Source organism: Papio anubis, chromosome 8, assembly GCF_008728515.1.
Source record: "Papio anubis isolate 15944 chromosome 8, Panubis1.0, whole genome shotgun sequence".
NCBI classification, from domain to species: Eukaryota; Metazoa; Chordata; class Mammalia; order Primates; family Cercopithecidae; genus Papio; species Papio anubis.
Window position 1 is genome coordinate 80,859,283 of NC_044983.1, and position 72,089 is coordinate 80,931,371.

At 39.4% G+C, this 72,089-nt stretch overlaps 1 protein-coding gene and 1 long non-coding RNA gene across 4 annotated transcripts; one reads left to right on the plus strand and one right to left on the minus strand.

Moving 5' to 3' along the window:
• The first annotated feature begins 713 nt into the window (after positions 1-713).
• On the plus strand, positions 714-53,989 carry CA13 (carbonic anhydrase 13). Of its 2 annotated transcripts, none has more exons than XM_017962153.3 (8): positions 714-2,840; positions 7,645-7,842; positions 16,011-16,129; positions 23,168-23,263; positions 24,457-24,519; positions 25,035-25,190; positions 36,849-36,905; positions 40,337-40,920. In XM_017962153.3, the coding sequence occupies exons 1-8, from the start codon at positions 2,804-2,806 to the stop codon at positions 40,472-40,474; spliced, it is 864 nt and encodes a 287-aa protein (XP_017817642.1). In that variant the 5' UTR covers positions 714-2,803; the 3' UTR covers positions 40,475-40,920. The 2 variants fall into 2 exon arrangements, with proteins under 2 accessions (XP_017817642.1, XP_031525510.1); XM_031669650.1 differs by lacking the exon at positions 40,337-40,920 and adding an exon at positions 53,318-53,989 and having other exon boundaries at positions 719-2,840.
• LOC103886935 lies at positions 15,947-31,184 on the minus strand. 2 transcript variants are annotated; one of them, XR_004185866.1, is made up of 3 exons: positions 30,476-31,180; positions 23,726-23,930; positions 15,947-16,167 (listed from the first exon to the last, which is right to left on the minus strand). It is a non-coding gene; the product is annotated as an uncharacterized LOC103886935 (long non-coding RNA). The 2 variants fall into 2 exon arrangements; XR_001905684.3 differs by lacking the exon at positions 15,947-16,167 and adding an exon at positions 21,543-21,646 and having other exon boundaries at positions 30,476-31,184.
• Positions 53,990-72,089: the final 18,100 nt, after the last annotated feature.

Genomic DNA, 72,089 nt, shown 5'->3' on the forward strand with positions numbered 1-72,089 from the left:
GGTGAAACCCCGTCTCTACTAAAAATACAAAAATTAGCCGGGTGTGGTGGTGTGCGCCACACCCACCACACCCAGCTACTCGGGAGGCTAAGGCAGAAAAATCGCTTGAACCTAGGAGTCAGAGGTTGGTTCCATTGCCTCTGACACTTCCACCCCATTCACGCTCATCCTCTATAAGGAACCATTTTTATTGATTTATGGCTTATTCTCTACTTTTTTGGTAAAAATCGGAAAATATGTGTGCAGTTTTTTATTGCTATTTTTTTCTTAAGCATGTAATCTATTATATACACTCTTTGCTCCTTTGCTTCCCCCGCCCCCGCATCCTCAATACATCCCAGGACTCACTTTACATCTGCTCTGCTCATGGAGATCTTCATTCTTTTTATAAATGGACAATAATCCGTTGAATGGCAGCTGGGCGTGTTGGCTCACATCCGTAATCCCAGCACTTTGGGAGGCCGAGGAAGGTGGATCACCTGAGGTCAGGAGTTGGAGACCAGCCTGACCAACATGGTGAAACCCCATCTCTACTAAAAATACAAACATTAGCCGGGTGTAGTAGGGCATGCTTGTAATCCCAGCTACTCTGGAGGCTGAGGCAGGAGAATCGCTTGAACCCGGAAGGCGGAGGTTGCAGTGAGCCGAAATCGCACTATTGCACTCCAGCCTGGGCAACAAGAGCGAAATTCTATCTCAAAAAAAAAAAAAAAAAGTCCATTGAGTGATGGATGCTCTACAGATGATCTAACTAGTTTCCTATGAAAGGTAATTAGATTGTTGCCAATACTTAGGTTGCTGTTTTAGAAAATTGTATAGACTGAGCTATGAATTTAAGCAAGAAGGAACTTGAAGCCACTACTGCAAAATTATAATTGAGACAGTGAAAGAGATCAGGCCTAACCAACTCCATCTTATTTCTAACTTCCAAGCTGTCCTTATTCATTCCTAGGCATAGACTGAACTAACTTTGAGGAGGAACATAGTTTATAGTTTAGAACAAAGACAGTAACAGCCCTTTCCCAAAACAAACCCTCTTCTTGCCTGGGGACTAGACCACCTTTATAGGACTAACAAATTAGCCAAAAGATTAGAAATTATGGTTTAGGAGTCATACAGCTGGAGGCTACAAGATTCTGACCCTCCACAAATTGCTCCTGGGAATAACATCACTATTGTAAAGCCTAAAACCAGTGCTTTAGAGATATGTTGCAGACCCTGCACTTGATGGATCAGCAGGCACCACCCAGATCCATAAACTGGCTCAGCTGATCCCACGGCCTCCACCCAGGAACTGACTGACTGCAAGACAGCTTTGACTCCCTATGATTTCACCTCTGACCCAAATAATCAGGTCTCCTGACTTGCTGGCTGTCCCCCACCCACCAAATTGTCCTTAAAAACTTTGATCCCCCAATGCTTGAGGAGACTGATTTGTGTAATAATAAAACTCCAGTCTCCTGCACAGCCGGCTCTACATGAATTACCCTTTATGTATTGCAATTCCCCTGTCTTGATAAATCAGCTCTGTCTTGACAGCGGGCAAGTTAAACCCACTGGGTGGTTACAAACTGTGTACCCAAGCAATAGAAGTAACAACTTGGGAAGTATTTGAAACCCACTGACGACCAAAATTTCTTTAACAATTTTGGTCTATTCAGTCATTCATCCATTCATGTAACCACTATTATTGAGTATCAGGAACTGATATTTACTTAGAACGTTAAGAACATTATTCATCTTGACATACGAAATCATCCAGTTACTGAAAATGGGTTTACTAGGTTCCTTACAAAGAGGTTGCTTGGATTTATAAAATATGAGGCAGCTAACCTGAGACAAGGAGGTAGAAAGTGGTTCATGTACCCAATTTTTATTTTTCACTTTGAACCCAGAACACTCACGATTCCAGGCCAGAAATTCAAGTCTCTGCAGCTAGTTCTGACTCCAGTCCTAGGATAACAAGCCCACCAAGCATCCAGGAAAGATGTTCTGAAAACCTTCTTTCTTGCGGGGTCAGGAGGGCAGCAGAATTTTGGGACCAAATCTCAATAACTGGTTTTGGTTTCCTCACTCAACAAGCCACAAGTCTGCAGAGTGAGAGGAAGGGGTAAGGAAAGGGTGAATGGGCAATGGAGCCAGTCCAGGACAGGGAGCTGGTCCTCTCTAACAACGACCCCACCCGCTTTAGCTGTGCGACCTGGGGCAGGTTACCTCGTGTCTCCTAAGCCTGATCTCCTAATTAGGGGGCACACGTCTTTCTCGAGGAAATGCTGAGAGTATCTAATGGGAAAACGTGGGTAAACATCTTAGCTAAGACCCTTGCCCACGGTAAGCCCTTAATAAGTAGTTATTTTTTCAATGGTGGTAATTACCATCGTCATTATTGTTTTGTATTTGTAATCACCACTGCCACGACCATCACCGACTTCTTTTACGCCTCCACCGGGATCCCCACCTCCCAGCCTAGCAGTTCCAGGCTCTGGTGACTCATTTATTTCCTGGAAGCCCTCTAGGCAAAACTTTCCTCTCCCGAGTGACTCCTTCTCAGAAGGGAGGAGATCCCCCAGGGACTCGCGCCCTCCAGGACTCAGCCAGCCGCGGGGGCGCCTTCCCCGCACGCCTCTGCCGCCTGTAGGGCGCGGGCGGGAGCGCCCCGGGCTGGGTTCACGGTTTCGCACTCCTGCCGCCGGCGCCCCGCGGTCCCGCCCTAGCAGGCTCCCTCCCGCGCCCCTCCCCGCCCGCTCCCTCCGCGCTCTCGCTGCCCAGCCACATCTTCCTCTGCCTTCCACCCCGAGGGACCATGTCGAGGCTCAGCTGGGGATACCGGGAGCACAATGGTGAGCGCCTTTTCCTGATCCGAGGGGAGCTTTGGGCAGGGGGGCGGGAGGACTGGCGCGACGCCCCGGCGCTCGCTGACCGCACACTCGGCTCACACTTTGGGAAACTTTTCGGTTCCTCTTTAAACCTAGCAGCACTCCTCAGAGCCCAGTGCAGGAAGCGGAGAGCTGGCTTGTCAGGGTGGACGGGTTGTTGGTAGTGGATGTGAGCATTGGTGTGTATCTCTATCAGGATTCCCCAAACTCCCAAGTGTTCATACGTGTGCGTTCACCTTCATCTGAAAAGCCAAGGACTTTGCCTAGTAACAGCCACTTATCAATTAAAGGCTTGGAAATTAGAAGTCTGATGACACACTTTGATGAAATAAGGACAAGTCCGCTTTCAGTCTTTTAAGCTCACTATTCACTTAGGAGAAACAAATCATAGAAAATCTTTGGAAATATATTTAGGAAATCTTAACTTGCATTGTGACATTGAAGACTAAGTTGGCTTTGTGGCAAACAAAAAACTGTATGTTTCCTAATAACTGTTACTGTAATATTCCCACAGCAATTTGCAGTTGGTTGACTACTACTGGGGACTTTGGTAAGGGTTCACGTTCTTGCTGGAAATGAAGTTACATCGTGGGTTACTTCTTCACTCTTCCTCTCTTTCCATGCTCATCCTTGCAGGGTGAGCAAAGGATTACTGAAATTATAGGATAAACAATAACGAGACATACACTTTTCATCTTGCATATCCCACATTATCAAAAGTAAAAACATTTTTTCTTGTTACTACGTTAAACTGAACTGATTGTTTCAAATAATAATTATTTGAAATAATCGCAGTGACACCAAAAAGCCTTATAGTAAATAACTGGCAAAATTAAAGCTTGATTTAGCCATTCCTCAATGTGCATATATTTCAAAACATTATGTTGTACACATAAATATATACAATTTTTGTCTTTTTAAGGAGTAAATACGTAATAATAATTAAAGAAAAAAATTAAGGCTGTGAATAATAATACTTTCCTTCTATTAGCATGTACATGATTGAATAGTATAGAATGGTCAAATTTTATAGAAAGTTTAATTTCACAAACTAACAGAAAAATTCCGTTTCTACTTGTAGCCTGTTTAATTTCTAATTGTAGCCTGTTTTTAAACATGCTAGTTTAAAAATGGCAGCAGGTAAAATTTATAACTTTAATAATAAAGTGTATACACAGACTTCTTGATTAAGGCAATAATTATAATCTTACATTTTGCTAATTTCCAGTGAATGTTTAGGGGGAAAACATGACAAATCTATTTTCATTTCCCTCTCTGCTGAAGTCGTTTTTATTAGAGTTATTTAAGAGTCATTGAATCCCAACTGCGCCCTTATGGTAGTTAGGAAGAAGGAGGGTATTTCAATCAATGGATATTGATTACTCTTTAGTAGGTTAGAAATTACTGGCCCAGATGAAGCTTATTTCAGGAATTTAAAAAATTCATCTTAGCAAAGCCATTAATAAGGAGTGGTTTTGTATTTCTGTTAGGAATTGTTCTGTTAGGAGTTAGCCATTCCCTTCTTTTAGATGCAGTCTCTCTCTGAAGACCACATCCTTACTTAACGGTGTGGTCTTCAGAGAAAGATTGGGAAAATCCTATTGGAAATGTATTATATACTAACTAGGCAAGGTTTTTGTTTGTTTGTTTTTTGTTTTTAAGATGAGTCTTGCTCTGTTGCCCAGGCTGGAGTACAGTGGCACTATCTTGGCTCACTGCCACCTCTATCTCCTGGGTTCAAGCGATTCTCCCGCCTCAGCTCCACCAAGCAGCTGGGATTACAGGCACGCACCACCATGCCTGGCTAATTTTTGTATTTTTAGTAGAGACAAGGTTTCGTTATGTTGGCCAGGCTGGTCTAGAACTCCAGACCTCAAGTGATCTGCCTGCCTTGGCCTCCCAAAGTACTGGAATTACAGGCGCGAGCCACCGCTCTGGGCTTAACTAGGCAAGTTTTATTGTTGTTGTTTTTTTTCTGTTTAAACATTGGTAAAACCAGTGACTGAGCAGATAAAAGGAAACTTAAGCTGGGGATAGCAACACTGATGAAATGAAACATCAAGTCTTGAAGCCCTGAAAGGGTACTGCCTTGACAAATAACTTAAGATGTCTTCCCCTAACTTTTGACTGCTTTATTAGTTTAGTTTAGGGAATGTGACATCACTGAAAAGTGTGTATCACTGTAGATATTTAAAAGTTCCTAAATCAATTGAGCAGCCACCACATATCTCTAATTAAGAATTCTGCTGGCCGGGCTCGGTGGCTCACACCTGTAATCCCAGCACTTTGGGAGGCCGTGGCGGGTGGATCACCTGAGATCGGGAGTTCAAGACCAGCCTGACCAACATGGAGAAATCTCGTTTCTACTAAAAATACAAAATTAGCTGGGCGTGGTGGCGCGTGCCTGTAATCCCAGCTATTCAGGAGGCTGAGGCAGGAGAATTGCTTGAACCTGGGAGGCGGAAGTTGCAGTGAGCCGAGATCATGCCATTGCACTCCAGTCTGGGCAACAAGAGGGAAACAACGTCTAAAAAAAAAAAAAGACTTATGTTTAGGCTGATTATGGTGGCTTGCACCTGTAATCCTAGCTACTCAAAAGACTGAGATGGGAGGATAGCCTGAGGCCAGGAGTTCTAGACTAGCCTGCTGGGTCATGGAGGGGACAAGGAAGAGAAGGAGGAGGAGGAGGAGGAAATTTTTTTTTGGAAAAATTGAAAAAGGGGATGTCTTTAAGAGGCAGGGTGCTGAATTGACTTTGATAGTTAGTAGATAATATTGGAAATGTGATACAAAGTATTATTACTTTTATTTTATTTTGGTTTGACTTTTTAGAAAAATAGTTCTGTTTATAAATGACTGGAAATAGGAGAGCAAAGCAATTAAGAGAAGAAAGCAACTCTTTAGTGACTGGAAGAATGTCACCTGCATGTTGTGAAACACACATTGCGTATTTGAAATTGAATTTTCATTAGGTTAACTCTTACTTGGTGGCAGTGAAATAGAAGGCTTTTTCTGAATTAAGGGGGAAAAAAGGTCTGGGTTATATATAGAAAAAGTACTCAGAAAGATGGTAAAATTATTGAATAAACAAGGCTTTTTCTGTAATACATTCTAAGCAAGGACTTTTGATGCTCAAGTGGCTTTGAAGTCTAGTTTGTCAGATGACACCTTTTAAGCTAAGTGTATAGTTATATATTTATGCTATGACTTTTTGTGCCTGAAGGATATGTGAAAGAAAAAATATGTGTATGTGTGCATTCTCTTTTGCAAAAATGATGCATAGTAAGCGGTATTAGATTTAGAATTTGGGCCAGGCGTGGTGGCTCATGCCTGTAATCCCAACACTTTGAGAAGCTGAGATGTGGATCACCTGAGCCCGTGAGTTTGAGACTAGCCTATAGTGAGACTTTCTCTCAACAAAAAAAACAGTTTTTATAAAAGTAGCTGGGTGTGGTGGTGCACACCTGTATTCTTAGCTACTTGGGAGGCTGAGGAAGAAGAATTGTTTGAGTTTGGGAAGTTGAGGCTGCAGTGAGCTGAGATCACACCTCTGCATTCCAGCCTGGGCAACGTGGCAATACCATGTCTCAAAAAAAAAAAAAAAAAAAAAAAAAAAAAAAAATTAGAGTTTTACTCTTTAGAGTTTTTTGATGATTGTGATATATTGTATTTCTTTAATTAGTACTTGATTTTTAGTGAAAGATTGTTTAGCAAAGTAGGTGGGTAAACCTTAGTCAGTAGCCCAGTGTAGGTGGTGATAGCTGTATAAATTTCAGGAATAGTAGAGAGAAGAGAATAAGAACCTATAACCTATAAAGTGACTCACATTTGTAGAATGATGTGGAGCTTACATGAAACTACAGCTTTGCTGCTGATTTTGAGAGGCAAGACTTTATAGAGTCTCCCAAAGAAGTAAAGAGGATTGAAAAGGGAACTGTCAGCTGATTGGCTCGTTTCAGTTTCCTCTAATGTGTCTGATTTGTGAACTGGATACGATTTTGACGTTTTGAATAGAGGACCGGGATGACACTTGTCTCTTGTGTTGAAATTCAAATGTAACATTGGCAAAATAACCACAGAAGAACCTTCTGAAATGAAGAAGGAGAGAAATAAATTACAACCTGACTCCACTGCAGATAATCAACAATATTACATTTCCTGATATGGTGCAGCCATTTTATTTGGATTATCCTAGGTGAAAAACTTGTATGTTTTCTTGGTATGCCTGTTGCACATCACAGGTAATTGAGTGGAGGCCTGAGTGACACTAGAAGATAGCACTGAGTGATAGAAGGAAGAATAAAGAAGTAAGCACAGCATCTTTAAGAATGACACCCTTTCTTTGCTTCATGGCTTTTTCAGCTTTTTTGACTCTCCCAATCTGCAAACTTGACCTCTGGAGCAACAGCTCATTCTTGGAGCTGAGACTGAATGTCATTGTTTTCAATGATGAATTGTATTATTGTTTTTAGTTTGGTAGAAGGTTACCTTTGGAGAGTACTTCATAAAATTTACAGACTCCTTTGTCTACAAGGGTTAGTTTAATTCTGAAAATGACTTAAGGCACACCAAGAGTTTCCCACATCTATAATAAAAACAACCCATCTTGTAAAAAAAACAGTTAGATGCCAAGGACCTGAGGATGAGAATCTCATTGTATTAATCTTTGCGTTTTCTTCCATTTCAAGCACAGTGCATTATACTCAATGTATGTTTGTTGAAAGAAAGAACTTATTTAATCCTTTTCTTTTGGTCCTATATATTTAAGGTCCTATTCACTGGAAGGAATTTTTCCCTATTGCTGATGGTGATCAGCAATCTCCGATTGAGATTAAAACCCAAGAAGTGAAATATGACTCTTCCCTCCGACCACTTAGTATCAAGTATGACCCAAGCTCAGCTAAAATCATCAGCAACAGCGGCCATTCCTTCAATGTTGACTTTGATGACACAGAGGACAAATCAGGTTGGCTTTTCTTTTTGTGTGTGTGTGGTGGTGGGTGAAGCGTTTGAATAATTAGACTACACTCTTTTTTTTTTTTTTGAGACGGAGTCTTGCTCTGATGGCAGGCTGAAGTGTAATGGCATGATCTCAGCTCATCGCAACCTCCTCCTCCTCCTCCTGAATTCAAACGATTCTCCTGCCTCAGCCTCCCAAGTAGCTGGGATTACAGGCGCGTACCACTATACCCAGCTATTTTTTTTTGTATTTTTAGTAGAGTCAGGGTTTCACCATGTTGGCCAGGATGGTCTTGATCTCCTGACCTTGTGATCCACCTGCCTTGACCTCCCAAAGTGCTGGAATTACCTTCGTGAGCCACCGCGCCCGGCCTAGAATACACTCTCTAATCTTTCATGTTTTGTTTTTGCTAGACCTGGAATTTGTCAAATTGAAGCATATTTTTTCTTCGTGTGAATTGAGGTATCTTGTTATATATTTGAACCTTCAGATAATTTTACCTTAAAATAATAAAGAGTATTTAGAAAAGGATATGTTGCATGATAATTTAAAATTGACCTTAACTTATTATAACTTAGAATTTACCATTATAAAAATATTGAAGTTTAATAGCTTTTATAAATATTTCATGATTTGTTTCTGCCAAGTATTAGCCGTAATTATTTTAGCATTATCTGCAAACCTATAATGCCATTTAGTACATGCTTTAATAGAAAAAGTTTAGTTCTTAAAAAAAACTTATTCCCTTATTTTAATTGCCAAAGTAATATCCACTCATAGTAAATAAAACAATATGGAAATATATGACAGATATTAACATCTCTTTCTTCCCACAGTCTCTCCTGAAGTAACTATTTCTTCCATAATATTTCAGTGCTTAGTCATGTATACATACATGTGTATCGTCCTTGCTTTGCATTTTCTTATTAAAAATACATTTGGAATAATGCTATATAACTCTGAAATTTTTTTCCCATTTACAAATATTTTATAGACATCTTTCCAGATTAAAATATATCTTGTTTAAAAAGCTAAACTGCAGCCAGGTGTGGTGGCTCACACGTATAATCCCAGCACTTTGGGAGACTGAGGTGGGAGGATTGCTTATGTCCAGGAGTTTAAGACCAGCTTGGGCAACATAGTGAGACCTCATCTCTACAAAAAATAAAAAATTAATCAGGCACGATGGGGTGTGCCTGTAGTCCCAGCTACTCTGGAGGCTGAGGCAGGAGGATTGCATGAGTTCAGGAGGTCAAGGCTGCAGTGAGCCATGATAGCGCCACTGTACTCAGTGGGGGTGACAGAGCAAGCTCCATTCTCAAAAAATAAAAATAAAATAAAAATAAAATAATTTTAAAAGTTGAATCGTATTATCTATGCTCGTATCGTAATTTATGTACCATTCTCCTAATAATGAACATTGAAGGGAGGGAAAGTAGAAGTTTAATTTTAAAAATATATAAATATTGGAAACGTTCTGTATATTCCCTGTTAATACTTTTTTCTAGGACATGTAATCATTTCATTTAATGATTAGTTCTTGGGATAGTGTCTTTCACACCATGAATAAATAATGGACTCACAGATTATTTGTTAATTTATTAAGTGATGAAAAAAACATTTTCTTGAAATGAATGTTTAATCCCTCTTCAGACTATCTACTGCCCAAGCAGAGTTTCTGCCCAAAGTGTCAAGTTTAAGTGTAAGATGAGATAAAATATTAGAGGGAATCATACCTGAAAACACTTTTTAGGGTCTCTGACAGATTGTTTTTATTTTTAGTCTAAGATCAGGATGGAGCTGTATTAGCTATATTAATGAAAAAATATAGTTAATTTTTAAAAATCTTTAATTGAAAGAAAGTTTTTACTTATTAATTGAGCCCTGATTTAGATTAGTAGTAATATCTTATATTTATGTAAAGCTTTATTGTTAGCAAAAATTATAAGCCCACACACATTTTTTCCTCATTTTTGTCCAATTCATAAAAGTGGTAAGTTTTTTTTTTTTTAAATCTATTTTTTTGAGACAAGGTCTTGCTCTGTTGCCTAGGCTGGAGTGCAGTGGTGCGATCATGGCTCACTGCAGCCTTGACCTCCCGGGCTCAAGCAATCCTCCTGCCTCAGCCTCCTCGGTAGCTGGTACCACAGGCATGTGCTCTCATGCCCAGCTAAGTTTTGTATTTTTTGTGGAGACAAGGTTTTGCCATATTGCCCAGGCTGATCTTGAACTTCTGGGCTCAAGGGATCCACCCACCTCGGTCTCCTAAAGTGCTGGGAGCCACCATGCTGGCCTAAGTAGTACATTTTCATCAGAGCATTGTAAAAAATGCATAAAGACAAATAAATACATGGTATTTTCAACTTTTTGGAAGAAATGCAAGTAAGGAGGGACCTGGCCTTTTGTATACATATTCAACTATGTTTCTTTCAACCCCTCAGTTTTGTGAATCTATGTTAATTAAAATGGTTAAGCCAGGCATGCTGGCACACACTGGTACACCATGCTGCTGGGGAAGGAGGATGATTAGTTAGGCCCAAGAGTTCGAGGGCAGCTGGGTAACATAGGAAGACCCCATCTCTTGTGGTTAATGTAATAGATTTATTGTAAAAGTGTCCAAATCTTCTAAATACAAAGTTTATACCACCCATAATTGTAGTTTGTTACTATTTACAATATCTCAAACATTTAAAAAGTGAAACTGTCTCAGAAAATAAAAAGACAAATAAATAAAAAAATAAGGCCAGGTGTGGTGGCTCATATCTGTAATCCCAGCACTTTGGGAAGCTGAGGTGGGCAGATCACCTGAGGTCAAGAGTTCAAGATCAGCGTGGCCAATATGGTGAAACTTCGTCTCTACTAAAATACAAAAATTAGCCAGACATGGTGACACACATCTGTAATTCCAGCTACTCAGGAGGCTGAGGCAGGAAAATGGCTTGAACCTGGGAAGCACAGGTTGCAATGAGCCAAGATCGTGCCACTGCACTCTAGCCTGGGCAACAGAGCAGACTCCATCTTAAAAAAAAAAAACAAAAAAAAAAAACAAAAGTAAAGCTACTCAAGCTACTCATTCCTCATTTTAGAATGAGAAAAGATTACATTTTACTTCATCTAAAACTTTAAGTATTTTCTTTATAAATGTAGACATTCGTAAGGTAAAAAATTTCTACTCTAATTTGCTGTATGAGAACCCAGGTTTCTCTCTCTTCTGTTTTTCTCTTTCGTTTTCTGTCTACTTCGGGTTAATCAGTGAAATCAATTTATGTTTCCAGATTTGACACTTTGTCATCAGTAGTGTGTGTTCTTTCTTTTAAATGAAGATCCTTTTCCTATCTAGTTCACAATAAAATTACCAGGATTAATTGAAAATATCCATAAAGTACTTTGTAGTCCTCTGAGACAGTAACTATGTAAATATGGGTCATGATTCTTATTCTTTTTTTCTCAAGATAAACCTACCACGCACCAAAGAGATTGTTTCATGGTGATTTGGGAGATTAAGTCAATTAAAAAGAAGAAACCACAGTAGTTAAACGAAATAAATTTTTGCTGTTTTATTTTTATTTTTGCTAAACTATAAAAAACACAAAGATACTTTCTGTAGCAAACTACATTAATTTGAATAAAACAGTTTCCATTTTGTAAAGAAGCCATTTTTGACCAGGATTAACCCTGAATCCCACCTCAGGCATGTCAGTAAACCACAGGCATGAAATCTTCCTCATAGTCCTTGTAGGGCTTGTTTGGCTGGACACATCCATGCTCCATAGTTAAACCTTTAGAGAACTACTCAGAAATCCTTTCAAAAGGGAGCAAAAGGGAGCAGGTGGATGTGAAATTTTTCCCTCCCTCCCTCCCTCCCTCCCTCCCTTCCTTCCTTCTTTCCTTTCTTCCTTCCTTCCTTCCTTCTTCCTCTCTCTCTCCCTCCCTCCCTCTCTCTCTCTTTCTCTCTTTCTTTTCTTTCTTTTCTTGACTTGCTTTGTTCCCAGCCTGGAATGCAGCGGCCCAGCCATAACTCAGTGAAGTCCCGAACTCCTTGGGCTCAATTGCTTCTCCCCACTCAGTCGGACACTACCATGTCTGGCTCATGAATTTTTTTTTTTTTTTTTAAGACAAGGTCTCACTGTGTCACCCAGGCTGGAGTGCAGTGCTGCAATCTCAGCTCACTACAACCTCTGCCTCCTGGGTTCAAGTGATTCTCCCACCTCAGCCTCCTGAGTGGCTGGGATTACAGGTGCAAGTCACCATGCCCAGCTAATTTTTTGTATTTTTAGTAGAGACAGGGTTTCGCCATGTTGGTCAATCTGGTCTCGAACTCCTGGCATTTATAGTAGAGACAGGATTTCGCCATGTTGGTCAAGCTGGTCTTGAACTCCTGGCCTCAAGTAATCCACCCGCCTTAGCTTCCCAAAGTGCTGGGATTATAGGCATGAGTCACTGTGCCATGCCTGGCTCATGAAATTCTTTAGGAAGACTTCCGGTTGGCTGTAATATACAGGGAAAATAGTAGTCTGATGAAGAAAGACAAGGCTGTTCTCACCTGAGCTCCTGGTCTTTCTGGACTCAAACAGTATCTCGCTTCTTTGGGAAGCTCACCTGAGGCCCTATCACCCTTGTTGTGGCTCCCAGGGCATCCTGGAATTTTCCTGACACAGAACTCTCCACATTATGTTGTAACTGCTAGTTGGCTTCTCTGTCTTTCCATTTAGCTAAAGCTCTCTATGAACAACAACTATGTCTTATTTACCTACCTAGGATGGTGCCTGGCACATGGTAGGCACTCAATACATGTGTGTTTAAGTTACAAAAAAAAAACACCTTTTTGTATGACGGAAACACATGGAAAATACCATGACACAGCATTAGGGTGCATTAGCATACATAGATTAACTCTCAATAAAATTACAAACCACCAGAAATCAATTAATATTTACCATTTAACACTCAAATACTTAAACATTATTCATTGCTGGAACCTTTATTTTTAAAAAATATGTGGTATTAATTTTTGTATTTTATAAATGAAATAGTTCTTGGATTATAGTAAGCATTCAATAACAATTAGTAACTACTACTACTAACAGTAATGGTGTGTGTTCTTTTTGTGGATAAAATATGTGTGCTGAAATTTTAAAAAGATATCAAAAATAAAGTTGTCTTCTGATTAAGAAAGTCCTGCTAGGAAGAGCAGTAAGTTGATGAATTCAGTGATTGTTCTTTAATTTTCATCTCTGGAAAATGCCAATTTTTCAGTTATGCTTCCATTATCTGGTTCTAGGTAACTGCCTGAAGTCAAACAAATTATTCACAAGATCTTACACTATATGTTCTTAAAAACAAAAACAAACAACAAACAGAAAAAGATTTAGTAGGTGGACATACCATAGGTGTATAATCCTCCCAGGAGCCAAGATAGCTAGGAAATGAATTGGTAATCTATGACAATGTGATAATTATATAAAGCTCTATTATGATTATTTGTTTCCTTCAATAGACTAAGTTTCTTAAGGATAAGAACAAACTTGTTTGTCATTGCATAATTAGTATTGAATAGTTGCTAGCCCATTGTAAGCTCTTAATAATTGTTGAATGAGAGAGTAGCTTGGTGTGTATATGCTCTGAGTAAAATAAATCAGATTTAACGAAGGTTCTTCTGGCTCCCTAAATAATACAAGGTCCTACTGAGTGGGAATATCTATGTTCTTTGGTTTCTCTCTCTCTCTCTCTCTCTCTCTCTCTCTCTGTCTTTCTCTCCTGGCAGATTTGTGCTCTTGCTTCTTGTTTCTCTAGATTCCAAGCAAATTGCAGATGTGCTGTTCATGTAGCTTTACTTCAGAGAACAAGTTTACCATAAAGTGATTATTCTCAGGTTTACTAGTCCTAAGAACTTAGATTTTAGTGATTCCTAGGTAACTTCAGTAGCATCCCTACAAACTAAAGTTTGTGGAGGAGTGCCTTAACAGGTGAGGTCTCTTATTTTATCTTGGTAATGTTAATTGATTCAAGTACTTTCTAGGCACTGGAGATACAGGGGACCAAAACAGTTTCTGCCTCAAAGGAATTTGCATCCTAATTGGCAGAGAGTAAATGCGTGAGCAAACAGATCCTGTTGCCAGCTTGTTTGTTATTCAAGACAGCTGACTATAGTGTAGTTTAGGAAAATGGCTAGGGTTAGCAAATTACCAACAATTTTTAAAAAGTCAAATTTAAGGCTGGTATGGTGGCTCACACCTGTAATCCCAGCAATTTGCGAGGCTGAGGCAGGAGGATCACTTGAGCCCAGGAGTTAGAGACCAGCCTGGGCAATATGGTGAAACCCCATCACTACAAAAAAATACAACTAGCTGGGCATAGCTGTGTGCACCTATAGTCCCAGCCACTAGGGAGGCTGATGTGGGAGAATTGATTGAGGCTGCGAGTTTGAGCCTCACTGTACTCCAGCCTGGGCAACAAGAGAGACCTTGTCTCAAAAAACAAAACAAAACAAAACAACAACAACCCAAAACACTGCAACCTCTGCTTCCTGGGTTTAAGCAAGCACTTTTGGCTAATTTTTGTATTTTTTTTTTTCTTTTTGTAGATATAGGGTTTCACCATGTTGGCCAGGCTGGTCTCAAACTCCTGACCTCAAGTGATCCACCTGCCTCAGCCTTCCAACGTGCTGGGGTTACAGGTGTGAACCACCACACCCAGCCAAAAAAAAAAAAAAGTATATATATAAAATAGCTCTATATATAGATGTTAAATATCAACTATATAACATATATTTATATTAAATATATACATATTAAATTTATATAAATATATATTTAAATAATAAGATGGGGTCTTGCTATGTTGCCCAGGCTGGTCTTGAACTCCTGGGCTCAAGCAATCCTCCCTCCTTGGCTTCCCAAATTACTGGGATTATAGGTGTGAGCCATCATGCCAGGACTGTTCATGGAAATTTAATAATGCTTATGGTATATTTAGCATCCAATGCTTCCTGATTCTCTCATATGCTTTAAACATGCCCAATAAAGATTAATTAGGATGAGACAATTTAGGACTATGTTTTATATTAAGAAATTTTTCTATATACTTAAGATATGATTTATTGTCATAGTTTTAGAGATCATATTTGCTGAGGAAAAGTACTCAAATGTACTTTGTCAAAGTGACAAAGATATGACAGGTTTTTGAAAAATTATTTTTGTCCTGTATTTCACATTTCCCCAAGAATATAGAATTTAAGGACAAAAGGTGTGCCTGCTTTGCCTGTTTTTACAGTAAAAAACTGTGTTGATTGTGTTGACTGTGTGTCAGGTATTAATAAGTGCTTTGTTTTCAATTTTTCTTCTGTTTTAATAACAGCATTAGGAGGAGGTGCCATTACTATCTTGTTTTTACACGTGGAAGATAAAGCTTAGAAGTTAGGGTTTGTGGCCAGGTGTGGCGGCTCATGCCTGTAATTCTAGCACTTTGGGAGGATCGCTTGAGGCCAGGAGTTTGAGACCAGCCTGGATAGCATAGTGAGACCCTGTCTCTACAAAAAAAAAGAAAATTAGCTGAGTGTAGTGGTGCACGCCTGTACTTCTAGCTACTCGGGAGGCTGAAGTGGGAGGATGACTTGAGCCCAGAATTTAGAGGTTGCGGTGAGCCATGATTGTGTCAGCTTGGGCAACAGAGCGAGACCTTGTCTCAAGAAAAAAAAAAAGAAAAAAGAAGTTAGAGTTTGTTCAAGATCACATAATTAGGAAAGGACAGCATGAGTGTAGGCCTTCTAATTGCTGAAGCCTGCGCCCTAACCACAATGCTGCACTGCTCTACCAAGCTCAAACTGGACCTCTCTGCATGTCACAGCCTTATTCAGACAGGCTGACTTATCCTCAGGTAAACACAACCATTCCTTACCTTTCAGAAGTCCTAATTTCTATAGCTTTCTAACCAGATGATTTCTCAGGTGTTCCATAAAAATCTGTATTGTGGACACTTTAAGTTTTTAGAAATGTTCTATTTTCACTCTACACGTATTTAAAAGTGGTATTCTTTTCAGCAAAGCAAATGACATATTTGTAAAAAATTCCTTGGAGGACATGGACGTACGGAATAATTCAGGGAGATGTTGTGGTTTGAGCAGCTTATGTAAATTTTTTTTTCTTGCTAACAATATAAAACATGTTGGTGTTTAGTTCTGCGTGGTGGTCCTCTCGCTGGAAGCTACAGGTTACGGCAGTTTCACCTTCACTGGGGGTCTGCTGATGACCACGGCTCCGAGCACATAGTAGATGGAGTGAGCTATGCTGCAGAGGTAAGCCCTCAGACACATCTTTGTGATTCACGGTTATCCTACATGGTGGGATTTAAAGGGTACAGAGACAACTTTACTGATTCCAAATAGATCCTGAGCCAATTAACTATCTTAGTGTCTGAAATTGCTTTATTCATTCAATATGAGAGTTTATCAATATGAGAGCTTCAAATGTTGCCCTCCTAAGCCTTAAACCAACCCTGAGAGCTTAGGGTTATATGTTCCCATTTTAGAAATGAGTAAACTGGTTGCTGAAGAAATTAAGTAATTTATCCAGCTAGGAAGCATTGAGACAGGTTTAAATCTAGATCTGTCTGATATCAAATTACAAATTGTTTCTATCTACTGAAAGGCCAGTGAGTAGAGAGAGAAACATTTGTCTTATGTCCAAATGTGGTCATGTTTCATCCAGATAAAAATATCCACTAATATGTAAAGACCACATTCAATAGGTAATATTTAAATAGGTAAATGGCAAAGTCTCACTGAAGAAAAAAAAAAAAGACAAACTCTTCTGAACTCTATGTCTGTATTTACAGGTATAAAAAATAAAAATCTGTTAATTATTCAGCTTATTGGCAAATGATAACACAATAAAGCATTTATTGAGTTGTTTCTACTCCTTTTTCCTTATAATTATATTCACTAATAATACTCTGTGCAGGATCTGGATTAAAAAAATACTCTACATTTTTAATCCTCTGGTTAAAGAACAAAGCATAATAAGCTTCAGATTTAATATGATTAAATATTACTAACACCCAACTTTACCGTGAGATGAAAATGAATTATATGACTCAATCAATACTATTCCCGTGAAAACAATTTGGTTTCTGAGTCGCCTAGGCAAGACAGAGCTAAGTTATCAGGCAAGTGCAGTTTTTCTTCATGTTCTCATGGTTACTGAGCTGTAGAGTTTAGATACCCCGTATAGCCCTGCTGTTCAGAGAAATCCGACAATCGAACTTTTTTCCAGTTTCACTCTTCCATTGACAAGTACCTCTGCCCTTTTAAGTTTATCATCCAAAACGTTTGCTTTGCCACTAAATCACTTGTGTTTGAGGCCAAGTAGCTTTAGGGTATGGAACCTGCTCTGTCCTCAGGGTAGAGAAATAAAAGGTACATACAAAGTTTTTTATGATGATGGACAAACTGTCAAGAAGGTAGAAAGTGGGACTCCTGAATTTGTATGGTGTCTCAATTTGGATCATTTACCAAATAGTTTTCATGTTTTCTTTCTAAAGTTTTATGTTTGAATATGACATGTTGTACTAAATGTCCAAAGCACCCTCGGGACTAATTACTGGTTGCTTTGGATCACTGGTCTCTCATTTTCCTTAGCAACTCAGGGAAATTGGTCAAAATGCTTTGTGTGGTTACACCTTGTACTTTAATAAACTTGAAATTACTACATACTCAGAGAGGCTTAGGTTTTCTGCCAGCTGGCAAGTAGTTTCCTGAAAAGGGTCCTCCTGACACATGTCAGAGGCTTAGAGTCCTTACCTGCAGATCAAGGGCCATTTTTGTAGATAAAGACTTTTTGTTGTTGTTGTTCTGCAATAAATCATTATTTATTTATTTATTTATTTATTTATTTATTTATTTATAGCAAACCAGTGAAGGAAAGGACCAAAACCTTTGGTTCATTTATGTATTTATGAATGGAAAAAATTTGTAATGCAAATTTCACTTATTCAAAAACTTAGGTACAACTTACAACATTACAGATAATTCTTTTCCCTTCTTTTGTTTCACATGGAGACCCTGGAGACTCAATTCATGTTAAGACACCTAAGTATGAGTCCTCCAGGTAAATATTATACAAATTGGAAGCATCTAGGAATTTTTAAGTATATTTTAAGACATACATTTTTATGCATGCTTTAAACAAACAGTATTTTTTTTTTTTTTTTTTTTGAGACAGAGTTTTGCTCTTGTTGCCCAGGCTAGAGTACAATGGTGCGATCTCGGCTCACTGCAACCTCCGCCTCCTGGGTTCAAGTGCTTCTCCTGCCTCAGCCTCCTGAGTAGCTGGGATTACAGGCATGCCCCACCGTGCCTGACTAATTTTGTATTTTTAGTAGAGACAGGGTTTCTCCATGTTGGTCAGACTGGTCTCGAACTCCCGACCTCAGGTGATCTGTCTGCCTCAGACTCCCAAAGTGCTGGGATTACAGGCGTGAACCACCGCGCCCAGCCAGTATTTTTTTTTTTTTTTTTTAAGGAGAGACTCTAACAAAAAAGCTATGACCAGCACCAGCATTTAAAGATAAAGCTTTGTGAATAAAACTTGGAATAGATTTTCTTTTTTCTTTCTTTCTTTTTCTTTGAGATCTGTTGCCCAGGCTAGAATGCCACAGTACAAACATAGCTCACTGTAGCTTTGACCTCCTGGGTTCAAGGGATCCTCCCACCTTAGCCTCCGGAGCAAGTGGGACCACAGGTGGGCACCACCACATCTGGCTAATTATTTTTTATTTTTTGTAGAGACAGAGTCTGGACATCTTGCCTAGGCTGGTCTGAAACTCCCGGGCTCAAGCAATCTTCCCTCCTTGGCCTCCCAAAGTGCTGGGATTACAGGCCTGAGCCAGTGCACCCACCCTTGGAATTGTATACTGTTCTTTAATATGCATTCAAGGCTATTTCTTATTTCATTGGCTTATATATTCATTCATTCTTTCACTCAGTAAGAATTCTTTGAGAATCAAACCCGCTCCTAATCTTTACACAGCTTACTGATGCTTACCCTGAAGGGAGTGCAGCCTCACATATATTTGAGGTCAGAAAATGCTGCCCTATGGGATGGGCATCTGTTTTAAGTTAAACCAGGTGGATGGATGGATGAAGGGGAGGGAACCAGGTCAACTGGGGAGATAGCAGTAGTTTTGCATAAAATCATGTGTGAGGATGTGGGTTGGGAAGGAGGCTTACACATTTGAAAAACAGTACGTCCTTCAACAGTGTAGTTAGAGCATGGAGAATGACGGGGAGAGTTGTCAGAGGCAAAGTTGGAGAGGCTGGGAAGGGCCCGATCTAACTGAGGTAAGTCCTGGTAAGGATTATGAAGGTGATTCTGAGCGCAATGGGAATCCACTGAATGGCTTTGAATTGGGAAGTGGTGATATTTGCATTTCAAAAATAATTCACAACTATTGTTTGAGAATAGATTGGATGGAAGCAGGAGTGGCTAAGGGGAGCTTTGGAGGAAACTTTTGGGGAAAGTTCCAGGCAATAAATGAGAGTGCAAGTGGAGGCTGGCTGGCTGGTAGTGGCAGCTTTAGTGGGATTTGTCGATTGGTGGGTTTGAGAGTGAGGAAGGGCAGGATCCATGTTTCTGATTGAGATAGGAAATGCAGATAGAGAAAGTCTGGGTCAAACCTCAGGGTTGGTGGAGTGGGAGAGGTAGACAATAAACAAATAAATGGTGCATGGTAAGTTCTTTGATGGGAACAATACCATGTGATCTGGTAGAGTGGCTGAGGGCTTAGGAAAAGCCTCTTTGAGGTGATACATGAATTGAGACTGAATGATAAGAAGAAAGCACTGTGAGAAAAATCTAGAGAGAGCTTTCCAGGAAGTGGGAGCAGCAAGCACAAATGCTCTAAGGCAGGCGTGTGGCTGGCATGTTCAACAGGAGAAAGTCATTGGCCTATAGGATTGGAATTAATGAGAAAGGAACAGTTATGGGCTCTGTCCCAGAGAGGCAGGCAGGGACCATGCCACATCGGGTGCCGTTGGGCATGGTAAGCAGTCTGAAGTTTATCTGTAACGCAGTGGGAAGAAGACAATGGAAGGTTTTGATCAGGGGAATGACATGTTCTGCTTTATATTTTATAAAATATAACTAGCTGCTGGGTGGAGAGGAGGCTGTTGTCAGGCAAATGTTGAAGTAGGGAGAAGAACTAGAAGGTTATGGAAGTCATTCAAGTGAGCAGTGACAGTAAATTGGACTATGGGGGTGGTGGAGACGAAGAGAGCTGGACAAATCTATGATGTTTGGGAGATAAAGTCAGTAGGGTTTGCTGATGAAAAGGATGTCATGATTGAAGGAAGGAAAAAGAGGAGTTTAGAAACACTCTTAAGGTTTTGGTGTAAGCATATCGGAGGCTAGTGGTGCCATTTACTGAAATGTGCAAGTCTGGGAAGGAGCAGGATGCAGAGAGGAATTCACTCTCTGTTTTAGACACGTTGTTTGAGATGCTTGTTAGGCATTCTAGGCTCATGTTCAAGTAGGCTGTTGGATAAAAACTTCGAGTTTAAGAAGAGGTCAAGGCTGGAGATGGGGGCATTTGGGAGTCCTTGCATTTGGTTTCATGTTCAAAAGAACCCTTTTGTGCTCAGCTCCATATTTCCAAGGAGTTGATTAGTTTTTCCAGCCACTTTTGTACTAAGTTCATGACCATCATCAAGTTATGTTCCCTTGTAAGTAAAAAGAGGAAGTGAAAGAAAGAAAAAAGACATTTAAAGTTGCAACATATACAAATTTAATTTTAGGCCTAATATGATGGTTTGTGATATTACAGAGAGATTAAAGTGATCTAAATCAAGACACATTTTATCCCAAAAGTTAGGCATCTGCAAAACTAGGCTAATTGTCCATTCTGTGTTTGGAACTTTATCTAATGAAAGTTTAGGCAAAATATATAGCAAGCATTTTAAATATGTAACTAATAATAAAACTGATTTCAACATTCATCATGGATTTTTGGCATAGTATTTGGCAGTATATTTTGCATACCACTAATATGCGTTTGAAACTGCTAAATTTTAATATTATTATCTAGAAATTAGTTGCCAGTAGGGGAGAATCTAATTTTCATTTTTGTAGTGGCTACAATTTCTTGTCATTCAGCTCAAATCACTGCTGTTGTCAATGTTAGTCAGGAAATGTGAGTTTGCTAGTTTTTTTTATGTTTTAATTCAAACATAAATGTTAATAGAAGTGGTATCAGTTTCTCTGTGAAGTTATTGCTGCCAGTTAAGTAAGGTGTGTAGGAGAGAAAGAAAAAGATTTTCTTGGCCTAGTTTCCCATCATAGTTTAAATAGTTGTATTTTTAGCTAGCAGAAGGATGGTTATATGTAGGATATATATATATGTCCATTCATCTCTCTTTAGTTACACATTCATATTTTAATCAGTTCTGGTTGTGACCCTAAAGAAGTCATTTTATATCTTCCTCTCTTTGGTCTCATCTCTTACTAAAAGAACTGGTGCATTGGCACGGAGCCACTTAAAACAATTTTAACATCCTTATCAGCCCTTCCCTGACAGTGAATGTCATCTGTCTCATGTGAGCCAAATGAATTCTGTTTCATCACCCAGTGTTTTCAGGTTTCTTTCCTCCCCCAACTATCTCACACCAACTTGCAACATGGCACTATAGGAATCCACTTTTATATTACTTGCCTGATATCGCAGTCTTCCTTGATTGTTTGTGGATGGTACACTGTTTTATAGTTTTACAGTTGACTGTTTATGATTGTTATCTATTCAGAAATTATCTCCTATAAATTGCCTGTAAGACATAGAGTTATATTTAAAGGATGGGATAAAGATGTATTTGAAAATGCTAAACCCTCTCTGTAACAGTCAGCTAGAAAGCTGATTTGGGCATGAAGACTCACAAAAGTATTTTCTTCCTGATAAACAAAAGGGATTCATTATCTGAAGTCAGTCCCTCATATCAGGTCCTTGGATACCATGGCTTGATCACCACTTATGATCGTAGCTAAATCTTTTGGGCATGTCGCATTGCCCTTTGGCTTCTGTCTCAGTTTGTCCTTTTGGGGAAGACTCCCCAAAAGTGGTTTTCTCCTTTATCGTTATTCTGAAATCTTTCACACTTGTGGGTGTGTTTGAGATACTGTATTGCTTGCAATGGTAAAACATTTAGGATACCTTTAGGTGTTGCATGAGGCTGCTTGCATATGAGTAGAGTTGTGAGGTGCGTGAAGTCTGTTTTCCAGAGTTCCAGGCCCTCCACCTCCTTCCCTTACCCCTTGTCTATTTATCCCCCTCCTTAGTAGCACCAGCTACCCTCCCATTTTCTACTTCTTTTTCCCCCATTGAAACTTGCTTCCAGCAAAGTATCTAAACATATTCATAGAACATGATAAGTGTATCAAAATGATAAGCATTTTTATGTGTGAGATGACAAATATGTTCATCAGTTTGACTTAATCATTCCACATTTATACATATATTAAAACATTACATTGTGCCCCATAAATATAACACTTATGATTTGCCAATTAAAAATGCTCTTAATAATAAAAAAGTGTGAATGCTACTTAACATGATTACTCATAAGGAGACTTTGTGTTTTCAAGCCATAAAAAGTCTTAAAATGACAGGTAGTAAACATTTAACTGGGCAGTTTTAGAAACAGCCTCACTGTCCTTGGTAGCGGGATTGTCCTGGAAAACCTACTATGTAGGAGGTTGACTTCTCCACTCACCTGTGAGCTCAGGCCCCTTCCATGGACTTTACTGCCAGCCGGGATCTGATCTGAGGCTGCTCCATTGCAGTCTCATCTGTGGAAGACCTGGAGGAGCCTCCAGTTACTTGGGAGCAATGACTGGAGTTTGTTAGGGCTGGAGGGACTGTGAAGGATGTTCAAAGCTTTTTTTTTTTTCCTGAGATGAAGTCTTGCTCTGTCGCTCAGGCTGGAGTGCAGTGGCTCAATCTCAGCTCACTGCAACATCCACCGCCTGGGTTCAAGCAATTCTCCTGCCTCAGCCTCCCGAGTAGCTGGGACTATAGTCATGCACTACCACATCCAGCTAGGATGCTCGAGGCATTCTATATAGTCTTTAATATAGTGCACCACGGGCTAGTTAAGTGACTGTGATCCTTCACTGCATGAACTTTCACTTTTGGACAAAAATAAGTAAGAGGATTCTGTCCAAGATTCTTGTGGTAAATACATTATACATAAACGTACAGCACCAGAAAATTTGTAAATGTTTTATTTGCATTTATGTTTTTCAGGATGTCTAACAAAACATTCCTACTATGTTGTGTATCTCCCTTTCAGCTCCATGTTGTTCACTGGAATTCAGACAAATACCCCAGCTTTGTTGAGGCAGCTCATGAACCAGATGGACTGGCTGTCTTGGGAGTGTTTTTACAGGTGAGAATCTACTGATTTCATGTTAAATGATCAGCATTGTTGAAGAAAGAGCTTCAGTCACGAAGTAGACATTTAACCGTCTTGTTTAATAGTAAACTCAATTTAGGTGTAGCATTTTCCTTTTGCAATGAATATTTAAAAATTATATATTCATTTAGGAGCATTGTCTTATAAGTCTTCTTATTGTCCGTTGATCATTTTTATGTGAATAACAACAGCAGCATCAACATCAAGAACAGCAGCAGAAATAACAACTGAGATACTGGAAGAAAACATTTATTCTGGGCTCTTCCTAATTGTATACTATTTAGGACAGAATAAAGTTCAAGCTCCTGACTCTTCAAACACCGGTCTCACCACAACGACATATTGTCCCAATGTGCTCACTGGTTTTTAAAAAAATTTATTGTATTTCCTTTAATCTAATATTCACATGTGGTTAGACAATTATTGTCATCATACCTGGGAACAGGTTGGGCTTCTCACCTCCCTCCGCCTCCACATTCTTGTAGGTGTGCCCCTTTGTCACACCCCATACTCTCCATGTGTTGTAACTCATGAACAGTGAATACCACGGATGGCAACAGTTCCTTGCCTTTGGACACCAAGTAGGGGTGGTTGCGGCAGGATCCAGGTGCTTTAAAACCTTCAGGTAGATTCAGAACACCTGTAATAATGAAAAGAGGATCCTTTATGAATCTATAATTTATGATGAGTTTGCTTATGATGATATATTCTCTTGATTTGGGACCTCAAATCATTTTAGGCTGCAAATGTGAGATGTTTGCATCTAGTATTTTGATGCCACCATTGTCCGTTTGAATTGAGGGGCTGACTGTCACATCTAGCTAGGTAGTGCAGGTTATTTGTTAGACTGTCTTACGCAAAGTTTCTCTCAAGTTAACCTACATCTTAAACACTGATAAAACTTAACAAATATTAAGCTGTTACTATTAGTTTTGGGTCTAAGCTGCAAGTTCAGTACAGGAACCCTGTAATATTATCTTGTTGTTCAGATCCTTCTGGCATGATAAGACCGGCAGGTAAAAGAGAAGCTTTGTTATAGAACAATCACTGTATGTTCTGTGCTGGCTGAGGTTTTTTAAAAATAATTTTAAAATAGTGGCTGAAATTGAGTGATTCAGACCTGATCTGCTACAGTAACCATTTCTTTTGAAATTTCATGTTTTTAGATTGGTGAACCTAATTCCCAACTGCAAAAGATTACTGACATTTTGGATTCCATTAAAGAAAAGGTAAAATGAATTACTATTTGTTAATAATTAACGTATTTTTTGTTCTCTCCCATATTTTCTTATCTTCCTTTAAAGACTTAGATATATGCTGCCTGCTTTGAAGTTTGCAACATACTTGATGAAAAAAAAGCAGAAGTAACCTATTATCACTTATCTTTTGAATGTAAAGGTCTTAAATTACCTAAAATCAACATGAATACATATACTTATGCATAACTAGTCTCTGGTATTATATTACAGAGTAAGCCTTTAATTGTAACACATTTAAGGGACCACTTATATTAAAACAAACCTTATGCTTCTTAAATAAATCTATATGATATGTTACTTTATCTAAAATTTTTAAGATGAAGATAGATGCTTTTTAAAAGATACTAAAAGAAGATATTAGATAACTCTGGATGCAGATATTCTATATTTACATAATTATAATGGATGTGCATGGATGTATGTTTTTTGAGGTCTATGTAAAGCTATCCCATTGTAATTTGTGGGAATTCTTTTTGTTCCCCCAGGGTAAACAAACTCGATTCACAAATTTTGACCCATTATCTCTGCTTCCACCATCCTGGGACTACTGGACATATCCTGGTTCTCTTACAGTTCCACCTCTTCTTGAGAGTGTCATATGGATTGTTTTAAAGCAACCAATAAACGTCAGCTCTCAACAGGTACATAATCTCTTCCAGGTTGATACTGATTCCCTTAGAGGAAAGTGGGCTTTTTTTTTTTTTTTTTTTTTTCAACCCTGCTCTTAATTTCTGCTGTGTTTTGAAGTCTGTGTTTTCTCTTTATTCATCAGATGGATGATTGGGCTAGATGAGATCTGTGTCCCTTTCATATTTGACCTTCTGTGATTAGACGATTTATTTGCCACTTCTTAGAAATGTACATAGCGACACTGATGAAAGTGAAGCATCATTTTGAGCACTATAGTCATTTGCTTTTGTTTTGTTGCTGTTTGATATGGGGATATAAACAGGCTGAGATACAAACAAAAAAATCAGAGACAGGCTACTTATAGAAGGTGACATTTTTCTTTCTGACCTGAGTCTCCACTCCTGCTTCTACAAATTTCCAAGTGAAACTTGAGGACAGTGATTCATGCAGTACCTTAAGAAATGTGTGCCTGCTAAGTGTAAGAAATTGTTGTTTTGTACACTTAAAAACTAGTTAAGTGGGTAGGCTGGGCACAGTGGATCCTGCCTGTAATCTCAGCACTTTGGGAGGCTGAGATGGGTGGATTGCTTGAGCCCTGGAGTTTGAGACCAGCCTGGGCAACACGGTAAAACCCCGTCTCTACAGAAAATACAAAAATTAGCCAGGTGTGGTGGTGCGTGCCTGTAGTCCCAGGTACTCGAGGGGTTGAGGTGGGAGGATTGCTTGAACCCAAGAGGCAGATGCTGCAGTGAATCAGGATCATGCTGCTGCATTCCAGAGCAAGACTTTTGTCTCAAAAAATTTTCTTTTGTTAAGAGGGTAGATCTCGGCGGAGCTTGCAGTGAGCTGAGATCCGGCCACTGTACTCCAGTCTGGGCCACAGAGCCAGACTCCTTCTCAAAAAATAAAAAATAAAAAAAAGAGGGTAGATCTCATTTAAGTGTTAGAGAAAAGAGAGAGAAAGGGGAGGGGAGTGAGAGGGAGAGGAAGAATTGTTGATCTTTTGGCATTTGTTGACAAAAACTTTTGTTGGGCTGTCTGAGGGGCTTAATGCTTAAAGCATTTGTAGAGAGGCTGTGGGGAGGCTCTTTTCATGTAGACATCTAGTCACTCATTCTTCTGTTAAATGCTTATGGAGCTTCCCCTGTAGGCCAAGAGTCTGCCAGACTCAGGATATCCAGTTTGTCAACCAGGCTGGTGTGGAGTGGATGCAACCATACCTCACCCCAACCTTGAACTCCTGGGCTCAAGCTGTTCATCTTCCTGCCTCAGCCTCCCATGTAGCTGGAACTACAGTGGCACGCCACCATGACTGGCTTATTACTTTGAAAAAGTTTGTGTAGACAGGATCTTGCGTTATTTCCCTGGCTGGTCTTGAAGTGATCCACTTCTGGCCTCAAATGACCCTTCTGCTTCGGCCTCCCGAAGTGCTAGGATTACAGGCATGAGCCACTGCGCCCAGTCAGGATATCCAGTCTTTAATGTTCAAAAACTGTGCCTGGAGCGCTGAACCAGGGGGCTGGCCAATCTGATGGGTGGATGCTGTGTGTTCTTGGATGCTGTGCTTCTTCGTTGGTTTTGTTTTTGTTGTTCTTTTTGAATTAGGTGCAATATCTTATCATGAACATAGTCTAGTAATTTTTTTTTTTTTTTTTAAACAGAGTCTCACTCTGTTGCCCAGGCTGGAGTGCAGTGGCGCGATCTTGGCTCACTGCAAGCTCCGCCTCCCGGGTTCACGACATTCTCCTGCCTCAGCCTCCCGAGTAGCTGGGATTACAGGCGCCCACCACCGCGCCCGGCTAATTCTTTGTATTTTAAGTAGAGACGGGGTTTCATCATGTTAGCCAGGATGGTCTCGATCTCCTGACCTCATGATCTGCCCACCTCAGCCTCCCAAAGTGCTGGGATTACAGGCGTGATAGTCTAGTAATTTTTGCAGCTAATAAAGTACACATGTACTGGGCTTGCCCACCTGCCTACCTCTTTATTTTTTCTCCTAATGATACCAGAGCTGGCCCACCTTTACCGAGATCATTTCAGGCAGCATTTCCCCTTGGAGCATTGAACACATCCTTCTTTCTGTTGGGTGCTTCTCCTTGTTGACCTTGTTTTTAGGATTAAAGGCAAATAATAACCTAGTGTGTATACTTTTTAAAACATTTTACAAAGGTCTGTGTAGAAATCCAGAGCTTGACTGACATGAAAACTCCTGTGAATTTTTCTATCATTGTATCATAAGAAAAATGACCTGTTACTGATTCAGAGTCCTTAATAAGGGAATTCATTTTTCTCCCTGTCACATGCTAAATGGTTTACTTTTATATTTCTTTATTAAATTTGAACTGAATGATATTAAGAATGAATAAACTATAACATCAAGGTGGTTAATAAGGGAATCATATTTTCCATCATATTTCAAGGATACTATTATTTCTTAAAGCCACTTGGAAAATAACTTTTTGTTTAGTTTTATTTTTTGCTTTCAATCCACCAGTGATCTGGAGGAGAATATATCAAAATACATAGTTTAGTTCCTTAAAAATAATAAAGTTAACCTTATTAAAAATATCTACCTGCAAGTTTAGGAATTATGACTGCCTAGCTGTGGATTCACTACTTTGTCTTATTTGAGGCTCAATGGATTACTATTATTAATGTGGTTTTTCTGCAGAACAGTATATAAAATAATAGCTGTGTTTTAGAGCTCTGAAGTGATTGTTAATTCACTTTGGAGCATCCACTTAAATCTCCTCTAGTAGGAACACTTTCACATATTTTAGTTTCTAACCAAATTGAGAAAATTATTTGAGTAACAATTCAATTTATTAAAATCTGATATTGTGGTGGTTTTAAAAGTTAAAGAATAAAGCAAAAGAAAAAAAATTCAGTCCCAGTCTAACCATGAAAAAATATCAGGCAAAATCCAGTCAGGGGACATTCTATAAAACAGTCAGTATTCTCAAGGTCATTAAAACTGCCAAGGTCATCAAAAACAAGGTAAGTCTGAGACACTGTCACAATCAAGAAATGCCCAAGGAGATATGAATACTAAGTGTAGTGTTGTCCGGATTTTTTCCTAGGGTTTTCTCCACAGTTTCCTGTCAAGTTACAGTTTGACCTAAGGGGCAAATCAGATGTTTTTCATTTTCTTTTTCTTGATTTAAGTCCATTTTTCTCTCTCAGAGTCACTCATTGAGGACTAAATTCTTAACTGCCATGCCAGTGAGCAGATAAATGTACTATTTTCTGATCCTTTTGAAGACAAATCTGTCATTTTCTCTGGAGGGCCAACTTCTCTTGCCAAATCTCTTTGGGTTATCTTAAATCATCAACATTGGGTTACTTAGCTGAAATTCAATATGCAAAATACTTGGCTTTGTTTCTACTCTCCTTTTAAAGAAAAATAACTCTTTTTTATTATGATATTATTTGCATGCAGTGAAACTCATGAATTTTAAGTGTGTGGTTGCTGATTTTGGTAACTGTATATAGACATGCTACAACTACTGCAGTCAAGATGTAGTTCTCAACCACCACTGTGGCTCACACCTCTAATCCTAGCATTTTGGGAGGCCAAGGTGGGTGAATCTCCTAAGGTCTGGAGTTTGAGACCAGCCTGGTCAACATGGTAAAACCCTGTCTCTACTAAAAATACAAAAATTAGCCACGTGTGGTGGTGTACGCCTATAATCCCAGCTACTCAGGAGGCTGAGGCAGGAGAATCGCTTGAACCTGGGAGGCAAGGTTGTAGTGAGCCCAGATTGCACCGCTGCACTCCAGCCTGGGTGACAGAGCAAGACTCCATCTCAAAATAAATAAATAAAAGATAAAGATCTCAGCCAAAAATTTTCTGGTGCTCTCTTGCAGTCCTTCACCTTCTTCACTATAGTCCTAGGCAACAACTGATGTGCTGTCGCTAGAATTTTACTTTTTCTAGAATTTTATTTAAATGAGTCATACAATAGATTTTTGTGTTTGAATTCTTTTACTGGTATAATCTTTTTAAGATTCATCCATTTTATTTTATTTTATTTTTTTCTTAGAGACAGAGTCTGGCCCTGCTGCCCAGGCTGGAGTGCAGTGGCGTGATATTGGCTCACTGCAACCTCCACCTCCCAGGTTCAAGTGATTCTGCTGTCTTAGCCTCCTGAGTAGCTGGAACTACAAGCACTCACCACCACGCCCAGCCAATTTTTGTATTTTTAGTAGAGATGGGGTTTCACAATGTTGGCCAGGCTGGTCTTGAACTCCTGGCCTCAAGTGATCTACCCATCTTGGCCTCCCAAAGTGTTGGGATTATAGGTGTGACCCATGGTACCTGACCCATTTCATTAATTTTTATTACTGTGTAATATTCCATGGTATGGATATATTATATTTTAAAAATATATTTCACAGTTGATGGACATTTGGTTTGCTTTTAATTTTTGGCCGTTATGAATAATGGCAATCCATATATGGATATTAGGAATAATTTGCACACTTTTGTGTGCACACATTTTTATGTGTCTTTTGTCAATACCTAGGACTGGAATTACTAGGTCATGTCTGCTTAATTTTGTAAAGTACTATTATATTGTTTTCCTTTTTTTTTTTTTTTTTTTTTTCTGAAGGAGTCTCGCTTCGTTGCCCAGGCTGGAGTGCAGTGGTGTGATCTTGGTTCACTGCAACCACCACCTCCCGGGTTCAAGCAATTCTCCTGCCTCAGCCTCCTGAGTAGCTGTGATTACAGGCACTCGCCACCACACCCAGCTAATTTTTGTATTTTTAGTAGAGACAGGGTTTCACCATGTTAGTTAGCCAGGCTGGTCTCGAACTCCTGACCTCAAGTGATTTGCCCGCCTCAGCCTCCCAAAGTGATGGGATTACAGGCATGAGCCACTGTGCCCGGCTGAGTAAAGTACTACTATATTATTTTCTAAAGTGGCTGTGTCATATTAAATTCCCACCAGCAATGTATGAGATTTCTGGTTGCTTCATACCCCTGCAAGCATTTGGCATTGTCAATTTTTCTAACTTTAGGTATTCTAGTGGGTATGTGTGATTTTAATTTGCATTTATCTAATGACCACTGATTTTGAAAATTTTTTATATGCTTAATGGCTATGTATGTATTTCCTTTTGTTAAGTATCTGTTCAAATCATCTGTCCATTTTAACATTGAGTTGTTTGCAAGAGTCCTTTATATAGTCTGGATAACAGCTCTTTCTCAGGCTGGGCGCATGGCTCACCCCTGTAATCCCAGTGAAAGATTCTCCCGAGGGCCTGAAAGTTTAAAGGAATGAATAACTCCTACCTCCTCAGGCCCGGTCCCAAGGTGCAAGGGCATTTGCACTAGCAGCATGCGTCAGCAAGATAGCAGAAGCAGGAATAGAGCTGGCCGGAAGACACATACCCCCTGAAGACCGAGAGGGAGGCCATCTGGGTACTACCTAGCAGTTACTTCAGACTGGGACACTTCCTGTTTACAGAGGACTATAAAACCCCTGCCCCGTCCTCACTTGGGGCTGAAGCCATAGGCCTCAACCCGTCTGCATCCGGGGATGTAAGGCTCTTGTATCCGTTCGAACCCCGAGAGCGGGCCAACAGACAACACGAGGCGCTGTGGAGCAACACGTTGTTTTAATGAGCGCCTGGGTGCAGACGGGCTGAAGCCTAAAATGGCGTCAGTCCCAAGTGAGGACAGGGCAGGCGGGGGTTTTATAGTCTCCTGTAAACAGAAAGTATCTCAGTCTGATGTAACTGCTATGTGGTACCCGGATGGCCTCTCTCTCGGTCTTCAGGGGATATGTGTCTTCCAGCCAGCTCTCTTTCTGCTTCTGCTATCTTGCTGACGCATGCTGCTGGCGTCAGTGGCCTTGTGCCTTGGGACTCAGCCTGAGGAGGGAGGAGTTGTTCACCCCCTGCCGAGCTTTCAGGTCCCTGGGAGAATCTTTCATTCCTGTCTGGTTATAGAAAAGGGAAAAGGGCCGGGCGCGGTGGCTCAAGCCTGTAATCCCAGCACTTTGGGAGGCCGAGACGGGTGGATCACGACGTCAGGAGATCGAGACCATCCTGGCTAACACGGTGAAACCCCGTCTCTACTAAAAAATACAAAAAACCAGCCGGGCGAGGTGGCGGGCGCCTGTGGTCCCAGCTACTCGGGAGGCTGAGGCAGGAGAATGGCGTAAACCCGGGAGGCGGAGCTTGCAGTGAGCTGAGATCCGGCCACAGCACTCCAGCCTGGGCAATAGAACGAGACTCCGTCTCAAAAAAAAAAAAAAAAAAAAAGGAAAGGGAAAACGGATGACTTTCTCAGTAACTACTTCAGGAGTGACATAGGGGTGGCGTGGGCACCTTGGAAAAAGAAAAACTTAATTTGGGGGTATTCTTGAGAGACGAGTTGGTATCCATCCTGTCGTTGTAGCAGGAGCATCGTCTGGATTGTCCTGGAGGCTAACTGTAGTTTCAACAAGAGTTTTAATGCTTTTATTATTAGTGGGATAACACAGGGAGAAACAGGCGGCTCCCAATGATGAAGATTGCTGTCCCTACCAGTGTTTTAAATCCTCCTAAATAAGAGAACCACCCTCCTAGAAGGTTTGTTGGGTCCCATCCCTTCCAGGTTTGGACTGATACATGGGCTTCTTTTCTGATGTTTGAAGCGATTTCTAGAACCACTTTTCCATGATTGTCTATGTTAAGACAGCAATTATAGATATTAAACTTACCATACATCCCACCCTCTTCTGCTAATAAGTAGTTTAGTGCTAGCCTGTTTTGATAAACTGCTGCGCGCATTTGGTTTTGTTGTGAGAGCATTTCTAGGGCTGAGGCGGTTTGGTTAGTGATTATCTCTAGAACAGCTTGTAGTCTAATTGTTCTATTTAGCATATATATGGGAGTGCAATAACCCCATGGACCATCCTCAGCCCAAGTGGCAGGGCCGTAATATTTGATGATCCGTTGTGGAGTCCACTTGTCCTCTTGTCATCTTTGGCTCCCTCCTACCTCCAATGATCATTTTTCTCTGGTTAGGTTATCATACACAGGGACTCCGAGGGTGTTGCCCGCCTGCTTTGGAGGTAAAAAAGAATCCAGGTTTAATTGTGCCTAGGAAGCAAGTACCTTGCCAGTGATAAGGTAGCCATGAGTATGCCTGGGTTCCACATATCCAAAAGAATCCATCAGGGGCAATCTGTTGTAGGCTGGTGTTAATAGGATTGTCCCATAGTGCACTTAGGCTGGGGTATGCGGCATAAGGGTTAATGGTGTTGGTACAGTACCAGGCCTTTTTTGGCAAGACATAATTGAGGCAGCTTAAGTTAGAAGGAGACCAAGCTCCGTGGGGTAATTTTGGCTACCACTCTGCTGTGGAGGCATTGACTGTTAGGGGCTTTCACCTATGGCGTGATGGGTTTTATTCCACCTGCGGGATATGCACATCGTCCCTGTTACTAGACGTGTCCAGGACTGTGGGCATTCCTGAGGAGTGAAAGTGAGGCTGGAGTTTTGGGATGCTAGTAAGTAAGGGGGAATAGAGTCTATTCCATACCGTGGCCACTGTTCACTCACATGGGCTCCCCCGCATACCCAGTGATTGCACACATTCATGGTAAGCGCGATGAGTTCTCCTAGATCTACAAACAGGTTCTTTCCTGGCTTAGGATGGGATATGTCTGCTTGTAGTTTTATATAAAGGGATGGAAATGCCATGGGTAATTTTGGAGGGGGGCTGTTGGCTTTTGTTTGGCTGTAATCTGTTCTCTCTTTATATCATCTAGCACTTGAGTGTTTGCTCCCCATTGTCCAATTTTGGTGAAGCAAAGCCACTGCTTACCTTTTGGACATGTAGTCCCATTACGACTGCCAGATACTCCTAGTTTTTTTACTTTATAGTAACTTTTCCCTGACTCAACACATTCCTCGATTAAGATTCCATAACAGGATTTTTCTGTATGAGTATGGTAAGTAAAGGATTGTTGTATTTTTCCTCCGTAGTGGAAAGACTGATAGATAACACTCATGGCAGCTCGGAGGGGCTGCCGTGGACAGTAGGGCGGGTACTGATACTAGATGCAAGGCTTGTGTATCGGTTTGAACCCTGAGAGCGCACCAACAGACAGACAACACGAGGCGGTGTGGAGCAACACGATGTTGTAATGAGCGCCTGGGTGCAGATGGGGGGAGGCCTAAAATGGCGTCATCCCCACGTGAGGATGGGGGAGGGACTCTATAGTCCTCTGTAAACAGGAAGTGTCCCAGTCTGATGTGACCGCTGCATATACCCGTACGGCCTCCCTCTGGATCTTCAGGGGGTGTGTGTCTTCCAGCCAGCTCTCTTCCTGCTTCTGCTATCTTGCTGACGCACACTGCTGGAGCAAGTGGCCTTGCGCCTTGGGACTGGGCCTGAGGAGGGAGGAATTATTCATTCCCTTAAGCTTTCAGGCCCTGGGGAGAATCTTTCTCCCAGCACTTTGAAAGGCTGAGGCAGGAGGATCACTTGAGACCAGGAGTTCAAGACCAGCCTGGCCAACATGGCAAAACCCTGTCTCCACTTAAAAAAAAAAAAAAAAAAAAAAAATTGGCGTGGTAGCGCCTGCCTGTAACCCCAGCTACTCCGGAGGCTGAGGCATGAGAATTGCTTGAACCCAGGTGGTGGAGGTTGCAGTGAGTCGAGATTATGCCACTGCAATCCAGCTTGAGTGACAGAGCGAGACTCTATCTTAAAAAAAAAAGAAAGAAAGAAAAAAGTGAATCCTTGGACCTTATTAGAAATTCCAATTCACAAATTTGGGGTAGGGTCCAGGGATCTGAATTTTTAAGAATTAACTCAAAGTATTTTCATTCAGATGCTTTGGGACCACCCCTCCCAAAACTGGCTTAGAGTGAGACATGCGTGTGGACATAATAGATCCATCTAGGAAGGTTAGTTAGAACTGGGTGGTCAAGGGGCTTGGAAGCCATGCTGACACATTTGTTTTGGGTACCTATAAAAATGTTAGAAATGTGATGTATTATAGGGATGTATTTGGAAATGTTTACACTAAAATGATATGATGTTTGGAATTTGCTTAAAAATAGCCTAGTTTGGTTAGGATGGCAAATGCAAAGAGAGCTTTGGTGGGAGAATGGATGGAAAATTTGGCTGTATGTCGATGATTGTTGAAGCTAGGTCATGGATTCCTGGTGATTTATGATGTTGCTTTTTCTACCTTTGTGTCCTTTTGAATATTTACATAATAAAATGTAAATTAAAAGGATAGGGGAAAATGGGGAAACAGAAAACAAGTTTCTCTGTGGTTTGTGCATGGCTTGTCAAGATGGCTTATTTATTGAAACTTCTCAGCTACCCCTCAAGTTTCTCATCTGTAAAATGGGAATAATTATATATTATTGATAAGGATATTTTGGAGATTAACTGAGGTAATGTAAAGCACTTAACACAGTGCCTAGTCCATCATTTTCCATAACAGAACTTATTTTTATTATTACTCAATTTTGGCAGGCAGTCGAGTGCTATCAAAGAGGTTTGAGCATAAGAGTGACATAAAGCTGTTTACAGAACCATAGAAGAAGAGTATTTCAGCTTATTGGAGTTGCTACACAATGAAATTAGAATTTCAGTATTAGAGTCAAGGAAACCAGCAAAACAGGTCATACCTGCTTCAGCCTCAAGGCTGAACTGGGAACATTTCTACTGGGAACCTGTAGGTACTGAGTCAGCCTTAGTGACAGGGGGCAGCTTTGTTGCCTGCCTGGATAAAGCCTGGAACCACATAAAGGGATAAGACCAGTGGGAACCAGCCAGGGATGTGCATTTTAAGGCCAGGGCAGTAGTAGAGGACACCTAGAGCCAAGAGAAGCAAATCTGAATGGGGACTGGCAAATACAGGGTTGACCTAGCTGGGCCAAATGATTGTGAGACCCAGTTATAAGGGGAAGGGGTTTGGCAAGACATCAGAACAGGTCTAGGAACTCTTACCAAAATACACAGGCTGTTCAGAGAAGGAGCTGAAGTTGGATCCAATTCTAGACTGGTGAGCTGAGAGTGCTGCTGGGGCAGGGAGCCATGATCAACTTCCAGAGGGATTGAACAGGGGCAGGAGCTGGGGTTGTGGGAGAAAAATAAAGCCAACCTCTTCGGAGGAATCAGCAGTATCACTGTGGAGGCAGGTTGCTTGATGAAGCCTGTGGACCCATGCTTTAATTCAGGACTCAGAATTCCTGCACAGCCACCTGGAATGACCACTCCAGACAGACCTGGATCGTCATGATCTGCAGAAGACTAGGTGTCTTTCCTATGGGCTCAGAGGTTAGCCTCTGCTGTTAGCCTCTGCTACTTGACCAGAGATTCTCTTAAGCCTCATGTGGTTTTAGCTATAATGATCTGGTCTATTGAAACATGAGTAATAGTATGTTGTAAACATTTGTCTCCTTCCCATATCTGTACTTAAAAACAAAACAAAACAAAAAAACTTCAAAATGGCCGGGTGTGGTGGCTCCTGCCTGTAATCCCAGCACTTTGGGAGGCTGAGGAGGGCAGATCATGAGGTCAAGAGATCGAGACCATCCTGGCCAACATGGTGAAACCCCATCTCCACTAAAACTACAAAAATTAGCTGGGCGTGGTGGCACGTGCCTGTAGTCCCGGCTACATGGGAGGCTGAAGCAGAATTGCCTGAACCTGGGAGGCTTAGATTGCAGTGCGCTGAGATTGTGCCGTTGCACTCCAGCCTGGGCGACAGAGCAAAACTCTGTCTCAAAAAACAATAAAGCCCTCAAAATACCACACGTGGAAAACATGGTTGCTTGTATATATGATGGTTGATCCTATTGCCTTAGAGCATAGTTACAAACTGTTGCCTATTTCTTATAAAGGCCCTCCCTCCCCTCTGCCCCCCATCCTGGTTAGTACTGTATAAGAAACATTTTAGGCATCAGGTATTTGATGAAAACCTAAAGGATGTGTCCTAGTCTGAATTTGCTTGACTCTGAGATTAGATGGTTAACAAAGTTTAGAGAATGTAGGTTCTCATTCCTAATTTGTCTTCATCAAAATAAAACAAACACCAAAGAGTTACTTTTATTAATTGACAATATAATTTTGGTGCATATTTTTGAGAAGATAAAATTAGTTTTAATTTTTCCAACTTCACTTTAGGCCTGTACTAACTTTTAATAAATAATATTAAACCACCAAGGGATTGTTAAAAATTTATAAAACATATTTATAATAGAAAAGTTTTCAGCAATAAAAAATAGTGATGTAGGTTGATATTGTTATGCAAAAATGGCTAGTATATATACCAAGTGAAAAAATTAGGTTTCAAAAGAGCATATATAGTTGAGTTCATTTTTGTCATAAAATGTGTGTGTTTACAGATTGAAAAACATTCTCTGATTTCTAGATATTTACTCTTTAAACCACACTCTAGATGTTTCCTCTTGTTACTTTGATCATCAACTTAAAAATGCTTATACATTTAATTTTGGAACCTGTAGGTATTTGTAGAGCGATGAGAATTTAGCAAAAGAGTTTCTTTATTATATATGACATATGACAGAAAAATTTTGTTGCAGTATTTTTTGTTCCTGGTTATAAATATATCTTAATTCTTTATGCAGGGTAATTCGTTAATATTGGTGGGAATTTCTATGCTGAAGCTAACTCTTTTCTTCTTCTACAGCTGGCCAAATTCCGCAGTCTCCTGTGCACAGCGGAGGGTGAAGCAGCAGCTTTTCTGGTGAGCAATCACCGCCCACCGCAGCCTCTGAAGGGCCGCAAAGTGAGAGCCTCTTTCCGTTAAAAATTGTCACCAATGAACTCCCCCAAACATGGCTGTGGAGAGACAATGAAACAAAACAAAACACAACACAAAAGTCTCTGCCAACAACTCCTTTGTAGAATTCTAATTTATAGGAACCATTTTACTATGAGCTTCAGTGTCACAAAGAACACCAGATCTCTCTCTCTCTCTTTTTGTAATTTTTTTAGTGATAGGGTCTCACTCTGTCACCCAGGCTGGAGTGCAGTGGTACCATCTTGGCTAATTGTAGCTACCAACTCCTGGACTCAAGTGATCCTCCCACCTCAGCCTCCAGAGTACGTAGGACCCAGCATGCCTGGCTAATTTTTTTTTTTTTTTTTTTTAGAAATGGGGTCTTGCTATGTTGCCCAGGCTGGTCTCCAGCTCCTGGCCTCAAGTGAGCCTCCTGCCTTGTCCTCTCAAAGTGCTAGGATTTCAGGCCTGGGCCATCAAGCCCAGCTGGCTTAGATCTCTTTACTAACTTACTGTCTCATATTTGCACTCATGGATATTCACAGTAAGCATTGTTTGACATATATTAAAAGCCATGAAATATGTCTACTTCAACCTGCATGAAAATATGGTTAACATTGCAAACTTCAGAATGTATTAAAAATTTTACCTGGCCATAGAGACTGAATTAGTCACAGCTCTCAGTGATGTTAGGTGGAAACTTACATCTCAAATGATAGGATTGTGATACTTTTTTTTGAAACAAGTGATTCTGCTTAATATTTTGTTGTTATTCCAATTCATAAAAAGTAGATTATGTTTTCCTATAAGGATAATTTTTGCAGTGATTATGTTGCTAACTCTCATTGCATGATACCTTTAATAAAATGCACAATATAAGAGTTAAGGGCAATGGGATAAAGCTACTTAATGTGTCTCCTCCACTGATCAAAAATATTCCTTATGGTCTTGGTGAGGAATTCCTCAGGGTATAAATGGCTATTTACACTGTAATGAATTATACCATATATAATATTCACTCAGTAATGTTAATAATGAACTGGCTAATAGCTGACAAAATGCAATGCCTGCCAGTTTATGACATTAACATGGTTTGAAACTAACATATAACATAGTACCAGTGCAGTCACAGCTGCCCTCAGGCATGATGAACACATTGCCCATTTTTGCCTGGTGTTTTGGCAGCAAAGCAGAACGCAATCTTGTGTGGGTCATTGTTCTGTCAATTTGTGGAAAAAATTACTTCAGTCTCCTATAAATATATAATGGGTCCATAAGCCCTTCAACCCATTTCCATGGCAAAACTCACTTTTCCTTTTATGCATGTCCCTCCGTCTCTTAATTTTGTCAGGTGGAGCTTGATCTTAATTTTAACCTATTATCCTTTTTTTTGTTTGTTTTTGGTGGGGGATAAGAGTAGTGTTTCTTTTGCTCTTTCTGGTACAAACGGAGGGACACTAAGCATTAATTTAATAACCACATTTAAGACTTGAACACATGCTATACTTTTGTCATCCTCTAACATAAGTTTACCTGAGTTCTCTTGATTTTGATGATTTGTTTCTTATATCTCTCTTCCTCTGGATGTAGTTTTTTTTTTTTTTTTTTTTTTCCGACTGAGTCTTACTCTGTCACTGAGGCTGAAGTATAATGGCATGATCTCGGCTCACTGCAACCTCCACCTCCCGGGTTCAAATGATTCTCCTGCCTCAGCCTCTTTAGTGGCTGGGATGACAGGCACATGCCACCACACCTGGCTAATTTTTATATTTTTAGTAGAGATGGGGGTTTGCAGTGTTGGCCAGGTTGGTCTCAAACTCCTGACTTCAAGTGATCTGCCTGCCTCAGCCTCTCAAATTGCTGGAATTATAGGCATAAGCCACCACGCCTGGCTTGAATGTAGATTTTAATAATTGACCTTATCCTGCAATGTTGATAGAGTAACTGAATATCAGTAAATTGTGTAACAGTGATGGATACTGTTGCATAAGGTGAGCTCCCTAAGAGTGAAGCTAATACTTTGGTCAATGTTCTTTTCCCCTCGGTGTCTAGTTTAAGGCTTTTAGAAGATTGATCTGTAGCGATTATTTAATGAATCAAATATTTAAAAAAAATTTATTTGCTGTCTTTGGTAATTATCTCTCTGGTTGAAATCAAATGTACTGTAAGTTAATATAACAAGTAAAATACATTCTCTTTTGAAAATAGTTTCTTTTTAAAGGGATACTAATTAATTGTAACTTGTAAAACTAAAAGTTCTAATGGTTTCTAAAAGCCAGTGTTGAGTGGAAAAGTGTTTCTTTAGTTTGGAAAGACCTGTGAAGTGTCCCAGTCAGAGAAAGAACCTGTTTTCTCGAAGAATGTAAGTTACTATATCTGGAGGGGCATGTAGGACAGGGGTTCTAATTACTGTCTGTGAGAGTTACTACTTTGTAACTTATGGTTTCTGCTGCAATGTTGTGTTGGTTCTGTATTATAAATTGCACCTTAATAGACCAAAAATATCTATACAGCACTGATTTCCTTGAATATTGTGTGTTAACTGATATATCTCCTAGAGGCAAAAGGTTTAAATGTGTGTTAAAATGGTTATATTGCTTCCTTTTTAAACAAATTAAAAAGTTGTAAATACTAGTGTAGATCTCTTTTGTTTACCACAGCAAATATTGATTTTATGATTGTTAAGTATTTCATATTTTACTTTAAATTGGATTCAACCACAATAAAGAAAATGAGACAAGCTTTCATTTTCACAAACTTGGCTTTATTATTAATCACTCAATCCATTCAAGAATAACTTGTCCATTTAGTTTTCATGTTTCCTTCATGTGTCCTTCAATTACCCGAGACTGGGTAATTTATAAAGAAAAAACGTTTAATGGACTCACAGTTCCCTGTGGCTGGAGAGACCTCACAATCATGGCAGAAGGCAAAAGGCACATCTTACATGGTGGTAGGCAAGAGAGAGAATGAAAATCAAGCAAAAGCGGTTTCCCCTTATAAAACCATCAGATCTCCTGAGACTTATTCACTACCAGGAGAACAGTATGGGGGAAACCGCCCTCATGATTCAGTTACCTCCCACTGGGTCCCTCCCATAACACGTGGGAATTATGGGAGCTACAATTCAAGATGAGATTTGGGTGGGGACACAGCCAAACTATATCAGATGCTGTCTGCTAGATGTCTTTGTTGTAAAGTTATTATGTCCTTTGTAAATATTTGTTGGGAAGGGATTCTTTTAAGAGTATATAAATATTCTGTTCCTCATTAAACCTGTAATTTATTCATTTGTTTCCAGCATAGATTTAGAGATACCTGTGTTATTTAATAGGCTGTATTCTGTTATTATCATTGTTTATTCTGATGCTCAAATTTTTTGTTTTGCCCAGCAGGAGCACCTTCAAGCTGACTTGTGTCTCCTTTTGTCATGTCACCATGTACTTACTTTCTGGCAGCTCTCCTATGTTCCTGGCTCATTTTATACTTTTCTTTCCCCAGCCCTAGAACCAAGTAGCCCTGATTTCTCTTAGTAGAAAATAGTATTGAGAAAACCAAGATTTGGGTGAGCTCATTGCTATTGGAATGTTGCTACTCGGAGGCCCTCTTGATAAACAGTGGTTGAGAATGTATACGCACAGATAAATATCTACATGTCTGTACTTATTTACATTAAAACATGATTTCACACTCATATCTCCAATTCTAATCCAGCACTACACTGTTCATTCTAGTTTTCTCCATTTCTATATTTGTAATTTCCTTCTCCAACAGTGAGAAACCTGGCTTCCATTATCCCCAACATAGTTTCTGATTTGGCTCATTCTTCTGTGTGTAGCAAATACCCCATTACTACTTCACCTCTCACCCTCACACTGCACAGATGCCTGTCTCACTCAGCTTGGGTTCTGGCATCCTGGGCTAGGCTGCGTTGTCCCTCCTGTCATCATGCAGTGTCCACCTTGCTTGGCTCTATCTTATAGACATTGGACTAAATTTTCAGGAAGGGAACAGAAAGGAAGGGGAGGAGGGGGGAGGGGAGGGCAAGAGGAGAGGGGGTAGGGAAGGGGAGGGGTAGGGGAGAGGAGGGAAGGTTGGGGTAAGAGTAAGATTATGCTTTGAAATATTTGCTGAGCTGTTCATAGGGAAGTCCTTTTTTGTTTTTCTAACATAAAGTTAGTAGCTTTACTTATACACATTCTATCAAAAATGGTATGGGAATGGGATAGTTTTTGAAAGGCTTTCAGTACCTTCTGAGTGGGGCTGCAGAAAATGTAGGTCAAGAAATAGTGGTCTTATTTGAGAGGATGGGAAGGCATCCTGGCCCTCAGATAACTACTTCACCAAGCTCTTTCACATTTTACTGAAGAAGACTAAATCCTTTACGTTAAGGTTTCAATACCCATTGAAATGCAAACTCCACTCAGGATAATTTTCCAAGTTACTGGCAGTGATATGCACTTGAGTGTAACTGATCTTCATATGTCAAGTTTTGGTAGGACGGAAGACTCTGACAGAAGGAAAGTTAGCTTAATACAAGAGTGAATGATCTGAGTGTTTGGATAACCAAGGTGGACTTGAACCACTTCACAGTTTTGCCTGTATGCTTACTGTACCCTAACACCTTGCACCATGACTGATGTATAGTAAATACTCAATTTTGGTGAATAGAAATCACTCTTTCTTGAGTCGAATTAATTGGCGATTTTTCTGGTGTGGCTGGAAACCTGCCTTTCCCTTCCTAAAGAGAAATTATACCAAGCAAGGACCCCCGTCTCTGTCATGGGCTGACAGCAGTCTTTCTTCCTGAAGATCTTCAGCATTTTCTTGCTTCACCACTCCTGCCAGAATAAGTTACCCAGCGGAAGAAAGTGGGTACATTAAACTTCCTTGTTTCAAATGAGTTTGCTTCCAATATAGCTCTTCTGGGTGAAGAGAATGGTCAGTTTATCTTAGCTGTGCTCAGAGAGTGAGAGTTGCAGAAACTGTGTGGGTTTGTGTCTCAGTGAGATCAGATGAACCATAACTTAGCCCTAAGTTATTTATGGAAGATATGACTTAGGAAAAATATGTTACACAAAGATTTTGTATTTTAACAAGGACTCCTGGAAATAACTGTGTTATGGAGGAGATACATAACTGTATTATGTGTCTAAAGGCTCCAGACACAAACACATAATTAAATGATACTGGCATTAAAAAAAATAGATGGCATAGTATCAGTCAGGTTCCAGAAAGAAGACAGAAACCACTCAGTATTCCAAACAGAGGGTGTAAATACTTGGGATTAATTATACAAGTGATGAAAGATGCTGAGAAACCAAACAGGGGACAGTGAGGCAACCAAGAGATTAGCAAGAGCAGGAGGCTCCCGCCTTCCACAGGAGGAGGCAGTGTTCTTGGAGCCCAGGAGCTGTGGAACAGCTGAGTTGAAATGAAAGTATGCCTGAGTGGTAGGATCTGGTTATTTTTTTAAAAAAAAAAAACAGTTATTATCTAAGATCTTACTTGAGGCAGAGAGGAGGGGAGAAATACTCTGGGTTCTCTCTTTGTTGTATCCACTAAATTTCCACTAGTACCCGTAGATGGAACCTCACCAGAAGCCAGACACATGAAAGGCCATCCACTTTGTGATACAGAGATTAGTGGAAAGGTCTAGGATTGAATCTGAGACCATATGGGCTTAAGACCAGCCAAGACACCGGCACTGAGAACCTCCATTATTAGGTCAGACAAAAGACTCTGATGCTAGGGTGGAAGCCTCCAGAGAGAGAAAACCAATGTTATACTTCTGTCCCATTCTGTAAATTTAATTTGACCACCATTTATTGGACATGTTGGATGCTAAATGTAATGCTAGGGATTAGAGATATAAAGATGATTAAGATGTTATTCCTGCTCTTAAACAGCTCAAACTTCCACGGCACGTATAAAAACAAAACGCCTCAATACAAAATATTAGTTTTCTTAATTTTAGGCATCTATAGAGTGCTGTGGGAATGTGGAGAAAATGAAGAAATTATTAGTTCTGGAAAAATTAACAAAAAGCATGAAGATTTCCAAGTGTGGTATATTTGGAAATTGAGTTCTTTGGTTCCCTGTGTGGTTTGGTACCTAGTGTCTGGGGACAGGGAGATGTATCAATGAGGACTCTTTTGTTTAAGAATAATAGGAACTCAGCTCAAAATAGCCAAAACAAATAATATTATTTATTTATTTATTCATTTAGAGAAGGGTCTTGCTTTGCCACCCAGGCTGGAGTGCAGTGACTCAAACATGGCTCCCTGCAGCCTCAAAGTCCTGGGCTCAAGTGATCCTCCCTCTCAACCTCTGAAGTAGCTGGGACTACAGATGTATACCACCATGCCTGGCTAATTTTTTTCTGATAGAGATGGGGTCTTGCTATGTTATCCAGACTGGTCTTGAACTCCTGGCCTCAAGCAGTTCTCCTGAATTGGCCTCCCAAAATGCTGGGATTACAGGTGTGAGCCACCACGCCCGACCAATAATGGAATTTATTGATTCACACAATCAAAAAGTCCAGAGGTAAAGCTGGCTTTCATCATGGCAAAGCCAGAACCTGCAATCAGGCCTCAGTCTCTCTACTTCTTGGCTGCCCCCCAACTTCTGTGGTCTCTGTTAGCAGTGAGACTTTCCCCTCGTGTTGGCAGATGAATGCCTGCACCTCTGTACCTATACCACCTTCTATAAGACAGCTTCTAGAAGGTAAAGGAGGTAAAGTCTTTTATGTCCAAAGACTTCAAAAAGTGTCTGACTTGAATTCTGACTGACCTGGATGGAGTCACATGCCCATTCTTCATCAAGTCCTCACGGCAAATGGAGAGAGCATTGGCTCAGGGCAGCAGCGGGAGTCAGCTTCTTTCATAACTGAGCAGACTAAGAGTGGTGGGGTTCAGAGGGACACTGCAGTGAAAGAAAATGGGGGCTAGGACCCAAAGGTTGGGAAAATATTCTGCACAGCAAAAGCAACAAATATCTATTTAGACCTGAAAAAGTGGCTCAAATAGGACAGAAAAGAATAAAATTCATAAGGTAATTCAGAGTTTCCAGGAGATAACTGTCATTCAATTAAGAGATGTTTCTCAAGCCAAAAGTAGAGTCAGCATTTCAATAAGGCATAAGATTTAAATTTTTTTTTCTTGCTAATGCTTTGATAAAGTGATTAACTGGCATGAGGAAGAATAGGGACTGTCAGACCTGGGAACTAAACCTGGAATTGCAAACTTGGCATTTCAGCGGGACAGAGCTACTGGGTGACCCAATCTTGTCGGTGTCCCATGTGGGACTCACATGTGGACACTGGGTTCTGAGCATTGTGGCCTGTCTCTTGCTGGCCTCTCTGAAGTTCCAAGAAGGCAGAGACGTGTCTGTTAGATTTCATCCTCATCTCTCTTAGCCTTCTTTGAACTTGTCTAGCAACCAGCACGGAATGATCATGCCTTCTATTCACAGTGCCTTGTCCTGGCAGGTGGTTCAAGAAGTACTTGTTGAAAACCCTGACGAATGAACACATGGATAAGCACTCTGATCACATGTAAAATTAGCATATCCTGCAACCTATTTTGCCTCAATAAATAGCAAGTGTTCATAGATTATTCACCTAAAAACTCAAGCAATTCATTCCCCCAGGACATGCCAGTTTATCAATTACTCCAAGATGTGGCAGGGTAGATTACATTGTGACAAAATAGGTAAACTCTCTCCCCAGGATGATCTCGGTTTTCTTTTTTTCTTTTCTTTTTCTTTTTTTTTTTTTTTTTTTGAGAAAGGGTGTCAGTCTGTCACCCAGGCTGGAGGGCAATGCCACAATTCAGCTCACAGCAACCTCTGCCCCACAGGTTCAATTCTCTGGGACTACACACATGCATCACCACACCCAGCTCATTTTTGTATTTTTAGTAGAGATGGAGTTTCACCATGTTGGCAAGGCTGGTCTCGAACTCCTGACCTCAGGTGATCCACTTGCCTCAGCCTCCTAACGTGTGGGGATTACAGGAGTGAGGCACGGCGCCCATCCTTCCCAGGATTTCTAACCAAGTGTTGCCCTTTTTTGTTCTGGCTATGGTTTTCCCATCTCTCCTCTGAGTAAAATCTGCTGCTGCCATCATCTGGACAACTAGGACAATTTCTTTCACAGCCAGTGCAGTAGACCAGCAGTTCTTAAAGTAGGATTGGCAAGCCCCTAGCGGTCCTTGAGAAATTTTCATGGAGTCACGGAGGTCAAACTATTTTATAATAGTACCAAGTGTTATTTGCATTTTTTAATAACTGTTTTGGCATTTGCACTGCTGTTACAAAAGGGTTGGTGGATAAAACCTCTGGTTTCTTACATAAATCAAGGCTGTGGCAGTAAACAATACTAGGAGTCATTATTGTCTTCACCACTGTCCAATCGCTGTTTTAGAATGTTAGTTTCTTTCAAGAATGTTCTTGATTCCTAAGTAAAAATTGCTAATTTTATTAAATCCCCACCCTGAGTCTACATTCTTTTAATATTTGGAGTCAAGAAATGGAAAACCCGAATGAAGAACTTCTGCTGCATATTGAAGTATGACGATTACCTTTAGGGAAGCACTTCTGTGATCGTCTGAATGGCAAACTGAATTAGCCTTTTTTTTTTTTTTTTGTAGAGCACCATTTTTATTTGATAGAAAAACTGACAAACTGTGGATATTCAGACTTGGGTAATTGGCAAATATTTTCTTGGAAATGAACAAAGTGAGCTTGTCACTTCAAGAAAAACAAGCTAAAGTATTTGTGGGCAATAGTAAAATGAGATTTTTCAAGAGAAAATTTGGATTTTGGAAAGTTTGCATATGCCTCTGTTGGCTTGCCTGCTTTTCAAAGGATAGAGACATTTCTAACTAGACCACTGGTTATTTGAATAAATGTGATTGGGGGATATTTTATAATGAATTGTGTCAATATTTTGAAGATACGCCTAACTCAATGGACTGATATTTTCTAAATGACCAGTGCATGATGTTACAGTCATGCACAGAAAAATCTGTCTATTCAAAATTCAATATAGAACAATAGATTTTACTGGAACAAAGCATGAAAAGTTTATTTGTATGGTTTATAGATAAAGTTTATTCATATGGTTTTAAGAAACCACCACTTGTGGCCGGGTGTAGTGGCTCACACCTGTAATCCCAGCTACTTGGGAGGCTGAGGTAGGAGAATCGCTTGAACCCAAGAGGCGGAGGTTGCAGTGAGCCAAGATCACGCCATTGCACTCCAGCCTGGGTGACAAGAGCGAGACTCCACCTCAAAAAAAAAATAAACCACCACTTGTCAGGTTTTGGTGTAGTACTGAAGACAAATATACACAATTTTCTGAAAAAGCTACTAACTTCCTCCTCCATTTTTCAAGCTACATATCTGTGTGAGTCTGGATTTCCTTCAGGCAGTTCAAACAAAACAGCCTATCACAGCAGACTGAATGCAGAAATAGCTGTAAAAATCCAGCTGTCTTCTATTTAGCCAGATATTAAGAGATTTATAAAAAAGAATGTAAATATCTCTTTTTTGTACCTTTTTTGGTAAAATATTATTTACACAAAATTTGTTATTTATGCTAATTTATTGTTATATGAATTTATTACCTTTAAATGAATTAGTAAAGAAATACTTTAAATCTTCTGTTTAAATTTCTAATTCAGTAAATATCAACAGATATAATCCACATAAACAAAAGCTCTTTGGGATCTTCAGTAACTCTTAAGAGTGAAAAGGTTCCTGAGACCAGAAGGATTAAGAACTACTCCCATGGCCAGGCACTGTGGCTCACACCTGTAATCCCAGTACTTTGAGAGGACAAGGCGGGTGGATCACTTGAGGTCAGGAGTTCAAGACCAGTCTGGCCAACATCGTGAAACTCCATCTCTACTAAAAATACAACAACAACAACAGCAGCAAAAATTAGCTGGGTGTGGTGGTACATGTCTGTAATCCCAGCTACTTTTGAGGCTAAGACAGGAGAATCGCTTAAATCCGGGAGGCAGAAGTTGCATTGAGCCAAGATTGTGCCACTGCACTCCAGCCTGGACGACAGAACAAGACTCCATCTCAAAAAAAAAAGAAGCACTCCTATAAAGCACGCCCCATGATTCAGTGTCCCACCACTTGTTCTTCCCAGCACTCCTTTCCTCTAAAGTAGTGCTACTGAGCAGAGTGACATATGCTGTAATCAAACCATATACACATACACAAATATATTACCCAGATACCAAAAGGTAATAGTGTTCACACTATTAGACACAGCACTGGTCACTCTATTCCAGGCACTTCTAGGTTCCCTCTTCCTTTATGGCCCTTCCTCACTTTTACTGTTATCTCTTCCTTGCCACTTTACTTCCTCTCATCAAGTCCAAGGCCAAGGGATCTGTGTTAATTCCTGTTTAGAAGCTGAAGGGACAATATAATTTTCATTGTGTTTGAGTTAATTTCTTGAATTCAAGCCTCAACAACTTGTTGTATAGTCTCTTAAGGCCCTGGCCAAGCAGTTCCCTGGGTTCTATGTACAAAAATTCCCTACCTAGTTTTGCTGCTAGCAAATTGTCACCCCTCTTGTTCTAAGCATTCGGTTTTGAAAACCTCTCCCTAGTGCCTTCATTTTCTTGTGTATTTCTAAATGATTCTGACCATGAGCTTCAAGTTTCTTTGCCATGTTCTTTCCCAGTCTCAACTTTTACATGTATTGGCCTCCCACTTTTTCTCATGCCTTCTGTTCTACCTGTAGGCATTTACATCTCCACGGCCCTACCTGGTAATTCTTTCCTCTTCTCTTGGAAAAGAGCAGTAACCTATCTTGACATATTTGTTACACTGTGGGTTTTTTGTTTGTTTGTTTTTCTGCTGGATTATAGCAATGCAATAGGCATGTGTGGCCGGGAGTAGACCAGATGGTCTATTTTCCTAGAGAGTCTCAGGAGTGAATGAACCTTGATGAAGTCCTCTAGGTCTAGAGTCAAGCCCTCAGCTCTGCAAGATCAGAAACCTAATTTGTCAGCACGATGTCCCTTTCTCATGGGCAGACTTACCATAAGTGAGTTCACAAGTCTGAAATATAAGATAAAAAGTCAAGTTATTAATTTATAATGAGTGATATGAGTCTTACATTAGCTGGAACGCTAATCAAACATGAACGTTCATTCAAGGAATATTTCTTGAGCACCACTAGGAAGTCCATCATACACAGGAAACCAAATTATATAAGATTATATAAGATGTTTACTTGGTGAGTGTGGATCTCAGAAAAAATAAGACAAATAGGAGAAATAAATTGTCTGAAACATCCAACTCGTCTAAAGAGTGATTTTCAAAGTGGGACATAATAATAGAATTTTGTTGGCTGTACTTCCCAGCATTTTCTTCAAAATATGTATAGTTTTGCCAAAAGGACTAAAATACTTGGCCTGTTGACTAATGTTTTCTTAAACACTGGATTATATTTGGATAAACTAGCAATATGTGCTTCTGACGTTCTCAGTTTTCTATTCTGTGATAAATTCACCATTTCCCTAGTTGGCACATCCTTATATTGGACATATTAACACATGCACTCAAGTAACATTTTCAAATGTGAAGCTACTGTGCCCTTTAAGGAGTGTTTTCATATTTTGGTTCTTATTCATAAGATATATATTGCAAAGTCCAACTCTGAGAGAGCAAACATATAATATTAAGCTCACTTTACTTATTCTCAAGTTCTTGTGGGAAAGTCTCAGTATAGCCTCCAAAGACTATACAATATTGTTTAAAGCTACTTATTGAATATATCAAAAGAAAGCAAAGTGTTGTAATTCAAGACAATGAGACAGCATAACCCCCAAAACTCAATATAACTTGTTTCTTTATTTTATTATTTATCTATTTAATTTATGTTTTATTTTCATAGGAATTTTCTTCTAGGAAACCTGTGTTAGCATTTGATACAGGTAGATGCAATGTTTTCTCAGCCAGCTAGGATGAGATGCAAGAAGAGAAATACAGGGATGCAGACAGAAGGAACTGACTGAGATAAATATAAGTAAGACTAATCATAGCTCTGTGACTACGTAGAGGTTTTACAGGTATAATGACTTTTAAAGGCAATTTTCAGGGTTATTGTATAATAAAAATCTTTGGGATCTATGAAACTTCTGCAGCCCTGGTCCCAAGGGAATACCCAAACATCGTGTATCTAGCAGTGCCCCTTTCTCTTGGCATAAAGACTATGCTGTGCTGGGTTTTTCCATCTGTCATTCAGACATCCTGAGATCAAGTAAAACAGTAATTCCTACACCCTCATCTATTTCCTTCTCTTATTTCCTGTATAGTGGATGTACTTTCTGTGTTTTTCCCCTTAGAAATTGGAGCCTGGACAAACACAAGCTTGAAATGCTCCTTCCTCAAATAATGAAAGGTTCTGTTGTGCTTTGCAGCCACCCAGAAGCATGCTTTCAGCTGAGTCTGCTCGCTCATCAGAAGAATTTGAAATTTGAGCTCCAAATGTTCTTTTATATAAATGACTTTATTAAGAAAAAGCAAAGCCAAATCTGGCTTCTCAACCAATATTAAGGAAGAGAAGAAAAAGAGAGCTCTGTTTGTTTTCTTTGTTATGAGAATACACTTCATTTGTATTCAAGCAAAGACTTTTTTGTCATATATAATGAAAGTGTACGCTTGTTAAAAATCAATAAGATTGAAAAGGCTAGGAGGATATATTCCATTTTAACCTTTTTTTTTTTGTATAAAAGAAAGATCTCAGCTGTATCTATTTCAGTATGCTTGAATGAGTCTCTATAGATGGCTCATATTTCTTGTGAATGTGTCAGCTTATCATTAGATCAGGTAGCATCTTTCAGATGACTTGGTGAAACTTAATTACCTACTCTTGTTCTGTAATAATTTCATATAGGTAAGCTTACATATGAAATACTTTGTAACTAAGTTGTAAATCAAAACCAAAATTTATCTATGCTTTTTCACCCTTGCCCACTTATTCCGCTTCAATGCTTGACACAGAATCAGAGAATTAGTGAATGCCTAATCATGAATTTAGTTATTTACTAGACATGGGTATATGTCATGTTTCTATCTCTTCACTTGCCTTCTGAGCTGAATGTCCTGGTTTCCTCCCTCCTCACCAGCTGTTGCTTTCCGGTCTGTTCTCTCTCTACTTCACTCACTTCCTAGGTAATTTTTGTTTTCTAGCCCCATGATTTTAAAAACATGGTTGAGATATATATATGTGTGTGTGTATATATGTCTCATATATGTGTGTATATATCATATATGTATATATTCAGAGATATATACTATATATCATATATGTATATATATTCAGATATATACTATATATATCATATACGTACATATATTCAGATACATATACTATATATACGTGTGTGTATAGCAGCATATATCAGAGATTTATATCCATTCCCAGTCTTTCCCCTGAACTTGGAACTCATATACCCAACTGCCTATAAGACTGCTCCATGGAATGTCTGACAGTCACCTCAACATTAGCATGTCCACATCCCTCAGTTCTGCTTCCCATCCCCTTGTTGTGCCTGAAACCTTCCCTTCCCCAGGATGCTCCATCTCAGTAAATAGCACCACTAGCTACACAAAACTCACAGTCATTTCTTCACTCTCTTTCACTCACACCCAGATTGAATCTGCTAGCAAGTCCTATGGATGCTACTCTTAAAATATGGCTCTCAGCTGGTCTCTCTGCTCCACTCTTTACCCCCTACATTGTTCACACAGGGGCCAGAGTGATTCTTTGAAAAAGCAGGTCAGAGTGCTTCACTCCATTGAGCTCCACACTGCAGTGACTTCCTATCACTCAGAACAAAATCTGCTGTGCCTATGATGGCATATAGAGTACTCTGTGATCTGTGCTCTTGCAGCTCCTGCCCCCATTCTCTCCCCCTGTCCCACCCACCACACTTCAGTCTTGACACCCTCCTTTTTTTTCTTCTGCCAGGCCTTTTCAATCTTTACAGTGGATATTCTCTTTGCCTGCAATGCTCTTCCCCAAGTACTCATATGAATCACTTCCTCGTTCATTCAAATGTCACCTCTTCAAAGAGGCCTTCCCTGACCACACTTTCTAAGTAGCAGCCCTGTTACTTTCTTCCTCCTTACTCTGATTTATTAGTTTTCATAGCATTTACAACATTATTAACATAATATTATTTATTTTTAAACATCAGTCTCTCTTACAAGAATGTAACCTCCTTAAGGATGTGGTTTTCATTTTGTTAATCAGAGTTTCTTTCTTTTTTTTTTTTCCCAGAGTTTCTAGCACCTAAACTGTGTTTGACTCATGATAGACATCAATAGGTATTTATTTAATTAACCAATAAATATTTTTTCATGCACATTTGAACTAACATATACATTGACAATATAATCCTTAATTTTCTGGATTAGTTGTGTGCATCTATAGAAGATCAGGTATAAATCTATAATTATATGTCAGCTTTTATGTTATATTGAGTGCATGGGTGTTCCTTAAAAAAAAACCCTTAAAAGATATTGCAGTTTTTAAGACGTTAATGCACCTATGCACATGCACATATTCACAAAGTGTTTTCGGTAGTACTTCAGTACTTTGAAATCCCTGTTGTGGGAAGTCAGGGACTCTGAATGGAGGGACTGGCTGAAGCCATGGCAGAAGAATATAAATTGTGAAGATTTCATGGACATTTATTATTTCCCCAAATTAATACTTTTATTTCTTATGCCTGTCTTTACTGCAATCTCTGAACATAAACTGTGAATATTTATTTCATGGACATTTATCACTTCCCCAATCAATACTCTTATAATTTCCTATGCCTGTCTTTACTTTAATCTCTAAATCCTGTCATCTTCGTAAGCTGAGGATGTATGTCACCTCAGGACCCTGTGATGATTGCATTATCTGCACAAATTGTTTGTAGAGCGTGTGTGTTGGAACAATATGAAATCTGGGCATCCAAAAGGAACAAGATGGCTGCAATTTTCAGGGAACAAGGGAGATAACCATTGGGCCTGACTGCCTGAGGGGCCGGACAGAACAGTCATATTTCTCTTCTTACAAAAGTGAATAGGAGAAATATTGCTGAATTCTTTTTCTCAGCAAGGAACAGCTGTGAGAAAGAGAATGCATTCCTAGGGGGAGGTCTCTAAAATGGCCACTCAGGGAATGTCTGTCTTACATGGTTACAGATAAGGGATGAAATAAGACCTGGTCTCCTGTAGTGCCCCCAGGCTTATTAGAATTAGGAAATTCCTGCCTAGTAAATTTTAGTCAGACCAGTTGTCTGCTCTCAAACCGTGTCCCCTGATAAGATGTTATCAATGACAATGCGTGCCCAGTGGGACGTGAAACTTCATCAGCAATTCTAATTCTGCCCTGGTCCTGTAGTCTCGCTCTGCCCCCATTTGCCTTGTGATACTTTATTGCCCTTGAAGCATGTGATCTCTGTGACCCACACCCTATTTTACGCCCCTCCCATTTTGAAATCCGTAATAAAAACTTGCTGGGTTTATGGCTCAGGGGGCATCACAGAACCTGCCAACATGTGATGTCTGCCCCAGACACCCAGCTTTAAAATTTCTCTCTTTTGTACTCTTTCCCTTTATTTCTCAGACCGGCCGACACTTAGGGAAAATAGAAAAGAACCTACGTTGAAATATTGGGAGCTAGTTCCCCTGATAAATCCCCCTAAAAGTTTTCATGCAATGTTCAACAATATAAATCTTATTTCAAGTAGCTGATTCATAGTGAAGATCCTTACTCACAATATAATAGATGCCATATTTCCCAATACTCAGGTGGTCACTTCACTATGGGCCCCTTATCTTCCACAACAACACTGCTAGGGTGAGAAAGAGAGAAAGGGAGTGAGGGAGAGGATGGAGAGAATAAAATAAAATGTTCTTACAGTAACTGGTCAGTACTTGAAAGGGAGAATATGCAGTAAAGGAAAAGGAGTATTTAACAGGAATTAAGCCTTCAGAGGAAACAATTATGTGAGCATAATCTCCTCTAAAGAGGAAAAAGGAAGGTACAGAGACAGCAGTGACTTGTTCCTTATCTTAACCACCAGGTGGTGGTGTCGCATCAGAAAAGCTGATTTGCACTGCCTGGGAATGCATGAGCCTATGGGGCACCATGGCCATTACTTTACTCCCACCTGCTAGTGCAAGAGTTCAGTCCCTTCCGAAGTCTCCCTCTCCTAATTATTTCTAAATATTCCCAAAGAGTGTCTCAATTGTGGTCATGAGTGAGTCAAGTCAGCTCGCACTTGGTGTCTCATAATTTCTTCTGTTTTGTCTTCACCTCCCTCTCTCCTCCTCCTACCTTCCAGGTGCATCACTTGGCCACCATTCCCTGTGGGAGCAGCTCTGCCACCTGCTCTGGGCATTGTTAATCCTCTGGGTCCCAAACTGATTCCACTGGGCCTTGCTTTTGCTGCTGCTAGGGAAGAGAAGGCAGAGAAGTATTCTTTAACAGTAAACATTTGATGTGCTCAGCCCTCTGTGATCTACCTCTACTAAGCACAAAATAAGGAGAAGTGGCTTCGGGTAAAAGCAGGTTTGGATTAAAATTTCCTAATGCCAAGGCTGCTTGAATGTTGGATTACTCTTCACCTATACTTCTATAAATGTGTAATCTTGTTCTAAGTTTTCCACAAGTGGCATAGAGTCTCATCTGTGAACACTGTTCTTCTCTGCAGGTGGGATGGACTCGATCAAGGGTCTTCAGCAGCTTTGATCAACCAGTGGATTTCAAAGACCCATTAATTAAAAGCTTTTTGATAAAAATCTTTCTTACAAAGGGCACCTGTGTTTGTCTTACCTCCCTGCCCTTCTCTTTGGCATGCTCCATTCTTGTCAAGATTCCCAGTGAGTTGGGATTCCTTGAAGGTTAGCTACTGTTCTTTCTCCATTCCTTATTCAATTTCAGGTTTTCTGCTGGGTCAAGACCACATCTCTGCCTTCAAGGCTCAGCGATTTCATTAAAAGCAATCTACAACCTTGCCCAGTCTAGCTTTTTCCTCTGTGGTACCTTGTCTACCCAGTTATTCATACACAAGACTCCATTCTTCAGAGGACATTCGTAGCATTAGAGCAAGCAAAGCACTTATTTGTTCATGAAAAGTTATGGGAATGTGATTAGAATTTTCTAGCCTTGGGTTTCTAGAGAACTCCGGTACTGCTTTTTCATATAAGAAAAAATTTGGAGAAGCCTTTGGGATTGCTGGCCCTACCCACCCCCAACTGAATCACCTAAGGCCCAATATAAGCATGACTTTCTGCATATTTTTAGATTTAGATTAAGGGCAGTGGCCATGAGGGAAGTACTAATTCTCACTTGAAGGACAGAGGATAAAGTACGATGGCTTGTTAGAATGAACAAGTTTCTTCTTTTTCTTTCTTTCTTTCCTTTTTTTTTTTTTTTTTTAATGTGAGGTAAGGTCTTGGTCTGTCACCCAGGCTGGAGTGCAGTGGCACATCTTGGCTCATTGCAGCCTCGACCTGCTGGGCTCAACTGATCCTCCCACATCAGCCTCCCAAGCAGCTGGGACCACAGGTGCCCACCACTACACTAGACTAATTGTATTTTTTGAAGTGACAAGGTTTCGCCATTTTGCCCAGGCTGGAGGGCAAGTTTCCTAACATCTCCAGGTCTTGCTTATCTAATTCATAAAAATGAAAATAATAATAGTATCCATATAATAAGTTTGATGTGCATCTTATACAGGATGAGGCACATAAAGGAATTATTGCAGTGCCTGGAACCCTCAATAAATGTTAGCTGTTATTTGTTTGAATGTGTACAATCTGTCAACACGGGAGATTTAAGAACAATCTAATATTTCCAGATTCCTTTTTTAGGTCCAGACACTAGGTGTCACTGCTGATGTTTAGTACTTTCCAAACAGAGGGTAAAAAAAGTTCTAGCAGTTGCAACAAAAGCAAATTGACAAATGGGATCTAACTAAACTAAAGAGCTTCTGCACAGCAAAAGAAACTATCATCAGAGTGAACAGGCAGCCTACAGAATGGGAGAAAATTTTTGCAATCTATCCATCTTACAAAGATTGAGTATACAGAATCTACAAGAAACTTAAACAAATTTACAAGGAAAAAACAACTCCCTTAAAAGGGGGCAAAGGACATGAACAGATACTTCTCAAAAGCAGACATTTATGAGGCCAACAAACATGTGAGATAAAGCTCAACATCACTGATCATTAGAGAAATGCAAATCAAAACTACAGTGAGATACCATCTCACGCCAGTCAGAATGGTGATTATTAAAAAGTCAAGAAACAACAGATGCTGGTGAGGCTGTGGAGAAGTAGGAAGGCTTCTACACTGTTGGTGGGAATGTAAATTAGTTCAACCACTGAGGAAGACGGTGTGGTGATTCCTTAAAGACTTAGAACCAGAAATACCATTTGACCCAGCAATCCCATTACTGGGCATATAGGCAAAAGAATATAAATCATTCTGTTACAAAGATACATGCATGCGTATGTTCATTGCAGCACTATTCACAATATCAAAGACGTGAAATCAACCCAAATGCCCATCAATGATACACTGGATAAAGAAAATATGGTGCATATACATCATGGAATAATATGCAGCCATGAAAAGGAACGAGATCCTGTCCTTTGGAAGGACATGGATGGAGCTGGAAGCCATCATCCTCAGCAAACTAATACAGGGACAGAAAACCAAACACTGCATGTTCTCACTTATAAGTGGGAGATGAATGATGAGAACACATGGACACAGGGAGGGGAACGACACACACTGGGGCCTGTGAGTGGGAGGTGGGGTAGGAGGAGGGAGAGCATTAGGAAAAATTGCTAATGCAAGCTGGGCTTAATACCTAGCTGATGGGTTGACAAGTGCAGCAAACCACCATGGCACACATTTACCTATGTAACAAACCTGCACATCCTGCACATGTACCCTGGAACTTAAAATAAAAATCAAAATTACAAAAAAGTTCTAATGAAAACAAGGTGCTGGGGGTGGGAGAAGAAGGGAAAGTAGACATTGCCCTCTTAAGAACACAAGCCTTGATGCATTTCTTTAAATGTTATATTAAAAGTGAGCTAGCCTTAGAAAAATTGTAAGGCTTAAATCAATGTACTTAGACATCAATTAAGTCAGTATGGTTTGCTGATTTAACCAATTAAAGTTGACACAAAAATAAATAGTGCTACTATATTTAAAAAGATGCTGCTTCTGCTGAAAGGCTGAAACAATGGAATAAGCCTCAAAAATTAGAGGCATGGAGGAAGAGATGGAAAAGGGACGTTAACCAACAGCTGAATAATAGAAGGAAGAAAAACAGTAAAAGACAAAACAGCCTACAGATCTTGTGTTTACATGATGGGTAACATTAGATAAATATGGATCTTTTTCTTCCCATTAAATATTTAGTCAATTTATTCAAATGTTGAAGCCTTCTTTGAAATATTTCCCTCAGTCTGTATATGTATAGAACATGAGATTAATAAAAATATATAGCTAAAAGTAAAAATTCCCATATTCAGCATATATGTAAGAGAAATGGAATTTCAAACTGTACTGATTTTGTTAATTGCATTAGAGGTTTGAGACAGGAAATGCTACTTTTTATCAAATATTGAAAAGAGAGGTGGTGGCAGGGATTTAGAAGCACACCTACTCGCCATTCACAATAGTTGATCGACTGCTGTGGGAAGTCTTAGCCCAGGAGGAGGGCAGGCATTTACTTTGCAGAAGAAAAAGAGTAAGAGATGGGCAGCTAAATAAATCTAAATTTTTCTCTAAGCACTGTTCACAGATCAGTTCATTTAAGGCTCACTATAACCCCATGATACAGGTACTATAATTATTCCCATTTTACAGATGAGAATGCTGAGGAAGGCCAGGTTAATTACCTAAAGCATTTGGGCTAGTTAGTAGGTTTGATAAAACAAGATTTCATTAAGTTGAGTTACATGTTTCTAAAAAAAACTTGTAAGATAAGGTCAATCATGTTCATCTATCCACCATCTTTCTGATCTTCTTAATTAAACATTTTATATAGTTTTAAGTACGTATAGTACACATTTGTTCCACTCTTCTCATTTAGCATAACTTTATAAATGTTGTCTTGTAAATACTTTTTTAATGTGGTGAACACTTATTTTTAGTGACAATAGGAATTATGGTGTGCTCCAGAGTGCCCTCAGAATTCTGAGTTGGTTTGGGGCCAGGAGTGGAGATAGGTCAGGACCACAAACAGGCCGGTCTTGGTTCTTACCCCTACCCACTTGCTTCATCTAGAGCTATTGCACTTTAAAAAATGAAGTATTTAAAATCAACTTGCATATTTAGTGCACACTATTCATTAAAGAAAGGATGCCATAGTCAAAATAGTTTAAATATCATGAGTTAGCCTGTAATTTAGAATTCCTCTAATGAACAGTTAGGTTCGTTCCATTTTTTATTGTTACAGAAAATATCACTATGAGCAGCTTCGTACACATGCTATTTTTGCTTTTCCTCTTAACCGTTTCCTTACTTTAAATTTCCAGGCACTAATTTAGGCCTAGAGGGTATGAACATTTATAAGCATGTTAAGCAGCATTGACAAATTGCCCTGGCTAAGGCAATTTACAGTTGCAATGCACATGTGCTTCCTGTTTATTCTCAACCCAACAGTGACGGCTTTGAAAAACAAACAAAAAAACCCTACACATATAAAAGACAAAAAATAAAACAATATAAAACCTAGCAGTGTAAATTAGTGTATTTGGATCATCCTAATTTAAAGGTAGCTTGTCTACCATGTTCCAAGTGAGGCTAACTGGCCAAGCTCGATTGGTGCCACCAAAGTTTAGCTCACAGAATGTGCTGTAGTAGGTGGCTGGAAAAATAGTGAGAAAGAAGGTTAGCTGTGAATAAGAAGCCTGTCAAGATTAAAAAAACAAAAACCAAAACACTTCAAGAGCCAATTTAAAAAGCTATTCAGGGATCACAGAAAAGGGAAGACACACTGGTCCTTTTGGAATCTTGAGAGCCATCATTGAGGGGCTGCAATTTGGGGAACTGAACTTTTCCTGAAGATTTCTTCACTCTGAAATTTAAATGGGGCAGAATGTAATTAGTGCTGCTTATTCACAAGGCTGCATTGGAGGAAATGTTAATGTATTTATTTTCTACAGGTAGTGGTTTTTAAATATCACATTACCAAGGACAAAAAAAAAGGAAAGAGAAAAAAAATCACTCATATTTTCACCCCTTACCAGTGATAACTCTTACTATTTTGACTTTTGGAAATTAAAATAAATGAGTCTCTAATGTATCTTGCTCTAATACAATTTTGGTAATTAGCATCACTTTTTATAAGCCGGATAATGCATTGGTAAATTGTTCTTATAAATCTCAGCTTTGCATAATTTTGTTTTTTTTTTTTTTTGAGATGGAGTGTTGCTCTGTCACCCAGGCTGGAGTACAGTGGCATGATCTCGGCTCACTGCAACCTCTGCCGCCCAGGTTCAAGTGATTCTTCTGCTCGGCCTCCCAAGTAGCTGGGATTACAGGCGCCTGCCACCACGCCTGGCTAATTTTTGCAGTTTTAGTCGAGATAAGGTTTCACCATCTTGGCCAGGCTAGTCTCAAACTCCTGACCTCGTGATCCACCTGCCTCGGCCTCCTAAAGTGCTGGGATTATAGGTGTGAGCCACTGCGCCCAGCCAAATTTGAATAATTTATAATGTCCTTTATATTATGAAGGCTAAGGCTACTTTATATCCAAATGTGCTAGTTTACTTCTCTTAGTCAAACATGTAAACCCACCTATAAACCCACCTGCAAGCTCAGCAGAGAGGACAATGAGCAATTGTACAATTTTCTCACCTCCATATGACATCACCCATGACACGGTAGTGGCAAATGGCTGAAGGATGTCACACACTGCCCTGCTGGCTGGTGCTAATCTCTCTTCTCATGAAGCAGAGACATTCAGTCTATGGTATCACATGGATGCCAACATTAAGGTTGGAGCAAACAAGGTCAGAGTATGTCCGTCTTTATTAAAGTTCAAGAAGACACTAGGATTTTAATTGTTAAAAGTCATACATTTACCTTTTAGCACAGAAAAGTTGGCTTTTAGGCCTGGCTCTATATTCAGTAGGGATTGGATTAATGAGGCCATAGGATACCCCAACTTCACACATTCACACTCAGATCCCATGAAGGAACCTGGAAATTGTGTATGTGATATGACGGTCTCTTTGGAAGAAGAAACTCTTCTTCACACCCATCACCCTAGTTCAGGCCTTTATTGTCATAACCTTCCAACTCTCTTGCTTCAGTCTGACTCCCTCACCACTATACTCATCATTGCTAGAACACAGAGCTGGTGGTATTTTTCCCTGGCCACACACCTTTGATGAGGGTTACATTGACAACAGAGCAGAGTCCAAACCCCTTACTCCTGCCTTCAAGAGCTTTCTTTCACTCTCTAGCTCCAACCCCTTTTTCCACCTCATTTCTTCCCATTCCCTGGCCAGCCCCCTTGTGTTCCAATCTCTCCAGACAACCTTGTCATTCTCTAAGCCAGCTCTGTTTTTCTCTTCTTTTGCTCTTATGCATGCTTTCTTCCCTTCTATGAAGTTCCCTTTCCTGGAAGAAAGCAGATTGCACTCTCCTTTAAGGACCAGCATAAAGATAGCATCTGAATCTTCTTTGACCATCCCTGCATTGAGCAGAACGAAGAGGTTTTTCAACTCTGCTCTGTTGTGATTTGTTCATAGCACTGCCCACCTTGTTATGCAGTTCTTTGTATTCGCGTCCCCCATTGCTGGTCAACTGGAGCTCCTTAGGAGCAAGGGTGTGTCTATTACATGTTTGTATCCCCAGAACTAGCAGAGCCAGACACATAGTAGATGCTTGTTTAATACTTTGGAATAAACTCATTCATTTATAAATGAGTATGGTCACTGTTAAATTAATAAAAAAGTAAATAATAGTTGCTTCACAATATTTGTTATTTATTTATTCGACCACCCTTTACTGAGTTCCTAGTACACACAAGACACTGTTATGGGCACTGGTATCAAAAATAAATAAGACATTGTCCCTGACTTGAAGTGGCCCACAATCTTGTGAGGGAGATAGCTATATGGTATGGAAATATTCATCAATTTATTTTACAAAATACAAAAGCATTCTTACATTTGGATTTCTTTATGCATGAAATTAAGGTGGAGAGTGGTATTTTAAAAGCAAAAGTAGAAAAACATATAAAGTATATGTAATTTCTGGTTGGTACTATTCAGAAAAGATAGGTGTAAGAATAAGTCATCTTTCCTCTACTGCAAGGGTATAAATCCTGGGTGTTTCTGATAGATGTGTTAGAATTTAGATTTTATTTTTCTACCAGAGACAGCCACCCCCACAGTAGACTGCACTGCCAGGGAAAAGAACAGTGGGCTAGGAATACACACAAACACAGAGAAGCTGCTCCCTTTGCTGCCAGAACCCTGCTGAGATTCTCTGCTATTCCAGGAATCCATAGTACCAGCAGCAAAGCAATGGCATCTCCATAAACATCCTTGGCTTTCTGATAAAGTGAGAAGATAAAGAAGAGTTTGACAAGATAACCAGGACAGAGTTTTGTATCAATCTTTGATTTCAGCATAAACCTCTCTCATAGACTTGGAGTGAGTGCTTGCTAGAGCTTTCCTCTAGTTTGGCCAAGTGAGACAAGGAGTCCCAGTTATTAATGAACTATGACATGTAAACAGAAAACCTGAGGTAGTCAACTGACATTTTATAAAGGTCAGAGGTTACTGTGAAAGAATGTGTGCAGAGACAACAATCATTCTTTTATTATACAAGAAGGAAAATCCAGATGCAAAGAATAGTAAGACTAGAGGAGACATCGAGAGGTCAGGTAGTTCAGCCCTTGCCTCCAAGCAGGAGGACATTCAATCATCAAAAAAAAAAAAAAAAAAAAAAGAAAAGAAAAGAAAGAAGGAAAAAGAGAAAAGAAAACAGCCAAGAGGAAATAAAATGAACTCAATAAACTGGATCCTATTTTGGAAATCAAATGTTTTTCTAGCAAATGGCATCAGTTAACACTTGCATTCTGTAGAGCTGATGCTCTAAAATAGCATGGAACCCTGGAGACATTTTAGAATTTTTAAAGTCTGTATTATTAGTTTTCTTTACTCATTTCTTGAGAGTGAGTTTTTTTAAGATTATGAAAGATAATACAGCATTGAATTTAATGAATAATGATATATCCTGTGAGATGGGTGGCCTTTAAGATATCATGGAAACAAATGTCAGCCCTACGATAGGAGAAGCTGATATGGGAGTGAGTATTGACTCCAGTTATAGAAATGCAAAACTACTAGATACATGATGTAGTGGAGAATCAGAGGCGTTTGTTATGAATATTTTTAGCAAAGCAATGATGAGCTATTCAAAGCATAAAAAATAGTATTTATCAATTTATCGGTCCTTCTATGATATAATTTGAACCATTTAAATTAATGTATTATCTCTCTTCTCTTTCCTCTCAACTTTCCAGAAGTTCAATACAACTTCCGGAAAAAAAAAATCTGATGCCTTTTGCTATCATTTACCAGCAAAGAGTAATAGGCAGGTTGAAAAATTAGTCTGTTCATCTATGACGTACAAGTCTCTAGAAGTTGACCTGGGTAATGGCAGTAAAGACAAGTTTTGGCTTGATAATTAAAGACTATGACTTACACTAAGAGTTACATAAGCTAGGTATTATGTCTGAGATGAGAGAGCTTTTTGGAATGGATACAGGACAAAGGCCCCAAGAAACATGCTGAGAATGGGCATTGCACAAAGGTGGATATCCTCCCTTTTATGAAAGATCTTTGAACTGTTTGAAATTGTGGTGGACAGGATAATGGCCCTGAAAGATGCTGACATTCGAATCCCCAGAACCTGTGGCTATATTACCTAACATGGCAACAGAAACTTCAGAGATGTGAATAAAGGTATAGACTAAGAGACGGGAGATTTCCTGGATTATCCAGGTAGACTCAATGTAATCACATACATTTTAAAATGCAGAGAATCTTCCCTGGCTGGGATTGGAGAAAGCAATGGCGATGACACAAGTGAGGTCAGAGAGAGTGTGCACTTTGAAGATGGAAGAAATGGGCCATGACCCCAAGAGTGTGAGTGGTCTTTCTAAAGCTGAAAAAGTCAGAGAAACAGATTTGATCTTAGAGCCACCAAAAAAGGACCTGAGCCCTGCTGACAATTACTTTTCATGCAGTAAGAGCCGAGCCATGTAGAACTTCTGACCTAGGGAACTATGAGATAATAAAGTTGTGTTGTTTTAAGCCACTAAGTTTGTAGTAAACTGTTATGGAAGCAATAGAGAACATACAACAATGCATTGTGATAATAATTAAAAATCCCTGACCGGATGTCTTGAGTCTGACTTATAGAATAAGGATGCAATGAACAGCTGGCTGTGGCTCTTCATGGGAGTGATCTATTGGTAGGCAACTCCCATTCAGTAGTGGGCCTTATTAGAAGGGAATTAATCCTTCTTTTGGAATAAGGAGAAAATAAAATCTTCAGCCTCTGCCTGGAAAATCTTGAAAAGATCACACAAATTCTCATGGTAGAGGTTGATTCTCACTGTTTTAGTTAAATGCTGAGAATTAACTTTTACTTATCACTTCATGAAATATTTCAGTTAATCTTGACACCAATCTTGATTTGTATTCTCCCATTTTACATAAGAAAAACTGCAGGTAAGAAGTTAAGGCAACTACAGGTAAGAAGTTAAGAAACACTTTTACAACTCCAAACAAACTCTGTAACCATTTAGCAGTTATTCCCTATTCCACCCTTCCTTCAGCCCATGGTAACCTCTAATCTACTTTTTGCCTCTATGAATTTCTTTATTTTAGATATTTCATATAAGTGGAGTCATACAATGTTTGTCCTTTTATGTTTGGCCTGTTTGCTTGGCTTGTTTTCAAGGTTAATCCACGTTGTAGCTAGCATGTGCCAGAACTTCATTCCTTTTTATGGCTGTGTTATAATATTCCTTTGAATGCACATACTATATTTAGTTTATCCATTTATCTATTGATGGACATGTAGGGTTTTTTCCTCCTTTTGGCTATTGTGAAAAATGCTGTTTTCAATTCTTTGGCTATCTTGGAGTTGAATTGCTAAGTCATATGATAGTGTTTACATTTTGAGGGACTGCCAAACTATTTTCCTATGGCTGCATTATTTTTAATTCCCACCAGCAATGTATGAGGGTTCCACTTTCTCCACATCCTTCCCAACACCATCATACTAGTTGTTAATATCTAATGGTATCTTATTGTGGTTTTGTGTAAATGAACTTATACATTTATAGCAGTTGCTGAGAATTTCGGTTACAATGAATAGAACCATTCATGTCATCTTTCTGTAACATTGAAGTTGGATCCTTTCTATCTTTTAATTTTCCCTAGTTTTGTGCATGTAAAATCACTTTTGGATGTTTACTACCACTCCCTTGTTTCCCCTAGTCACTAGTGTTCTAGCTCTTGTCCTAGCTTAGAGAGCCAGGTCATCTAGGAAGAGACTCAGGAACAGGGAAGAAACTATAGATGGAGCAATTTTGTGCAATAGGGAAATTCATGTGGTATATAAAAGAAGGCAAGATAGTAGTGTACATAAGGAATTATATGGCTATAAAGGAATATAAAAATTATGTAGGGGAAAGAAAATATGGGTGTATGGATGGAAAAGCAATGGAGGAAATGATAGCAGCAAAGCAGGTACACTCTGAATATCAGCCAAGACTGGAGGAGCCATCCTTCAGAGTCATCATGTCTCTAACTTGTGGCATCATTGTAGAGAGAAAATAGATTTGGATTCCCTAAACCCCATTTAAGGTAGGGTGATCATGCCCCTCTTTTTTTCTCTCGGGCAGAGAGGTAGCTCCTGCAACCCTGATAAGTTTGGGAAATCCACTTCCCCAACCCACCTTGAACTGCCACAGTAGATCAGACATAATTACACAGTACATTGGCCCAGTGGATCTGGTAAAAATAGCTTGTGAGATTTCGGAAACCTGAAGTTCCACTCAAAAGGAAAAAATAGTGCTTCCCCCCTCTCCCCGCAAGGAGATGCTCTTTATTAAAATCTTAGATTCTATATTTGATTGGTTATCCCTGAGCAAATGTGACCTCATGATGGGAGAGCATACTTCACTGTCTCTATGACACCAGATTTAACTTTCAAAAGAAATTATGCACCAGAAGTTTGAAAATATGCATGCCATTTCACCTTCTGTAATTTATATCAAGAAAAAAAAAATCAAAGCAATGTGCCAATATTTATGTGAATATTATGCAAGCTGACTGCTACAAAGTTGTCTATCAAGAAAAATTGACAACCACCTAAATGTCCAACAGAAGGAGTTTGTTAAATAAATTATGGCTTACCCATTTACTAGAATACTATTTTGTCATTAAATTGTAAGTTGTCATTGTAAGTGTAAATTGTCATTACATTGTGGAAATTATTAATTCACATGAAAGAATATTCACAAATTATTGACAAAAGAAGTGAATTATGGAAGAATTAGGTCTCAATTTGTAATTATCTATCTATATATTTTTATCAATCTGTATATCTCTCTATATATTATCTGTATCTATATATCTACCTCTGTATCTTCAACCATCTCTCTATCTCTATCTATATATCCATACATATATGTCTGAAAGATTATATATCAACATCTCAACAGTGGTCTTTGGACAGAAGGATTATGGGTGATTTTTATTCATTCTTAAGCATTATTTGTATTTTCTAATTTTCATACAGTTAACTCACATTCTTCACCTACACGTCCTGGAAAATATCAGATGGTGGCAACTTCACAATTCTGGAATAAAGAGGGCTTCTTCCCCTGCACAAATGCATGATCATACCCCTCTATCTTCCCATATTTAGAACAGTAACATGACGTTCCAGGTGTCCTTTTAAAAAAAAGTATTCTAAATTCTCCTTAGAGAAGACCAGCAAGATAAAATTCTACGAGGCAGCAAATGCTGATGTGGAGACTGGAGATGAAGATGGTTCAGCAATGACGCATCTTACTGGTTTGGTCACAGAAAGGAGTGTGTTGCCAGTTCCCGCTGTCGGGATGCCTTTTGTGTTCTGCGTCTTTTTTTTAGCTCAGGGATTATCAGGGCAATGTTTCCATGCCAGAGCATTCAATGCAACACTGCCCACCTAAATTCAGAGCTCAGTGTGATTACTACCAGCTTTTAACAACTTTGCTAGTTAAAAATTTATCTCTTGCCAACAGAATTTGTTCTTATGGATGACTTACTCATTCAGGAAGTAAGCAAATAATGCTATGGTGACTTCAATGCCCTACAAAGGCATTTACTCAGAGTTAATTTGAGTAGGGTATAATCTTTCAGTTGCTTTGTCAATAAAACATCCAAATTTTCTTTTCCACACTGACACTTTACATACTTGGCTTCCATAGTCTATAGGCATCATGGGGACTCACAGGACCAGATGATCTAACACCAATTATGCTGTCAATAATGCTCTGTGGTGAGGATGGAACTCAATATTCCTTAGTTAATCTATACATTCATTTTTAAGTATAAATAAAATAGTAATACTGTATTTTCAAATTGTTATACTACAGAGTGTAATACAGATTTTTAAAAATTAACTAATTTCTTTTAGAGATGGGGTCTTGCTATGTTGCCCATGCTAGACTGCAGTAGCTATTCACAGGCATGTTCATGCCTCAGTACAGCCTCAGTACATCCTCAGGAGGATCCTGAGACCAAGTGATCCTCCTGCCTTAGCCTTCTGAGTAGCTGGGACTACAGCCGCACACCACCATGCCTGGATCAAAAGTTAATTTTTGAAGTTACTTCTGAAACATCGTGCCATGATAGGCAAGGTTGAGCAGTTGTTCCGTCCCTAAGTCTGTTTCTCTGGAGACTCCCACTAACAAGGTCCTGAAACAAATTAGAACAGATCTAAAAAACATCAGGTCACAGATCGAGAAAGATGTTTAAAAATTGAAACCATAGCCAGGCGCGGTGGCTCACTTCTGTAATCCCAACACCTTGGGAGGCTGAGGCAGGCAGATCACCTGAGGTCAGGAGCTCGAGACCAGCCTGAGAAACATGGTGAAACCCCATCTCTACTGAAAATACAAAAAATTAGCTGGGCATGGTGGTGGGCACCTGTAATCCCAAACTTGGGAGACTGAGGCAGGAGAATTGCTTGAACCCAGGAGGCGTTACAGTGAGCAGAGATCGCGCCATTGCACTCCATCCTGGGCAACAAGAGTGAAACTCTGTCTCACAATAAATAAATACAAGTGAAAAATTGAAACCATGCACAAAGAATTGGGTTATTTACTCAGTCAGGTTAAGAGTATGCAAGAATATCTTCGACCCAGTAAATAGAAAATCAATTGAATTACTTTTTTCAGGTAGAGGGATCTGGGAAATCCCTTAGCAATATCTTTTAAGTGGGTTCTTGAAGTTTTCTATACCCTAGTTCTCATCTAAACCAGAAACAACTTTCTCATTTTCTCTTAAAAGTATACCTTCTAAAAGACAATATATTTTTTTCTTTTCTTTCTTTCTTTCTTTTTTTTTTTTTTTTGAGATGGAGTCTCGCTCTGTTGCCCAGGCTGGAGTACAGTGGCATGATCTTGGTTCACTGCAACCTCTGCCTCCCGGGTTCAAGCGATTCTCCTGCCTCAGCCTACCGAGTAGCTGGTACTACAGGTGCTCGCCACCACACCTGGATAATTTTTGTATTTTTAGTAGAGACAAGGTTTCACCATGTTGGCCAGGCTGGTCTTGAACTGACCTCAAGTGATCCACCTGCCTTGGCCTCCCAAAGTGCTGGGATTATAGGCATGAGCCACTGTGCCTGGCCAGACAATATTTCTATTTAATAGATTCCACAAACATTTGTTGGATGTGAACTCTGCATCTGGTCTTTTATATATGGTCCCTCAAAATAGTCTTTAAAAAACAATGTTGCTCCAGAATAGCCTCAAAAAGTGTCACCAATTTGCACGTAGGAAAAGGATGTTCAGAATGCACTAACCTTTAAAACTGGTCAGCCTTTGCACTAACCAGTTTTTCCTCCTCCCATCTTGTCCAACTCTTATCTATCCTCTTCTTTGCTGGTCAGGCTACTTTAAGTAGACTTGTTCCATAAATAAAGGTTAGGAAATGGAAGATTTTGTAAGTTAATAATAATAAAAAATCCAGTGCATTGTCTATATAAGCCTTGCATTCTCATTTTATAATTCTGGTTGACATTGTTTGTATTATTTCCATGAGTCTGCTTCTTTTTCCTTTCCCTAAGAACAACAAAATATCACTCAGAACAAAAACAAAACAAGCTTACCTTATCGACAAATGAATTGTCTGTATGAGTGAACAAATGTTTATTGAGTAGCTACTATATGTAAAGCAGTTAGAATATGATAATAAAATGATGAAGTCCCTGACTTCTTGGGAATCTCGAACATCAATTAGTAATTATTAATGTGATACATGCTGGGAAGCAGAGTAACATAGGAACATCTATTGCTTTCTTTTTTTCTTTTTTTTTTAATGGCTCACCCTAAAAGTTAATATTTCTATTTGTGCTTCTGTGCATCAAATGAATTATTAAGAAATATATAATGAATTCCTATAAAGAGTACAAAGTATGTGCAGAGAATACAAAGGCAACAGCTTGAGGCAGGAAGAATATATTACATTTCACGAACTGTGATCTTGGAATCTCTCTGTCCATATTATCTATTCTTCTTTCAATGCTAGCAGCCCGTCGCCTGTTTAATTTTTTTCTTTTCTTTTTTTTTTGAAACGAAGTTTGGCTCTTGTTGCCCAGGCTGGAGTGTAATGGTGTAATCTCAGCTCACTGCAACCTCTGCCTCCCGAGGTCAAGTGATTCAGCTGCCTCAGCCTGCTAAGTAGCTGGAATTACTGGTGCCCACCAGCATACCGGGCTAATTTTTGTATTTTTAGTAGACACGGGGGTTTCACCATGTTGCCCAGGCTGGTCTCAAACTCCTGACCTCAGGTGATCTGCCCGCCTCAGCCTTCCAAAGTGCTGAGATTACAGGCGTGAGCCACCACACCTGGCCTTGTTTCATTTTTTTTGTGTGTTAGTTAATTATCTCTGTATGGATTTAGCAGAGGTCTATGACATTTCTAGTATGACACTGCCATCATGACCAAATCTACTTATAAGTACCGTTCTTGCTTCAGCAGAGCAAGAGATTTGCCATCTTTCTTTACATGCTGATTCCTTTGTTACCATTTAATCTACTTCTTAGTATGTTTTTCTGACTATACTGTCGAGTTTAACCTGCCTAGGTAAACACAGAATTACACAACATCCCGAGGTTTGTAAACTTAAATGTCTCTCATTTCTGGCCTTGTTAACAGGTGTGACTTATGAAATTGTGCCTGTTAATTTTATTTTGTTAGATTACACAGTTCTTAAGGGTAGAGATCATCTCATGAAACGTTTATAAACTTGATAACATAAAATACAGTGGAAATACCCTCAAGTCCTATTAAGTCATTTAGTAACATTTTGTTCTGGGAAGAAAGAAGTATTATTGTTTCTGCTCCAAAAATGACCAGATAGAAGTGATTTAATTTCATTTTTTAAAATCAGGCAGATATCTATAATTTTCCTGTACTTTATGTACCATAGAATAAATATGAGTGCTTATAAAATGCTGCAATATCGGAGGTCACTTAGGAGCATATTGTATTTCTAATGGCTAGTGACATACATATTTATACTCATTGCTTTTAGGCATATAAAGAAATCAAATATATACTCTTTATTCACTTATTGCTTATCTACAGTTTTGCTGCTTAGATGCCGAACACACTTTTCTTCAAAATTTTAGGACATTATGACGACTTAGGAAAAGTTAAACATAATTTGGCTCTAAGAAAGAGTACTATGTTTTAATAATTTATTTATTTTTGAGGCTGAGTCTCGCTCTTTCGCTCGGGCTGGAGTGCAGTGGCCTGATCTTTGCTTACTACAACCTCTGCCTCCCAGGTTCAAGCAATTCTCTTGCCTCAGCCTCCTGAGTGGCTGGGACTACAGGCATGTGCCACCATGTCCAGCTAACTTTTGTAATTTTAGTAGAGACGGGGTTTCACCATGTTGGCAGGCTGATCTTGAACTCCTGACCTCAAGTGATCCATGGACCTTGGCCTCCCAAAGTGCTGGATTACAGACACGAGCCACTGTGCCCATTTTAATAATTTATGTATACATATATATCTTTAAAGTGTATCTTGAAAGAAAGTTTATTTGGCAGTTAAGGGTTCAAACACCACCTCCACAAATACTGGAATTCCCATCCTGGCTTTGCTACTGTCCAGCTATGTGGCCTTCTACAGAAGCAGCTACTAGAGCTCTCTGAACCTCAATTTTTTCATCTGTAAAATAAGGATAATAATTGTACATAATTCACAGGGTTGATGTGATGATGAAATAAGATATGATTTCTAGTTAAGCCTAAACAAATATTGCTTGATTTCATTTAGGTATTTATTTAGCAAATACTACCCAATGTGCAGTCACAGTTCTAAGTCTTGGTAAATATTAATTAACTAATTTTTTCATTTAATACGTCAATCTTCATAACCTTGTAAGGTAGGCAATTTTATTACATCTGTTTTATAGATGAGAAAACCAAGGGGCTGAGAGGTTGAGATAACTATTCGAAGTCAAAAGATAATACCAGAGCCAGGCTAGCAACCTGGGCCATTAGGCTCAATAATTCATACTCATTTTTTTTTGTTTTGTTTTGAGACGGAGGTTCACTCTTGTTTCCCAGGCTGGAGTGCAATGGCACAATCTCAGCTCACTGCAACCTCTGCCTCCTGGGTTCAAGTTATTCTCCTGCCTCAGCCTCCCGAGTAGCTAGGATTACAGGCAGGCATCACCACGCCCGGCTAATTTTGTATTTTTAGTAGAGGCGGGGTTTCTCCATTTTGGTCACGCTGGTCTTGAACTCCCAACCTCAGGTAATCCGCCTGTCTCGGCCTCCCAAAGTGTTGGGATTACAGGCATGAGCCACTGCGCACAGCCCATAATTCATACTCTTAAGCAATGCTGCCTTGTTTTATTTATATTTATATATTAATTCAACCAAGGTATTTAACTCCTACCACGTGTCAGGAAATGTCCTAGACACTTGGATTATAAAGATAAAGACGTCTCCAACCTTGACAAGATCATAGTTTAGTGGTAAAAAAAAATTTGTGAACAAATAACTATAATACAATGTAGAAGACATGTGCAGTGGGCTATGTAAGCACAGTGGAGAGAAAGTTTAATGGAAGTTCTAACCTCCACATTTGAGGGGCTGTGGGAGAGGTACACATGGATACACACATGGCATATGCCTAATAATTTGAACATTATAAATCAACTTTTATACAGCTACTTTTATAATGACAAAATTAAAAGTACATGTAAAGTTATGATTTTTTGTGACCAAAAGTCAGTACAATATCAAATACAACTGATTTAAATATTCATGGGTAAATCTGTGTATTCAATTGAATATTTGGTAATGTTTAGATGAGTAATAAAATAAAATAATTCATAAATAAAATGTATTTATTCCACAAATATATTTTTCTGGCCTTAATTTTAGCAAAATAGTGAATTATAATTTTATGATCAAGATTTTTACATAATTTGTATACTATTGACAGTAATAATGTAGATATCTAAAAATATACTTGTGTTCACAATGCATATAATGTTAACATTTTAAAATCAACTCGTGCCAGACGTGGTGGCTCACGCCTATAATTCCAGCACTTTGGAAGGCCGAGGAGGGTGGATCACTTGAGATCAGGAGTTCAAGACCAGCCTGGCCAGCATGGTGAAACCCTGTTTCTACTAAAAATACAAAAATTAGCTGGGCGTAGTGGCGCATGCCTGTTATCCCAGCTACTTAGAAGGCTGAGGCACGAGAACTGCTTGAACGTGGGAGACAGTGGTTGCAATGAGCCAAGATCATGCCAGTGGACTCCAGCCTGGGCAACAGAGAGACTTTGTCTCAGTAAATAAATAAATAAATAAATAAAGTAAAACAATACACAAAATTAAAAATCTGTCATTTTCATATTTTTGAAATGTATTTTTATATCTATTAAAAATAAAATGTATGATAAAATCAAAGTATTAAACAAGACATTTTTGAAAAATTAGTTAAAGCTGAAATTTCCAATTCAATTTTTTGAAAATTTAATTACATTGTATTTTTATAAAAAGAAAACAATTCCCAATTCTAGCAATCAGTGTCCATCTAGTTGCCAATTGGATTGATGTGTCACACATGTTACATCTAGAACAACTTACATGCACATTTAAGAGTAATATGAATTGCTTAAAATTTCAAAATGTTCCTCAGCTGCCATATGCAACTGCTATGAATACTCATTCATTTGTGAGTATCTCTAGAACCATAAATTTGAGCACATAGACAAGAAAATGTGTACTTGGCTCTCTCTTCTGAGAACTGGGAGTAACAGTTTATTTTGTAAGAATCTACTGCACATATGTTGTTTGAAGACAATGACTACTGTGGCCTCTCTTGCCTAAGTGCTATTACTGCTCAAATCCTCCCCATGCTCTGCAGCAGTCTCCATCTCCAGCACTGGCAGTGGCACAACCCACAAAACCTTGCCTCGTTCAGACACAGTGGCCTTTTGTTTCAAGGACATAGGACTAAAGACTTGGAGAGGTATTTCCTTGGGCCCTCAATCATTTTAGTCATGACAACAGATATTTAGGGCTATGGGTTCTGCTGTGCCAGTCTGAGCATCAGATACAAAAAGACAGTTATGTGTATATGTTCCTCAAGAAATTTAGTTTTGTTTGTTTATGATGTGTGAGGTCCTCTAAAGTGCAGGGTTTAGCCCAGGTCTCCTTCTTGTTTAGGTCTAAGGGTCTGTGTAACTATTTCTTATGGGACCAAAGAATTTTTTAGAATGACACAGATATTTGCTTGCATCTTGAAGAAGA

Coding starts and splice junctions, on each gene's coding strand:
- CA13 (XM_017962153.3), top strand. CDS start 2,804: ATGTCGAGGCTCAGCTGGGGATACCGGGAGCACAATG. Junction 7,843..16,010: donor TGACACAGAGGACAAATCAG/GTTGGCTTTTCT, acceptor GTTGGTGTTTAG/TTCTGCGTGGTGGTCCTCTC. Junction 23,264..24,456: donor TCTTGGGAGTGTTTTTACAG/GTGAGAATCTAC, acceptor TCATGTTTTTAG/ATTGGTGAACCTAATTCCCA.